Source organism: Bufo bufo, chromosome 4 (assembly GCF_905171765.1).
Source record: "Bufo bufo chromosome 4, aBufBuf1.1, whole genome shotgun sequence".
Lineage (NCBI taxonomy): Eukaryota > Metazoa > Chordata > Amphibia > Anura > Bufonidae > Bufo > Bufo bufo.
The window spans coordinates 552,258,078-552,330,166 of NC_053392.1; the positions used below are offsets into that span (position 1 = coordinate 552,258,078).

The 72,089-nt window shown below is 46.8% G+C and overlaps 1 protein-coding gene across 1 annotated transcript; it reads right to left on the bottom strand.

Annotated features, from left to right (window-relative positions):
- Positions 1–8,006: 8,006 nt before the first annotated feature.
- On the bottom strand, positions 8,007–52,105 carry ACTR2 (actin related protein 2). The gene is made up of 9 exons (XM_040430108.1): positions 51,910–52,105; positions 27,012–27,122; positions 20,568–20,783; positions 18,188–18,260; positions 15,013–15,149; positions 13,360–13,509; positions 11,851–11,996; positions 11,586–11,718; positions 8,007–9,039 (listed from the first exon to the last, which is right to left on the bottom strand). The coding sequence occupies exons 1-9, from the start codon at positions 51,955–51,957 to the stop codon at positions 8,869–8,871; spliced, it is 1,185 nt and encodes a 394-aa protein (XP_040286042.1). The 5' UTR covers positions 51,958–52,105; the 3' UTR covers positions 8,007–8,868.
- Between the last annotated feature and the right edge of the window lie 19,984 nt (positions 52,106–72,089).

The window sequence follows — 72,089 nt, forward strand, 5'->3', positions numbered from 1 at the left end:
ATAATGCTGTCAGTGTTATCAAATACATCCCCGTAAGGCTCCTTTCACACGAGCGAGTTTTTGATGCGAACGCATTGCGCCCGCACTGAATCCGGACCCATTCATTTTCAACGGGGCTGTGTACATGAGCGTTGGTTTTCACGCATCACTTGTGCGTTGTGTGAAAATCGCAGCTTGTTCTATGTTCTGCGATTTTCGCCCAATGCTGGCCCCATAGAAGTGAATGGAGCTGCGTGAAAATCGCATCGCATCCGCAAGCAAGTGGGGATGCGATGCATTTTTTTTTTACAGATGGTTGCTAAGAGATGTGGTTTGTAAACCTTCAGTTTTTTTATCATGCGAGTGGAAAACGCATTAAACCGCATTGCACCCATGCAATAAAAACTGAACGCGATCGCAGGCAAAACTGAATGACTTTGTTTGCAAAATAGCGCATTTTTTACTGGTTGCATTCGAAAGGCATCTGGACCTAATCCGCACCCGCTCGTCTGCAAAGGGCCTAAGGGTTACAAAGCATCATAAACATAATATAATGCTATGCGACCCGGTCAGTGCTGGGAGGTCAAGCTGGGAGCTGCGCTGCCTTAGAGGCTCAGCTCTCTCTGCAACTGCCGCGTCCTCTCCACTCTGACAGGGCCAGGCAGGCGTGATCACGTTTACACTGCCTGACCATGTCAAAGTGCAGCAGTTGCTGAGAGCTGAGCCTCTAGGTGTAATAGTAGGTGCATATATTAAAACATCAATTTTACAAGCACTGCGGGCACGTATGACCATTGGACCAACACAGATGCCTTCAGCTGCCAAACACACATGTAACAGGTCAGCCAGTGTCCTAGGTACAAATCTGCCGACAGATGCCCTTTGTTTTTTTGCCATTTAAAAGGGGTTACCTCAGGGGGAGTCACTGTCCATATATCATTGATAGGTCATCAATATCAGATCGTGGGGGTCGCCGCCTATCAGCTGTATGAGGAACACACATGTGCGCGTGCAGTCTAACATCTTTCTTCCTATTTATGTATTTTCTTTCCGTGTCCGTTCGATTTTTTGCGGACCCATTCATTTCAATGGGTCCGCAAAATAAAACGGAAGTTACTCCGTGTACATTCCATTTCCGTTCTGCAAAAAAATAGAACATGCCCTATTATTGTCCTCATTACGGACAAGGATAGGACTGTTCTATTACGGGCCAGCTGTTCCGTTCCCGCAAAATACGGAATGCACACGGACTTCATACATATTTTTACGCGGAACCATTTTTTGCAGACCGCAAAATACATACGGTTGTACGCATAAGCCCTTACTCCATGTGATTCCATTTCCGTATGTCCGTTCTACAAAAAAAAATAGAACATGCCCTATTATTGTCCTCATTACGGACAAGGATAGTACTGTTCTATTAGGGGCCAGCTGTTCTGTTCCGCAAAATACGGAATGTACACGGACGTCATCCGTGTTTTTTGCGGACTGCAAAATACATACGGTCGTGTGCATGAGCCCTTAGAATGGAAAGCAACTCTGTAAGAGCAGCTTCCCACCTAAGCGAACCCAGTCTGCCCATACAGTTCATTGCCACCATGTAATTGATAACATCTGACCACCAGGGGGTTGGCAATCTTCTGGGCACTGTGCCAGCTTCCAATTAAAAGAACTACTCCGTTAATACGATCTATTGAATTGTGGCCTATAAAAGGTTGCCAACCACTAAATCTAGACATTTCTGAATGCAAAACGTGAGCAGGAGATGGAAGGTACAGACGAGGGCGGACAACAAAGCCATCCCAGTCACACAGGCGGTGATCTTATCTGCCTCCTGGTTGCATCCTGCAGACTCCAGCGATGAGAGGATAGAGCGGCAGAATGGAGTGGGCGTAGGGAAGAGATTATGGAAGATGTACAGAAATAAGACTCACGCAACGCCTGATTGAAATAGTCAAGCATGTGACATAAAGCTGAAAAACAAACTGAGTAAATCAATGCAAAGCACGCCGAACAAACACACCGTGGTTTTAGGAAGTAGCTGGAGGGGGCGTCGAGGATGAGACCAGTTACGGCCAGGAGTGTTTGAAATGGAGCAATTCCCAGATGAGACAAAGGGGAAGGAACAGGGGTTAATAGGCGACAGAACGTTTGCAGAATCCGTGAATGGGACAAGTGAGGGCTGAACAGATGAGTGGATACATCCTACCGCTGGCATGGTCCATGGGGCTTCAGGGAAATGATAGAGAGGAAGGTCAGGCCAGTGTACAAGTCATAAAGCAGCGTTTGCTTAACAATAAATCCTGACTCTCAGAGATGGAGCATTGATCTTCCTGCAGCAAATGTTAGAGCCAGAAAGGACTGACTCCAAATTGTGACACTGCACTTACTATGTTCTCCTAGGATTCCTATTGAAACCGTTCAGAACATTTACTGCTTTCACAGCACAGCAAAGTTGGCCATGTGCCTTAGGCCTCTTGCACACAAATGTATGGCTTTTTCAGTATTTTGCGATCCGCAAAAAATACGGATGACGTCCGTGTGCATTCTGTCTTTTGCGGCACGGAACAGCTGGCCCCTGGTAGAACACTACTATCCTTGTCCGTAATGCGGACAATAATAGGACATGTTCTATCTTTGAATGGAACGGAAAAGGAAGGCATACGGAGTACCTTCCGTTTTTTTGTGGATCCATTGAAATAGATGGTTCCATATACAGCAAGCAAAAAACGAGAGAAAAAAAAAAAAGAGGCCTTAGAGAGCTGTCACCCGAGAGCTATTCATACCCCCCTTCCCGTACACATCACCTTGGCAAAGTGAGCATATGCTCTTGATGGGGAGAAGGAACTAAACCATTGGCACCTATGGAGAAGATAAACCACTACCAGAACAAAAGAACCAACATGTCCGATCTTTCTTTCTTTTCACCCTGACATGTCATCAGATGAAAGTTGGGACACCCCGATACCCATGAGATGGTCAGTCTTGCTGTAACCGGTGGATTATTCTAATGTAGGTGAGCAGAAGTTTTCTAAGATTTCTGTACTGATGACCTATCCTCTGGATAGGTCATCAGTACCCGATTGGTGGGGGTCCAACAACTGGGACCCATGGAGATAAGCTGTTTGAGAAGGCTGTAGCGCTCGCAGTAGCGCCCTTGGACTTCTACAGCTTTTCTTAGACCGAGTGACGATACATTCATGGGTCAAAAGGCCTAGTTGTAGCTCATGCCCAGTCAGGGAACAGCCTGATGGACCTCTCTGGATCCGGCGTTGCCGGAAGCTACATGAATGCCAGCTGGCCCTATTAGCTATAATGGTGACTGGCGGAGATCTGGCCACAACCCGGCAAATATGCTGAGAATCGGCCGGACAAATACAAAGAAAATTAAAAAAAAAACCCTCTGTAATTACATCCTTAAATACAAAGCACTGTGTCCTGTGCACCACTAGAAGGGATTGGCACCTGTCCACAGATATTAAAATATCAGATGGACGCAGGTCCGACCACAGAGACACCTTAGTGATCCTGAGAACAGAGGGTCCAAAGCACATAGAATTTAATAGAGCGGTGGATCGACATACTTTTATGCATTAAAGCTCCAGTCAGAGGGGGGACATAGGGACCATCTGTCCTAATGATCACAGGAAGTCAGACTCCCCATTGACCCAACATTTAGCACCTATTCTGTGGACGGGTGATAAACACTTGTGGGATAATCCCTTTTGCGTGAGGCATAATGGAAGAATACATACCATAGTCCTTCAAGCATAACCGTAACGTTCCTCACGTTCTTTTGAACTTCACCAAAACAAAGTTTCATTGTTGATGTAGAAAACCTCTAAAGACAACCACAGAAAGGCAGTAGAAATCACACGTCTTAACATCTGGGTTCAAAACTTAAATTCTTGGATGCAAAGTGGCACTGATGCGAGCATGGGCAGTGGCTGAGTTTCCAACATGTCCAGCCAGGATCAAGAAGTATAGAAAAGCAGAGTCTGTATTTTCTTTTAAACCTTTCTGGTCCGTTTTTTCTTTTCTTATTTCCTAGAAAACTCCTTTAAGAACATTTTTTTGATAAAACATTTGCTTTGTCCTTGAAGGCTGTATTACATAGCCCGATGTGGCAGGCGATGGTCGGGAGGGAAGCGTTCCCGACCGGCAATCGTTTGCTCTCTAGTGGGGGAGACTGCTGCTATTACAGCATCCTACACAATATGGGGAGGAGCGATCACTACGCCATCGCTGGTTCCCCCATGCTGTCTAGTAGTTTGCCGGCGGCAGATTATTAGACACCACAATCTGCCGCCTGCAAAGGATAATTTGTAACCTGTCAAAAGATTTGGATTGCCCGATGAACAAGCGGGCAATCGGCGGCAGTATTGCTCTGCAAGATGATCGCGTACGATAGTTAGCAATCATCTGCCAAAAATCGGCAGGTGTAATACAGAACATTTTTTGATAAAACTTTGCTTTATCCTTAGTCCGCAGGTTCAGTTTCTTCTACCTGGAGGGCTGCAAACACAAGTCAACGGTGTGTTCATCAGATGCATGTTGACAGACTATCTGCCTAATGAACACAGGGCTGCCCCAACCCTCCCCTAACAGCAGATGTCATAGGCAAGGAGGGTCAGACAGTTGAAATACGGTCCATTCAGATGTCCGTAGTGTTTTGCGGTCCACAAAACACTGACACCGCACATCGCCAGTACTAATAGAGGATTCCTATTCTTGTCCGCAGCTGCGGACAAGAATAGGACATGCTCTATTTTTTTTCCGGAGCCGCGGAGCAGAAGTTCAGGGCCGCGGACTGGAAATGCAGATAGCACACTGTGTGCTGTCCGCATCTGTTCAGCCCTCATTAAAATTAATGGGTCCGGATCCGTTCCGCAACATTGCGGAATGGATTCAGACCATTCATGCGGACATGTGAATGGAGCCTTACAAGATGTCTGATCGTTTTGTTCTCAAAAAGAGATAGGCTTCCCCAAGGGGGGCTGGCAGCTGCTTACCCCATCTCACCCTTGAGAACACATGCATGCTCAGTTGAGCCAAGCATGCATATGGTGAAAATGGCTTCTTCAAGCAACAGCTACATAAAGTATTTCCACCGTTTTACTTGGCTTCTATGCATATCTAGGTTCAGATATAAAAAATAAAAAAAATAAATCACCATGCCAGACATGCCCACTTTGACATTCCTCTGTTATTCCTCCTGGAAATGCATGAATAAATTGACAACTGAGTGTTAAAAGGGAATCTGTCAGCAGACTTGTACCTATGACACTGGCTGACCTGTTACATGTGCACTTGGCAGCTGAAGGCATCTGTGTTGGTTCCATATTCATATGTGCCCGCATTGCTGAGAAAATTAAAGTTTTAATATATGCAAATTAGCCTCTAGGAGCAACAGGGGTGGTGCCATTACACCTAGAGGCTCTGCTCTCTCTGCAACTGCCGTGTCCTCTGCGCTATGATTGACAGGGCCAGGCAGTGTAGACTTGATCACACCTACCAAAGTTCAGAGGGATCGGGAGCTGCAGAGAGAGCAGAGGCTCTAGGTGGATTGGCAACGCCTCTAGAGAGGTCACAGGCAAGGGGGGGTCAGACAGTTGAATTACAACATGTCTGATCCTTTTGTTCTTAAAGGAGATGGGCTGCCCCAGGGGTGGATGGCAGCTGCTTACCCCATCTCACCGTTAAGAACACACGCATGCTCCGTTGAGCCAATCATGCATGTATATGATGAAAAAAATGGCTTCTTCAAGCAACAGCTACATAAAGAATATGGCCAGGAAAAGGGTCTATTCTAGCGCTGTGAGAAAGGATTGAAATAACGAGGCCACCAGAGATGCCATGTCATTACAGTGGCCCCTCAAGTTACAGTATTTTCAACATACAATGGATAACGTGACGCCATACAACGCTGCAGACAATCTGGTGCATGAAAACACAGCCTATCAGCATGGGCGTTTCACTGGCAAAACACTTGTATTTATGAAGTGCATGTACCGATTGGCTGTCTAATAGCGCCTCCCTACAGTACAGAGCGGTACTACACTTCCTGTGCTGTTCTTACCTGTGCCACGAGGAGCTGCTCCTTTTCCAAATTATGGTGGCTTCATTTTATTTGTCTGGACCCTGAAGAAGCTCCTTTTCCTCGACCCGCAGCCATTCCTGGCTTTTATATGCCATGATAGGCTTTATCAGCTCATCTTTATAAAATCTTCATATTTGACATTTTGGGCCTTTGGAACCAATAACTAGATTTCCATAAAGTCTCAAATTACAATATCTTCCATTTACAAATCACCCTCCTGGAACGAATATTGTAACATAAAAAGGGCCAATGTACGAGTCAACATTTTTACAGCTAAAGCAACTCACAAAATGTCTGCAAACCGATGAATGGCAAAGTGGCTACAAATCCATTCAGTCTCAGCCAGCAGTGATCTTAATTTCTACTACAAAGTATATTAGAAAGTTGCAGATCTGTCCACTAGCTTTCCGGGCATCGCACAGGCTTCCACAACAGCAGCCTTGAGGATATAAAAGAAGAGGATATTTGAGGCCGTTAAGCAGCTGTAAGCCATAAAACCGGAGACAAGTCACTGGATTCGTTTCCATGTATGTCCAATAAACAGATGATCACGAGTCGCTCAGAGAGAAATGACCAATTTATTCCAAATTACTTTAAAAATTATTTTAAAATTTAATGACATAGAAATTATGTATTTATTTAAAAAAACAAAACAAATAAAAACAACCTGAAATACCTTTAACCTTGAAGCGGATTTTGGCCATATTGTCTAAGAGCTGTAAGTGTAGAACGTGCGCTGCCAGAAAGATTCTCGTTTTCCTTATCAGCCGGTTACTACATACAAGCCAGGCATCACCAACACCTGGAATTCATACATCTGCATAGAGAGCCCGAAAAGGATCAGCAGAAGGTTTTATATGAACTGTGCAGCTGATAACTACTGGTATATACTGGTAGGACTGGTGGGGAAGAATCAGCGGCGGCCAGTTAGTATTTCCACCGTTTTACTTGGCTTCTATGCATATCTAGGTTCAGATATTAAAAAAAAAAAAAAAAAAGACCTGTCACCATGCCTGACATGTCCACTTTGACATTCCTCTGTTATTCCTCCTGGAAATGCATGAATACATTGACAACTGAGTGTTAAAGGACATCTGTCAGATTTGTACCTATGACACTGGCTGACCTGTTACATGTGCGCTTGGCAGCTGAAGGCATCTGTGTTCCCATGTTCATATGTGTCCGCATTGCTGAGAAAAATTACGTTTTAATATATGCAAATGAGCCTCTAAGAGCAACGGGGGCGTTGCCATTACACCTAAAGGTTGGCTCTCTCTGCATCTGCCGTGTCCTCTGCGCTTTGATTGACAGGGTCAGGCAGTGTAGACTTGATCACACCTATCAAAGTGCAGTGGGAGCTGCAGAGAGAGCAGAGCCTCTAGGTGTAATGGTAACGCCCCCGTTGCTCCTAGAGGCCCATTTGTATATACTAAAACATAATTTTTCTCAGCAGTGGGGGCACATAGGACCAACACAGATGCCTTCAGCTGCCAGGTCAGCCAGTGTCATAGGTACAAGTCTGCTGACAGATGCCCTTTAAGTCATGGAGGAATAACCATACAAAGGTTCTATGCCTAAATGCTCCGGAACTGATATTTCATGGGGCATGTCAGGAGTGGTGACATTCAATGTTTGTACGCTCAATGGCGTTGCCAAGATCAAACTTGACATCCGGATGAGTAGAAGTATACGGTACAGCAGGCAAAAAGCACAGATGACGGAAACTGAATCCTACTTAAAGGTGTAACACTAGTAACCATACAGCAACACTGTGTAAACTACCACCTTACTAGGTAAAAGACGATGATGTACGGATCATGTATGATGCACGGATCTGCAGAAAGTGCCTAACACTGAGCGCCCCGACTTCTCCACTGAACGAACATCTATTTTGTCATCAGAAATGCAATTGGCACTGACTATTTTATTTTTTTATCTCTGTGCTTCTTAAGAAAGAGACCAAAGCAAACAAAATTATAATAGGAAAAAAACAAAACAAAAAAAAAAAACACAAGATTTTTTTTGTTCTTTTATAGATACAGTTCTGTATATTTAGAAATTATCACGTACACATTTGTAACTGTTTCTGGGAATGATTATTAAGAATTTCGTCGTCCTCTGACCTCATCACCTGGACAAGTGCTTTCTTGTTTAGGCCACAGAGTAAAGGGGGGCTGGGGGGAGGCCGCATCCGGGTTACAGTATAGAATAGGTGGAAATGTACCATATTTCCAAACTTAAAAATTAGAAAATAAAAACAAAATAAACAATGCTAGAGCAAGTCATCATAGGGAACCCCGGCCAGAGGGAGGGGGGGGGCCCGCTGCAGTAAAAAGATCACGGTATTGCTGGAGACCCGGGCAGTGTGTGGCGCAGAGCGAGCTAGGAAGCAGTGCCATGAGGAGTCTGTATGGTAGTAAAAGCCAAATCACCCAGAGATCAGCAGAGAAAGAGCAGCTTTAAAGCCGAATACTATGCGGAGGGGGAAATAAGCCTACTGTACTGATGAGCCAAATGCCCATGGGGACAGACATGGCAGCAGATAGGTCTCGTAGCTAGAGCTTTGTGTGGGCAAATTAAATAGTCAAACTTGGCCACATTAACAAACATGATACAAAGCGCCCCCCCCCCCCCCCCTCCCAGGGAAACAGGACAAAAAAATAAATGAACGCCCCCACCCCTAACGTCAATAGGCTTTTTCAAGTCACATAGCTGAACGAGTTCAAAGATTGGCAATAAAGGAAATATAAGGAAAGCTTTAGGGAAGCAACAGAACAAGCAGGGGGGGCTTATCGGACAGTCACACCGAGCTTCTCTAGCACACGCACGCCCTTCTCCTGGTACTCCTGCCGGGTCATCCAGAAGTTGTCTTTGTCTTTCATGATATCTGCTAACACTGCGCCCCCCAGGAATACCATGTGCTTACGGCGAGGAGGGTCTTCAATGCGAATCTTGAATTTCTGCAAGAATAAAAAAAATGACAGTATAATAAAGCAATCCAATGGGGTGGTAAAGGGGAGCGTAAATATTCTGCATGTTTAAGAGATATCAGGTGAACTGCGGACATATCCAGTGCGTATTACTACACAATTCACAGAAAACCTCTCTGTTCTCACCCTCCCTGCTGGCATAGAGTGGTGGCATGATATGCCCAGTCACCTGCACACACATTACACACATTACACACAGTATGCACGTACTCCCCAACAGCACAGGGGGAAACAAAGCATAACACAGTGCTCATAGAAATCAATGGACTGTGTATAAGTAACACATGGTCATGTCATTTCTAGCAAGAGGCGCTCTTTGTAGCCTCCCCTCTGGGATCCTGAAAAGAGGGCTCCCTCTAAAGATATTATTTAAAAATTTTTACCAGACAACCTCTAACATGTTGTTGAGAATGCTCGTGATGTATGAGATACAAGTTTCCACATTCTAGACAGATAACGGACTAGATGTCCATCTGTAATCTGCACATGAGCCCGCTTCATACAAAGAAACTGAAATCTGTCATCTGAAAGTTGGAGGCTAAAAAAAATAAAAATCAGAAGGTGAAAACAAGCGCCCTCTTGTGGCAGATCAGTGAAATTATACTTCTGATTAGCCTACAGTAAAAAGTCCAGTGATAGGATCCACAGTCTCTTTCACTGAAATATTTTAAAGGGGGTTATCTGGCTTTATTTTCACTTTTTAACATTTGGCCAGTACTGCCCTGTATCTAAGCAAAAAAGAAACAAAGGCACCGAGGACCTGATGTGCGCTCGTTCTGGTCCCCAGCCTGTAAATTTCTGGATGAGGGTCACACGCGCCTGGACCTCAGTGGTAACGTATCCCCAAGCTGCGTCATGTGTGATTTGGGAAAAACATCACTGCTGAGGCCAGTGACTGGCTGCAGCAGTGCACCTGATCAAGTCTGGAAGTTTACAAGCTGGAGACCGGAAGGATCATAGATCGGAAACCTGCATGCTAGAACAGAGCAGAGGGAAACGGGCACACTTTTTTGTTTAGGTACAGCACAGCACCGCCAAATAAAAATAAACATGCATAAGGCTGGACAAGCACCTTTACGTGAAAAATAACTACACTGCCTTTATTTATGATGTCAGCATAGATGGCACCGTCAGCATACGGATTTCCTATCCTCAGGATAGGTCATCAATATCAGATTGGCGGGGGGCCGACTCCTGGCATCTCCCCGGTCAGCTGTTTGAAGAGGCAGCAGCACTTATGTGAGTGTTGCATCCTCTTCAAATTTACCTGCGCACCACCTGGACTGTTTCGGCGGTGCAGTGTAATTACAGCTTCTCCTATTAAGACCCCTGCAAATCTGATATTGATGACCTATGCTAAGGACAGGTCATCAATATCATTACACTGCGCAACCCCTTTTACAGAGTTTAAAAGGGTTTTCCAAGATTTTCTAACTGATGACCTATCCTCTGGATAAGTTATCAGTATCTGATTGGTGGGTGGGTCTGACACCCAGGACACCCGCCGATCAGCTGTTTAAGAACGGGTGCTCCTGTGGATAGGTCATCAGTATATAGGTCACGGAAAACCTCCTAACATGCATGGAAACCCTGATCTCTAGGATACCCTTAAAGGGGTTGGCCCATCTTGTTCACTGGGGGCATAACACTAGGATATGCCACAAAATGTCTGATCGGTGCGGGTCCCACCTCTGGAACCCGCACTTCACTTTGCGGGCTCTGTTCTAAAGGTAAGGAGGGTGCACCACGCATGCAGGGCCGTCATCCGCTCGGAAGTCCCACTGAAATGAATGGGAAACGCACTGCACAAGCGTGGCCACCACTCCACTTACTTCTATGGGGCTGACGGAAATAGCAGAGCCAGGACTCTATTTTTGGCATTCCCATAGAAATTAATGGAGGGCAGCAGCGCATGTGTGATGCGCCCTCCTTTTTTGCAGGCTCTGTTCTAAAGATGGGTGCAGATCCCAGTGGGACACACACCTATCAGACATTGGAGGCATATCCAAGCAATATGCCCCAAATGTACAAGATGGGACAACCCCTTTAAGAGTGTATTCCATGATTTTACAAGTGATGCCCTATCCTTAGGACAGACCATCACGAACTCATCAGCAGTGGTCCAAAACCCTTACCAATCAGCTATTCTGTAGAAGTTCTGGCACTAGATGTGGACGGAGCTGTGTAGTTCCAGAACTGAAGCTTCCGCAGCACAGCTGATCAGAGGTGCGGGCTGTCAGACCCCCAAAGATCAGATAGTGACAGCTTATCGATCACAAGTAAAATCATGGAGTATCCCTTTTAGGCAAATCTGAGCAACATAATCTGAAAAATCACAAATGACCTAAAAAATAAGTCATACAAGAAACCCATCCAATAGAATTTGCACATTAACAATTCTCTAGAACTGTGGATACTCCAGCTAAGTGCCATCCCTTTAAGAGTTGTGAAAATGCCTTTAAAGCAGGCTAATAAAGTACACATTTTTCAGAGAGAAAGTACAATTATTAACTTACCGATAATTTCTCAACGTCTCCCTTTAGGACCCTTTCTAAGTAGAGCTGTTTAAGTTCTCTCTCCAGGCGAGACGGCAGACCGGGGTACATGGTGGAGCCCCCCGACAGCACAATGTGCTTGTAGAACTCTGGCCTGCGAACAGAAGGCAATTGTTAGGAGGTACAAATCAGATTTATTCTATACAGCCCTATAGTCACAGGCTGCATTACAGTATAAGGGACACATGTACACACACGGTGTGGAACAAAGTACAGAAAATCTCACCGAGTATCGATATCAGCTGCCTGGATGGTGTTGAACAGCAACTCAGCGACGCCAACACCTTCTACGTTGATAAGATGAGGCTGGAACAGCGCTTCGGGGGCTTCAAAGCGTTCTCCACCTACTTTAATAACCCTGCCGTCTGGAAGCTGCGCAATAAAATAAACATGGCTGCATTAGGGTATAGTCACACATTCAGGATTTACCTTGGGCAAATCCAACATGTAGTTTTCACAGAAACCATAGCTGAATTCCAATGGACACCAATTTCTGCCACGGATGTGGAAGCAGATCTGCTGAAGGTTTTGCCCTGCTGTCATTCAATGGGGACAATCTTTTCTGTGCAGAATCTGTGCAAATAATGAGCACGCAGCAGATTTTTTAAATCCACAGCGCAGTCACTATTCTGCGTAGGTTTTTCCGCTACATGTGAATGACGTAGGAAACATCCCATTCATTTGCAATGGAAGCAAAATGTCAGTAGATCTGAGTGTTTAGGAGGGGAGCTCGGCTGTGTCTGTAAACCCGGCCACCTCTGCAAGCCAGATGGCCTTAGGTCACTCCTGTTTTGGACATCAGTGCGGGTCCCAGAGAACACGTGTACAATATATAAAAATACGGCTACAATACAGGTTCATGAAGAAAACAAGCATTTACTTGGGGATACGTATCTGATCGCTGGAGTCCAACCACTGGGACCCCTAGCAATCGCGAGAATGCAGGTCCCAAAGTGCCCCATGAATGTCCGTATGCATAAGGGACCACCACTCCACTGACTTCTATAGGACTGACAGCACTCAGCTTAGAATTAAAGTGGACCTGTCCCCTTTCCTGACATGTCTGTTGTAGTAACTACTTGCATTCCCCGTGTATTAACAATTCTGGAGCATTTATTATGACTGTTGCCATGCCTTTATTATTCCTGCTAGAAGTTATGAATGAATTACTAGCAGTTTGCAGGGAAGGTCCAGATGGATGTTACTAGTTGGGGATGTGTCCCTGCACAGTCTGACATTCAATCAGTGCTTCCACTGTCAAAACTGTGCAAGGACACACTCCCAATTGGTAACACTCTGATGTACCTTCACTGCAAACTGCTAGCAATATACTCATAACTTCTAGCAGGAATAATAAAGGAACTGCACAACAGAGAAATATACAAACATTGTTACAGAATTATTATATGGGGAATTCAAGTAATTACTAAAGCAGACATGTCAGGAGAGGTTACAGGAGTGGAGGTAACATATGCACCATCGCTTTGTTCTCATAGGACTATACAGGGACTCTTTCTTGTCACCATTGAAAGTCCTAGCGGTTGGAGCCCCCTAATGTAAAGTAGTAAAACTACTTTAAGGCAACGTTTAATTAAGAAAACCTAATATTCAAGTCATTTGTGCATTGGGGAGGGAGAAGGGAATGTTTCAGTACATAATGGATACTCGATCACCGAGACATCTCGTCAGTGTCTTAGTGTAGCCATCAGCATCCTCACAGCTATTCCGTACTCACTGTGTAGGACTCCACCAGCACTGTGGTCTCTAATGCCAGTTTCTGCTCTTGCTCTATATTGTATCCAACATAGCAGAGCTTCTCCTTGATCATGCGGACAGTCTCAAAATCCGCAGAGTGATTGAAGGCGTATCCACGCAGAAGCAGCAACTGTAAGAAAATAGACAAATGTTAATAGATTTACTTCCCATAACTTACCAAAAGTACCTTAAAGGGGTATTACCATCTTAGACATTTATGGCTTAGACAAGATTGCCTATAAGCATCTGATCGATAGAGGTCATACTATACGTGGACCTGCACCAATCTCCAGCCCATCAAACACATCTGAGATTGGAATACCCTCTTAATTAAGCTATGATATATCCCATTTCTGCCTGGCTCTGAGAAATGAAGAGTGAACGTATGGCCAAGGTAAAAGCATTTTATTATTCTGAATGCACATATATAGTCGCCGCCCGGATGCTATAATAATTAAAGGGGTTTTCCTGCATTTTCTTACCGATGACCCATCTTCAGGACAGGTCATCAATATGAGATTGGCAGGGGTCCGACACCTGGCACCCCTGCCATTGAACTGTTTGAGGATGCTGCGGTGCGGTTTGAGTGCCACAGCCTCCTGCAGCTTACCCAGCACAGTGCCATCCATTTAATAGCGGCTGTTCTGGTATCACAGCTCAGCCACACTCACTTAAATGGGACTGAGCTGTGCCCTGGGGAATGTCACATGGCCTATGAAGGAGCCTAAGCAATCACGGAGTGTTGCACCATCTTCATACAGCTGATTGATGGGAGTGACATGAGTCGGACCCCACCGATTTCATATTCAAGAACTATCCTGAAGATGGGCCATCAATATGAAAATCCTGGAAATCCCCTCTGATGTCATTTTTCCAATACCATCAATACAGTGCCTATTGCAGTTTTTTTTATTAACTTACAAGAAAAGAATCTGGATTTGAAAATAAAAGCGTGACAGCTAAAACAACCCAGTCTTACGTGGATTCTAACGCATTTCTGATCTGTAGCCACAAGATGGCGCTAGAGAACCTCTTCTGCTCTAGGGACATCTCGTTGCTTCTATTATGTTAAAATGAAGCAGACGGAAATGCGAGAGGACAGTTATCCTAAATTATAGATACAGATATCGGCATATGTACATTTTAATTATTTAAAGGGGTTCTCCGGGCATTTCAGCTAATCCGTAGTAGATATAAACCTGTAAAAGGAAGATCTTTTAGATAGTCCGTACCAGTCTCTCATTCTGCTGATGATGCCGGCTCTGATACACTGACACAGGTAACGGGCTCTTCCGCCCGATCCGGACCAGATGTGGCCTTTTCTTTTCCTGTTCAGCTGCATAGTAGTAAATGCAGCTGAACAGGAAAAGAAGTGGACATATCTGGTCGGGAGAGCCAACGGCCTGTGTCAGTGCAGCAGGGATAGCGGAATCTGTGACGCAGCGGATGTAGACGTGCTATCTAAAAAAAAAATAATCTTCCTTTCTTCCACAGTTTAGCTGAAATGACTAAAAACAACCCCTTTAAGATTAGGGCTGCACAGTGATGGCTATGGGTCAAGGTCAAATTGCTGGATTACTTTGGCTCTGAGAACACAGACAATGTGTAGGGAGTGATACTATTAGGACATTACCTTGATCAGGTAGCGGGTAATATCCCTGCCGGCAATATCCAGTCTCCTGGTGAGGTGAGGCAGAGAGAAGCCTTCATATACTGGGCAAATATGGGTGACGCCATCACCAGAATCCACCACAACACCAGTCAACAAACCTGAAGAGAAGACAGAACAGAATGAATAGACTGCAGGAGACTGCTCAGTGGGTTACACATTAGCCAGGTGACTAATGTCACTGCGGCCCCGTCCAGACCTTCCGACCCTGGCAACATCATGCACTGCCCACTAAAGGCATAATATATCCTACAGTGACGTTATATTGTCTGCCATGACCAGATGACTGTAGTGGGTTTAGTTGAAGAGCTGCTGTCGCTTGGATAAGATTACGGTTTGCCATAAATGTCCCATACGGGTACAAGTGGCAGAAACCGCACATTTTTCAGATGGAATAAATAAAAATCACAGTAACTCCGTGACCAGATCAAATCTCATCCACATGTTGCTGAAATTTTCCATCCAACAACCCACCTGCAGTGCGGATTTTTAAAGGGAATTTGTCATCGCATTTGCAGTATGCAACTAATTACATAGCAACGATTTCTCTATGATGAGATCTATAGCGCCGTCCCTTTCACAACTCTCAGCCTCAGCATTTTGCTGTAATTACTTTAGAACCTATAGGTAAACGCGTGCCAGGGACTCATCGGGCGCCTTATTACACTATCATGGAGTCTCATCTCACTGTGATTGACATCGGTCTTCTCCAAGTCACTGCGGCGTATCTGAAAATCTTGAGAAAGCGCCGTAAATCCTCTTTTCCTTCCCTGGTGCATACACCTTAACTTACTGTGCATGTCAGGAGAGCAAGGAAAGAGGGGTTACAGCGCATGCGTGAGATCTGAGATGTGACGGCATGATGTCAGTGATGTCAATTACAGCAAGAAGGCCGTGACTCGGACAGTGTAAGATGTCCTGAATATATATTTGCCGACACATGATCAGGGACTTAGCCCAGACTTGATGTTGTGGATTCCGGCAGAACTTCCGCAGGAATTTACCGCAGCAATGCCGCTACTTGTCAACCTACCCTATTGGGGTGCAAGCATACAAATAAATGGCAGTCCATGTAATGCATGGCTCATAGAAGGGGAGGTCCTACAAAAGGGACCGAACCTTCAAGGACGTTGCCCTATATTAGACAACCCTACGACTTATATATCGTTCAGCAGGATTATACAGCCAAGACAAATCCTAGCACTTACAAGAGCATATTTTCTGCTTGGCTAGGTAAATCATAGACTTTGGAGAAGCCCCATATAAGGCCAGACAAAATGTACCTTAACCCCAGCCCGGCCATGGTCTGCCATTAGTGAGGGGAGCCCTGACATTATAAAGCACCATTAGCAGGGCCACTCTCAATGCAGGATTTGTGCTGTACACTTTGTGACCAAGATCCATGCTCAGAGGAGTAATGGAGTAAATTGCTGTTGTCATGGTGACGGGATAGTTTTCACGTGTGCTCGGCTTTTGACGGGGACTAGTTAACTGCGTAGGATGTGGCGTAATTATACATTGTCACACTCCCGTGTATACTGGTGACGGGTGACGATGCCAAGAATGGCAACAATTCAACCAGTTCTTCATTCATTTCCTGTACAGAATGGACCTGGAAAACAAGGGGATCAAGGCATTCGCTGACCTCGGAGACGATTCCTCACTGCCATAGTCACCGACTAACAGTATGTAAGTAGTGTCAGCAATAGCCTGGGCAGTAAGCCAGCTGGAAGCTGCTCTCTTCAGCCCATCTAACATAATGTATTGTCCTCTGTTATCAGCCATATGCGGTTGAGGGGAGGCAGACACTGGTGGCGGTCAGTGAACGTACAGGAAATACGTAAAAACCTCTGATCACTGCTTTAACAGGGGGATTCATAAAAAAAAAATATAAAAAATAAAAATGCATATTGCTTATATATCACATCATAGTAAAAACAGGTGATGGTCCTACCCTGGGACCCCCATCAATCCCAAGACTAAAGGGGCTGCAGTGTTAAAGGTATATTGTCATCTGGACATTTACAGCAAAGAATAAGCCGTAAATGTCCAAATGAGAGAACCACTTTAATCCAGCGCCGCAGCTTCCTCCTCATCATGGAGGGCCATAGTGCTGAACGAGTGCTACATCTCCTTCAGGCCTCATGCACACGGCTGTAAGCGTTTGGCGATCCGCAAATTGCAGATCCGCAAACAGGGATCCCGGCTGTGAGCACAACTCCTTATTCCCCTCATTTGTCAGCTGATTTGCATCATTCATCAGGATTATCAGCAACACATCTCCTGTATATTCCAAGATGTGCTGCCGACGATCATTAGAAGTGAATGAGTGAGGCACGATCGCTGCTCCCTCTATTCACTTTGCTTCTGCTCGTGTAGTAGGCCGGTGCAAACGAGCGCTTATCAACATGTTTATTGTCGATAGATCCTCTCTGCCCAAGTATCAGGCAGAGTAATAGGGCCCTTACTGTTACTTCATGCTTCATAACACTGGGATGCATCAAAGGTGTCTGCGGCTTGCCACTAAGGCTACTTTCACACTGGCGTTTTGGTTTCCGTTTGCGAGATCCGTTCAGGGCTCTCACAAGCGGTCCAAAACGGATCAGTTTTGCCCTAATGCATTCTGAATGGATAAGGATCCGCTCAGACTGCATCAGTTTGGAGGCGGACACCAAAACGCTGCTTGCGGATTCATCCTGACACACAATGTAAGTCAATGGGGACGGATCCGTTTTCACTGACACAATAGAAAACCGATCCGTCCCCCATTGACTTTCAATGGTGTTCAAGACGGATCCATTTTGGCTATGTTACAGATAATACAAACGGATCCGTTCTGAACAGATGCAGACGGTTGCATAATCTGAACAGATGCATTTGTGCAGATCCATGATGGATCCACACCAAACGCGAGTGTGAAAGTAGCCTAAGTTGCCTGGAAGACGGATTACACATGAACTATCCAATAGGACACCGCAGCCCTGCTACTCTAATGGATAAAGTCTAGATCCATACATCTCGCCTCTGAGCTTTTTGGATATTAATAAGCTGATAACATATGTTGTGTGCCAACACCTTACTGCAGCGGTTTTATCTAGAAGAGGTCAGAAAACACGGTAATCTTAGCCGGCATACCCACCTTGTGCATACAGTGTAAGAACGGCCTGGATAGCAACGTAAACACCTGAAAACTGGTACGTCTCAAACATTACCTGGAAGAAAAAGACGGGTTAACGTAAAAAATACTGGAAACAGGAGAAACAAAACCATAAAGCTCTCAAAGAGGCCACAAAATACTTCATCTAATTCACAAACGCAGAGGTCAAGGGGCCGTCTGCTTTGCACAATGGGGGTCATTTATCAAAGACTGGTCTTTGAAAGCCTCTGCTCTGCCGGAGGATGTGCCTAATTTATGGACTAGGCACACACAGGCAGTCCATGTGCCTGTGGCGAAATCTACTAGATTCGTTTTTCACCAAGATTTACACCCGTTTCCTGGCATAAATGTTCGTGAATTAGCTGGGTGTGATGACCCCGGCACTCCTGACACTCCCCATTGGTGAGAACAGTGTAAAAACGCAGCAAGCGACAACATATTGTCACACGGACATTACAAAGACGCAAAAAGGGGTCTTGTAAATTTTTTATGCTAAACTGGTGTTAGTAAATGACCCCCAATGTCTTTTTGCTAGCGTGTAACTTTGATGATAAACTGATCTTGTAGATCAATTGTAATCTGTGTGGGGAAAATGGGAGAAGTGTTCTATTCTCCTGCAGCGCAACCCACGGGAGAAATGAAGCATAATATGGTACCCACAGAAATCAACGCAGCATGGACGTAAAGTGTCCTAGATAGCAAAAGAGAATGCGCTTTGTGGCTGGACTCCACCCTAGGGGTTCAGCGACATGTGTCGCGTGACATTTCATGTAACGTTTGTCAATGGTGTCAAGATGCCGCGAAGCGGCCGTCACAAAAAATACAGACCAGGATTTTGTCGCACATTGCGAATGACTTTTACTTCATTGGATGTAAGTCGCGAGTGACGAGCGAATCACCTGCGACCTCGCTGTGTTATCACTGCAAAGTCACATCTCTAAAAGAGTCGAGCGACAGCATGTAGCAGACAAGTTTGACGTATTTTTGTGACGCACCAAGCCGAATCCTTAGGAAGTGGGGGGGATCCAGAATAAGGATGGCCCTTACACAAGGGTGAGAGAATCATGGTCATGGCGGTGTGACTGGGCATATAGGTGAGCCTGCAGTGCCGCATTGCCATCCACAGAGAACAAGAATCAATTGTCTAGTCTGGATTTACGGATACCAGCTAATGGGGCGCTCGTTTAGTCTAGTCTGGATTTACGGATACCAGCTAATGGAGCGCTCGTTCAGTCGAGATTTACGGATACCAGCTAATGGGGCACTCGTTCAGTCTAGTCTGGATTTACGGATACCAGCTAATGGGGCGCTCGTTCAGTCTAGTCTGGATTTACAGATACCAGCTAATGGAGTGCTCGTTCAGTCTAGTCTGGATTTACAGATACCAGCTAATGGAGTGCTCGTTCAGTCTAGTCTGGATTTACGGATACCAGCTAATGGGGCGCTCATTCAGTACAGTCTAGATTTACGGATACCAGCTAATGGGGCGCTCGTTCAGTCTAGTCTGGATTTACAGATACCAGCTAATGGAGTGCTCGTTCAGTCTAGTCTGGATTTACAGATACCAGCTAATGGAGTGCTCGTTCAGTCTAGTCTGGATTTACGGATACCAGCTAATGGGGCGCTCATTCAGTACAGTCTAGATTTACGGATACCAGCTAATGGGGCGCTCGTTCAGTCTAGTCTAGATTTACAGATACCAGCTAACAGTGCGGTCGCTCACTTAAAAATGGCATATACTGGCACCCCATCTGATCAGAAGCACATGCTTGGTGGACCATAGTCTTTTGCCAGGCTCAAACAGAGGTAGCTCTCAACTCCAGCACTGTGCCTGAATGCAAGAGGGAAAGGCAGTGGCTACTGTCTGAGCGATGAGTCAGGATGCACTGGGGGCCCCCCCCGAGAATATGGGCGCACGGTACAGAATGCTAGAATCAGGGGGCCGGTAGCTGAATGCATGCCGGTGGGATGGGTGGGGGTCGGGGCTATCCAAAGTCTGCCTTCAGAACTCTAGTTATACCCCCTCTATCAAATCAGAAGTCCCTGAGAGGGCATGTGAAAATTAATTCTGTAAACCAGGAAACCCCTTTGACATGTGAGATATCTAGTATTTGGGACAGATGCTACTCCCCAATATACATGTTTAATGCCATAGGGAGAGGGAAACATGCCTAACACCTGACAGAACCCATCTCCCAGGAAACAAGCAAGTTAAAATCCAACATGGCCGAACCTTTCGCCTCTGATGGCAGAAATCGGGCTGCCCGCCATATACACTGCTGTCAGAGTATTTGCTCCCATTATGTAATGTAGCTCTGAGAAGAGACTATAGAGCGGACAGATGTGGAGAGAGAGTACTTGCCTCGACAATCTTCTCCCGATTTTTGGTTGGGTTCATTGGAGGCTCAGTTAAAAGGATTTTACAGTCTCTGGTGTCTATGTTCAGTTTCTCAGGTCCAAACGTGTAGTCCCACAAGTGCTTCATGTCATCCCAGTTCCTCACGATGCCATTTTCCATGGGATAATTCACTTCCAGCATTGAACGCAGCTCACTGGCTTCATCGCCAACCATGAGGTCCTAAAGAACCACAAACAGGACACAAAATTCAAACACAAAAATACCAATATTGCTCAATATGAATCTAATTTTTCTCTTAAAAGCAAGAAAAAAGCCCAATAGGTCCAATTATTCAGATACTATGGCATCAAAACAGCCTCACCAACATCTGGAGCGCCACTTCGGTAAGGCCACCCTCACGGTTTGACTAGCTCTGGTGTAGCGGGTGGATCAAAAGACTGCTCAGCCAATCACTGGCAGAGACTGATTGCTGCTTCATCAATGATTGGCTGTGTGGTCATTTCCTGACTGTCTCGAGGGACGACAAGGTAGTAGAGACAATTGGGAAGTGATTGGTGAGGTGAGCAACACTTTTATTTACTTTTTGATGTCATCCTGACCCCTTTAAAAACCCACACAACCCCTTTAAGTAACGAGAGGCCGACTGGTTGCTAGGGAAGGCTATAGTTAAAGGGGTTGTCATTAATATCAGATCGGCGGGTGTCTGACTCCTGGCACCCCGTCGATCAGCTGAATGAAGAAGAAGCAGTACTCGTACAAGCGCTGCCTTCTCTTGACCGTTTACCTGCTCGCATCGCAACTGCAGAGGTAAGCAGTGTAATTACAACTTCGGGATGGCTCCTTCCTATTCACTTGGCCCCCGCCAATCTGTTTTTGATGACCTATCCTAAGAATGGGTCATCAATATAACAAAAAGCAGACAACCCCTTTAAAGATACAGCCTGGTGACTAGGGAAGCACTGCGTCTCAAATGACTCCGGTGTTCAGTTCCAAGCTGGATTGTCAATGATTTTTTTTTTTAAATAACCTTGAATTACTAGAGGACCTTAAAGAGGTTGTCCCATTACAACAGCTTATCCACTATCCACAGGATAAGGCATAAATACCTGATCGGCGGGGTCTGACAGATGGGGCCCCTCGTCGATCACTGGATCAGAAGCTTGTGTTAGTCAGTTTCAATGGAGCGGCGGACATGCATGTGTCTGCTGCTCCATTGAACTCTATGGGGCTGTCCAGCAGTTGGACTCCCCACCAATCAGACATTAATGCTCTAGCTATAGGAAGGAGGTCACGCCGACGGCTGGCCACAGTGGTGGTATGTCCCCACGTGACATGTCACTGTGGTCACATGCTGCTTGGGGGACATCAACACTGATCATGCCATTGGCTGCTGCTGTGGGGCTCGTGATCCCTTACATGGGTGAAGGAAGGTGCAGTAAAGACAGTGGTGGACCTAGGAGGCCGGAACCAGGTAGGTATGCTTCCCACAAAGGTCTTGCTGGGTGGGGTATTTAAATAACGATCTGAAAAGGACCTCCCCAAAGGTTTTGTCCAGGAATTGAAACTCACGGACACTGTCTTCCACTCCATTACTACACACAATCCGTGGACTGGAGTGGTGCCGTTTTTGGAAGAGATTGGCCGTGTTTTTCTATTGCTGGGCACCCCCTTTAACACTGGATAATCTGATGGTAGTATTTCAGGCTTACTGATCCGTTCACAAAGCTTGATGTTTTATTTTCTCTTGAATTATTAGAAATGTGGAAATGTACTGTACATATGGGAGAGCTAGGCTTTCAGGTGTGCCGTCTCAGGCTTGGGTTACACAAAGACATGTGTCATGCAACTTATTTAGGGCACAACTACACCGCAACACGTGTCGCGCGACAATTTTTATAATGATAGTCTATGGTGTCGCGCTACGACACGACAGTCGCACAAAAATCCATCTTGGATGTCACCATAGGCCATCATTATAAAAATTGTTGCGCGACAAGTGTCGTCGTGTTTCCCTAGCCTTATTGTGAAACAAGTCCACAAGGTCATGTAGCCTTATGGGGTGGGGTGACTGCAGCATTTAGGCTCCAGGTCTTCCTACAATTTACAACCGTCCACATTCCACAACTAGTCTGACCTGGTGTTACATGGAGCAGCGGGTGGGAGAGGTCGCCATTGGAATGCAGGAAGAATGGTCTTCTTAGAAACAGCAAACATCAAGGCTGCACGTCTACAGCAGCCAGGGGACATTGAAGAGGACCCAACAGGTCTGTTTTAGTAAATACTTATATTTCCAATGGAATAATTCTGGAGCATCTTTGCTTAGAGCTCTAAAGAAGAGGTCCTGTTCCTCTATTATTCCTTTTTTGGAAATGTATGAATAAATTGACCACTGAGTGGTACTTCCCCCCCTGTAAAATGAGGTGTGTTCCTGGAGAGTCAGCATCAACTTATTGATATTTTTCCAATTGAACAATAGAGAAGGAGCACAAGAGCTGACAGGTTCCCTTTAACACGACTGCTCTGCTCCCACACAAAGGGGTTCAGTCCTTCTATGAATACAAGTTAAAAGTGCACGTACCCTCTTTTGTATCTGCACAGTTGGTCCTCCACCCATAAGCCAAACAACTGATGCAAGAGGTTAAAATCAAGAGAAAACTGCACCGCATCCCATTCATTTTTTGTTAAAACCCTTAAAGGAGTGGTCTCACTTCAGTAAATAGCATTTATTACATAGATAAAGTTAATACAAGGCACTTACTAATGTATTGTTATTGTCCATATTGCCTCCTTTGCTGGCTGGATTAATTTTTCCATCACATTATACACTGGTCATTTCCATGGTTACAACCACCCTGCAGTCCAGCAGCAGTGGCCGTGCTTGCACATTATAGAAAAAAGCACCAGCCTGTGTGCGCTCCCAAGGTCCCAGACACCAGACAGGCCATCGCTTTTCCCTATATTGTGCAAGCACGACCACAGCTGCTGGATTGCGGGTTGGTCGTAACCATGGAAATGAGCAGTGTATAATGTGATCGAAAAATGAATCAAGTCAGCAAAGGAAGCAATATGGTCAATCACAATACATTAGGAAGTGCCTTGTATTCACTTTCTCTACATGATAAATGCCACTTGCTGAAGTGAGACAACCCCTTTAAGGACTTGGCCTACTTTGGTGACGTGATTTAGTATACCAATATTTGGTACTTAATTCACATGCAGATTTGATTTCATCTTTTTTTTCTTCACCCCATAGTTTGAAAGCCACATTTTTCATTTATTTTTTTGTGTAACAAGCTGTATTTTTTTATTATTAAAACCATTTTTGGGTCATTACAATTACAGCGATTACAAATTTATATTGTTATTTGGCTTTTCTACTTTTGAACAATATAATTTCTGTTTGAGTCACTGCATTCAAATATTTGTAAATTTTCACTGGTACCATTCTGTGGCGCATATGATTTTTTTTTTTTTTTTTTTTTAACACTTTACAAAATTTTTTGGGGATTCTAGATGAACAAAAAAACTTGACGCGGCCTTATGTATTTCTAACATTACCTGCACTAGATAAAAGGCTACATTAATTCTACTCTGTTGCTATGAATGCAGTAATACCAATTATGTATAATTTGTTGTATTTTTTATTTTTTTCCTAAAGATACAGGACTTTTTTAAAGATGGGGGTTTACTTTTTATTTTTCTGATTTGCACTTTTTATTTTAGTCCCACTTGGGGACATCAGCATCCAGTCTCCTAATCAGCCAGCATAAAAGGGGTTAAAAGACTGGGACTGGAGTAGCCTCTGATCCCAGCCATGAGAGTGGGGTGTCATTTGTATAAGGAGGCGGACACCCAGAAGTGATGGTGTGGAGGTAGCACCTATGCACGCTCACTTGCTGTACAGCAAGGGTGTGGCGGCTCGCTGGCACCATGTTCTTCCCAAGACAATTGAAGGTGTTAAATATTGCCCTTCCCTTAGCTGACCAAAGATGTTAAAGGGGTTGTCCACCTTGAACACTCCATTTTTATAAGGGTCTCTGGGCGATAAGGGTGTGTCTCAATGCTGGAACCTCGATCAACTGATCCATATGTGAAATCGGTCATAAAGTGTTCAACTCCCCTACAGCACCACCATCAGGTGAAATGAAGTATTACACAGTGAAATCACTGCTCATATGTAGTGGGTCCTGCAGAGTGATGGACACTCTTCACAGATTGTCTCTGCGACTGAACGGAGGGCCCACCCGAAAAGTATTTCTTTAAAGGTATTTTTTGAACCCATTTCAATATTTGCAGGCGGCAGATTCTACTTCGTTTGGGAAGATTAACTAGGGGAAATCACATATTAGATTTACCTTTGACTGAGAAGATGAATGTTAATGAGAACATTGGCCACTTGTATAGTTAGCAAGATGATATTTTAAGCTAAAATGATTTTATGTCGAAGGTTGAACACTTTGTGTGGGTACAAAACCCCCAAATACAACATCTCTGGTGAGGACATTGCTGTAGTCAGTCTCCATGAGGGGAGCATTAGACTCTCAGCAGTGCAGCCTCAGGCATTGGGGCCCAAGATATCAAGTGACCACATCTCAGCACAGGAGACCATTGATAAATGGATTTCATATGCTTCATTTGGACTCCTTTAAAACAAGAACCGAAGAAAAGGGCGTTCCATTAGTGTGGGTTACAGCACGTTTCACTCCTGAAGATCTCCATTAGTAAAGAAACCTTCATGCCAAAATCCAAACTACATATACAGGAATGTATTAGGGGTTAGTGTTAATTGAATCTTTCCATTCCACATGTAAAGTCCATATCTTTCCTGGATGTAAAGGTTTCCATATAACCTGGACGGGCCGCGATGGAGTAGTAGAGCGGGGCGCAGCACGGCACTACTATAAGACATGCTGTGAGCACATGCGGACCTCTACACTGCAGAAGATGCACAGCCATCAACCTCGCAGGTCTCACTTACCATCTTCTTCCTATTCTACTTGAGGTTTTCAGTAAAAGGAGGAGGAGAAAGGAGAAGGCGTCGTCAGAGGTGAAGTTGGAGAAACCTGATCGTTAAAGAATCACTCCCACAAAATCTTTATTCTCTGGCCCACTAGAAAGGTACATGATGTAAACTTTTGTGAGGGTAGCCTTCTTACCGGTGACTGTATTTGTGAGTTATCCCCTCCCTTCTGATCCTCAGCTGTGTCATGTGACCAGCACTCTGATCTCCAACTGACACAGGACAGGAAGTCAGTTACTTCTCTATTCATTCCTATGAGACTGACATTGAGGCTCCAATAGGAATACACAGAGAAACCGACTTCCTGTCCACACATAAGATGGTGCGTTATATGGGAGGTTAGAACTGACAAATACAGTCACTGGTAAGATTACCTTCACTACAACTTACCTCATGTACCCCTCTATGACGTCTATATGACCTATCAGGGCTAATTGAGGGGGCTGTCCGAACAGTTCAAAGTAATATTTTTGGTTGGCGTACAATCTACATCCTTCGTTCCTAAAGGAAAGCTTTTCCCACTCTCCTCTGCTGGAATCCAGCCCAGTCTTTATTAAAACCAGTGTAAGGGAAACTGGCTTAGTTGCCCATAGCAACCAGATTCCACCTTCCGTTTTTCAGAGTTCTTTTGGAAAATGAGAGGTGGAATCTGATTGGTTGTTAAGCCAGTTTTCCTTTACTTTACGGCAGTTTTCCTTGGCGCAGCTGCTACATCTGTGGTTATATAGGGGGGGGGGGGGGAAGACAGGCCTCATTGCATCTATACCACACTGAAGTGTAGTTTAGGGTACTTTCAGACTTGCGGCAGAGGATTCCGACAGGCAGAACTGTCAGGACAATCCGGACGCAAACGGATGCATTTGTCAGATGGCTCCGGATGTAGATCCGTCTGACAAATGCATTGCAATACCAGATCCGTCTTTCTGGTTGTCATCCGGAGAAGAAAAGATACGGTATTTATCTTTTTCACATTTTTAAAGGTCTACGCATGCGCAGACTGCAAAATCTGATCCGTTTTTCCGGAACAGTTGGGGCCGGATCCTGCATTAATGCATTTCAATGGAAAATAAATGCTGGATCCGGCATGTGGTATTTTTGGCCGGAGAGAAAACTGCAGCATGCTGCGGTATTTTCTCCGACCAAAAAACGTAAGAGGGACTGAACTGAAGACATCCTGAATGGAGTGCTCTCCATTCAGAATGCATTAGGATAAAACTGATCAGTTGTTTTCCGGTACTGAGCCCCTGTGACGGAACTCAATACCGGAAAAGAAAAAAACGCTAGTGTGAAAGTACCCTTAGATTTCAGCTCTGCAGCACAATAAGATATTGCTGGGTACTGACACAACTTGGAAGCCGTTCTGCTACATCTCATTATCACAGTGGAGTACCTGAAGTTTTAGTCATGCTCGTCAGTGGAATAGTTACCTTGATCTCTATGTTTCCCACTTTGGCAGTAGAACGGATAACAGGTCGCCCGACCAGAGCTGGGAATATGTGCTCTGGGAAGTTGGAGCCCGCGTAGCCACATTTCACAAACTGGAACAGAAAAAAAAAAACAGAATTGTTACAAAATATCCCAAATGTCAGGAATTAAAGCAGAAAAGTAATAGTCGCTTCTTATCGGGGGCTCTTACCACTTGGCCCATAGGGTGAAATCTGCATAGAGATTTCTGCTTATAATGGAAACCATGACGCAATACAGATCAGTCACAAGACAGGACACACCCCACAGACTTATATCGGGGGACCATCGTATTCTGCGGTTTTCAAGGAAAGGATAGCGATGAATGGCAGATGTGAACAGAGTCCTAGGGCACAGCCACATGGAAGGGAATAATGGCAGCAGGGCTTCTGTTGTATTACATGAGGATTTGTCTCATTTCGCTGCAGATTTCACCCTATGCATTGCAAGGAGTGAAATCCAAGGTGAAAATCCGCAGCCTAAATTTACATACTGAGGATTAAAAATCCAGACAGCAGGTCAACTTACACTGCACATTATTTTTTTTTCCAGGGATAAAAAAAAACAAAAAAAAAAAAAACACCGCTCCCATGTGTGTTACCTTGACATACTGTGCATGTACGTCATTTTGGGGGAACCCCTCACTGCTCATGACATACATTTACAATGAATGGCTTGAAGGTGTTAAGGGGTTGTCAAATGACCTACCCCTCAGGATAGGTCATCAGAATCAGATCGGCAGGGACCAACTCCCGCCAATCAGTTGTTTGAGGAGAAGACAGTGCTCACACAAGCACGGCCTTCTCTGCATTGGTCACCTGCTCAAAGTCACAAGAGTAGCGGTGAGCAGTGTAATTACATCTCAGCCGCCCCATTCACTTCAATGGGACGACTCCTTCCCATTTAGTTGAACAGATGGGAGCCGCCCCACTGAAGCGAGTGTAATTACACTGCTCACCGCTGCAATTGTAATGGTGAGCAGGTACACAAAGAGAAGGCAGCGCTTGTATGAGCGCCGTGTTCTCTTCAAACAGCTGATTGGCGGGGACCAACTGGCAGCACCCCCGCGCTCATACAAGCGCTGCCTTCTCTTCTGTGTTCACCTGCTCACCCGAGGGTAGGTCATCAATATAAAAAAGCGGACAACTCTTAATGCATATAATACTGTATGTATAGTCACTACAAGGAACTGCCACCCGATTTATCTTTCCCGTGTACTCTACTTAGACAGGGTGCTTTATCTCCTTAAAGAGACCAGTCCTGTACAGAGACTTATTGGTAATGCTCCATGGGAAATGAATATGCAAAGAGAACCATCTCGCTAGCGCCACCTATTGGAAGTGGAAACAGCTGTAAACAGATGGATATCTGGCCTGGTCAAATCCCAAGGCTTCTTACAAAGTTGGATCTCGACTTGGAGGGAGCCACTTCCAATGGGTGGCGCTAGCAAGATGGACCTCTTTCTTGGGAGATCGTTCTTTGCATATCCGAGTACTCTACCGGAGATCCGCGATGGGTGCAGGAAAGGAGATTTAGACATCGGGAGGCGCTCTCTGCATTTTGAGATGTCACTCTATATAATCCCGCACCTCAGGAGGTGGGAAAGGCCGATATTAGGACAACATTTAGAAGAGCGTTAGAGGCTTATCTAATCTCATATGACCGCGGGTTATCATTAATATAGCCACTAATGGAGTAGAATTGATGGAGATGGGATGAACTTAATGGACCTGTGTCTTATGCGACTAGAAGTGTAAGGACGCACACGACCGTTTTTTTCCCCCCTTTTACTGGCCGTTTTTTGCGTTCCGTATACGGAACCATTCATTTCAATGGTTCCGCAAAAAAAAAGGAATGTACTCCGTATGCATTAGGTTTCCGTATTTCCGTTTAAAGATAAAACATGCCCTATTATTGCCCGCAAATCACGTTCCGTGGCTCCATTCAAGTCAATGGGTTCGCAAAAAAACAGAACACATACGGAAATGCATCCGTATGTCTTCTGTTTCCGTTCTTTTTGCGGAACCATCTATTGAAAATGTTATGCCCAGCCCAATTTTATCTATGTAATTACTGTTAGGGATCGACCGATATTGATTTTTTAGGGCAGATACCGATAATTTGTGAACTTTCAGGCCGATAGCCGATAATTTATACCGATATTCTGGGAATTTTCATTTTTGAGAAAAAAAAAAATTCCTACACAAATCTGCTGAAAATTAATATTTTTATTGTTAAAGAGGACCTTTCACCGATTCTTACCCTATGAACTAAGTATACAGACATGTGGAGCGGCGCCCGGGGATCTCACTGCACTTACTATTATCCCCGGGCGCCGCTCCGTTCTCCTGCTATGCCCTCCGGTATCTCCGTTCCCTAAGTTATGGTAGGCGGAGTCTGCCCTAGCGCTGGCCAATCGCATTGCAGAGCTCACAGCCTGGGAGAAAATAACCTCCCAGGCTGTGAGCTCTGCGCTGCGATTGGCCAGCGCTAGGGCAGACTCCGCCTACTATAACTTAGGGACTGGCACTGCGCCACCAATGTTTTTACTATTGGCCGGGATTGGGATGGGGGTGGGGGGCGCACTGCGCCACCAATGATTAATACTGGGGGGCTTGGGGGGGCGCACTGCGCCACCAATGAAGATAAGTCTATCGATCATTCATATACAGGAGGCGGGAGCTGGCTGCAGAATCACATAGCCGGCTCCCGACCTCTATCAGCGGTAGCTGCGATCCGCGGCACCTGAGGAGTTAACTACCGCGGACCGCAGCTATTGCTCATAGAGGTCGGGAGCCGGCTATGTGATTCTGCAGCCAGCTCCCACCTCCTGTGTATGAATGAATGAAAGGCTTATCTTCATTGGTGGCGCAGCGGCCACAGCCCCTCCCCTCCTCTTATGTTCTATCCCCTCATTGGCGGCAGCAGCATTACAGGGGGAGGAGACACTGCTTCCTTCTCCCCTGTGCTGCGGAGGGAACACAGAGAGCGCTGTCAGCAGCGCGTTCTGTGTTCCCCATACGTTATCGGTATATCGGCAAAATAGATGCCGATACCGATAACGTTCAAAATCCTCAATATCGGCCGATAATATCGGCCAAACCGATAATCGGTCGATCCCTAATTACTGTATATGCCGAACGGAAAAACGGAACAGAAACGGAAACCCCATGGAAACAAAAAACGTAACGGATCCGTGAAAAAAGGACCGCAAAACACTGAAAAAGCCATACGGTTGTGTGCAGGAGGCCTAAAGCTATAAAATGCTGCCACAACGAAGAACTCATTAGTCGGACGCAGCAGGACCGTCATCATACGACATCACTGGAAGAACCGCCTGGAGCTTTATGGCTCCGATAGGCAGGGGTGCACTATACTGCAAGGTCAACTGGCCGGCCCTGTACCAGTAAGCACATGTTGGAACAACAAGTACAAGCAGATATTTGAGCCTAGACTACAAGGACGGCGGCTGGCAGACCAGTGCAGACTCCCCGGCTTGTATAGTCTCTGGAGCAGTGAGATCTGCATTTTCCGTCTCCACAATGTACACAGAGCATGAGGCGCAGTATATAGACCTTATATAGAAATGTGTGGCTCCACTTCCTATTGAGTCATGCACAGCACAATTACCTAGTTACTGCACATTTCAGCTGAAAACCATGCCGGCTGCCCATAATGAAGCAGCAGATTACTGAGCATTGTTCCATTCAAATAACGCAGCAGAGGACTTTCACGTCACACAATAACCAGGCTTCCCAGGGTACAGGGCCGTTCTGTGCACATAAACACCCACCACTTGGAACATGGAGTCAATATTTTCTAGGATTATATAGAACTTTTAATCATGCTGCAGTTTTATTTTACTGTCTTGTCATTCTCAAGATCTCCGCTTGCAGTCATTGAATGTTTTGTTAATCAAAATGACAAAATCCTATCCTGAATTTGAAAGACTATCGTGGGATCTGTCCAGTTTCCGGCATGAGCGGCGGGTTACGGCCGGATAAAAACTGGTGCACACCTGTGCAATTGTACTCGTGGGTAAAATGTATTAGGCCGAGTGCTGGGGCTGCTCAGGTCAGTACAGATCCTGCACGCACGACCCCTACTCTACCCTAACGGTGACCATGTTAGAGGGCCAGTTACTCCTCCCGACCCCCGTTCACATACAGGCTCATTGTTGTCAATGAGGAGGGCAGACTAAGGCTACGTTCACATGTACGTTCTGCATTCCGGTTTGGAGATCCTGCAGAGAAACTCACAACCGGGGGAAAACAATTCCGTTTTGTCTCTATTCACTGTCAATGAACAGAACAAACCAGATTAGGATGCATTCCCTTCCGGTTTGTTCAGTTTTTTGACCAGACACAAAAAGTCAATGGTGTTCCGGTTTGTTCAGTTTCTATTTAAGGCTACTTTCACACTGGCGATTTGGCTTTCCGTTTGCGAGATCCGTTCAAGGCTCTCATTAGCGGTCCAAAAAGGATCAGTTTTGCCCTAATGCATTCTGAATGGAAAAGGATCCGCTCAGACTGCGTCAGTTTGCCTCCGTTCCATCTCCATTCCGCTTTGGAGGCGGACACCAAAACGCTGCTTCATGACGGATCCGCAAGTGTGAAAGTAGCCTAATACAACAGGATCCAAAAGAAACGGATGCGTCTGGATGTATTAAATGAAATAGAAGCGTTTTAGGCCTCATGCACACGACCGTTGTTTTGGTCCGCATCCAAGCAGCAGTTTTTGCCGCTCGGTGCGGACCCATTTACTTCAATGGGGCGGCAAAAGATGCGGACAGCTCTGTGTGCTGTCCGCATCAGTTGCTCCGTTCCGTGGTGGCAAACAAAATATAACCTGTCCTATTCTTGTCCATTTTGCGGACAAGAATAGGCAATCAATGGCTGTCCGTGCCGTTCCGCAAATGACGGAATGCACACGGACGCCATCCGTATTTTGCGGTTCCCCATCTGCGGACCGCAAAACACACAACGGTCGTGTGCATGTAGCCTTATCCAGGTTTTGAGATCCTGTGCAGGATCTCAGAAACTGAATGAAAAACGATGAGGTGAAAGTAGCCTAAGACTACTTTCAAACTTGCATTGCTATTTTCCGGTATTGAGATCCGGCAGAGGATCTCAATACCGGAAAAAAAAAAAAAGCTTCCGTTTAGTTCTCATGCATTCTAATGTCTTCCGTTCTGCTAGCATTCCGTTTTGTGACCGGACAGAAAACCGCTGCAAGCTGCAGTTTTGAGTCTGGTCATAAAAACAGATGCAGCACTGAAAACATTGTGAGGCCTCTTGCACACGACCGGATGTATTTTGCGGTCCGCTGGCCCCACTAATAGAACAGTACTATCCTTGTAAGTAATTCGGACAATAATAAGACATGTTCTATTTTTTTGCGGAACAGAAATAAGGAAACGGAATGCACATGGAGTACCTTCCGTTTTTTTTGTTTTGCAGACCCATTGAAATGAATGGTTCCGTATACGGAACGCAAAAAATGGCCAGTAAACGGGAAAAAAAAAAACGGCCGTGTGCAGGAGGCCTAAGGGTCCATTCACACGTCCGTGTGTGTTTTGTGGATCCGCAAAACACGGACATCGGCGATGTGCGTTCCGCATTTTGCGGACCGCACATCACCGGCACTTAATAGAAAATGCTTAATCTTGTCCGCAATTGCGGACAAGAATAGGACATGTTCTATTTTTTTCGGGAACGGAATTGCGGACCCGGAAGTGCGGGTCCGCAATTCCGGATCCGGGCAGCACATCGTGCTGCCCCATAGAAATGAATGGGCCTGCAATTCCGTTCCGCAAAATGCAGAACGAAATTGCGGACGTGTGAATGGACCCTTAGGATGAGGATTATACGAGACAGACCGACGTAATGGCAGCGCAAATAAGTCCGTTTTGAAGAAGTCTGATTTGTCGTAATTTGCTCCATTGTCTATGCCTCCCCTTTACCACAGGTGTGGAACTATCCGGGCAGGCAGTTCCCAGCGTCCGGCCTAGCTGAATGCTGCCACTCACTGACAGACCACATTGACTATAGCGGGTTCTGGCCAGTTTCCGGCATGAGCTCCGGGTTACGGCCAGATAAAAACTGGTGCACACGGAAAATCCAAAGCGTTTTCCAGGAACCGGACCTGAATCACATGTGGTGCGGATTTAATCTTTTTCTATGCATATCGTGAAATCTATGGCAATTCTACAGCAAAAACCTACATGTAACTCATTATGGATTTTGATTTTCTGCAGCACAACATATCCAGTGAGGACGCACCCCAAGAACCAATGCACTAACCATCACACTGGATATAAAACAATACCTAGCTTTACCAAGATATGGAAGCTAAAGCGTCACTAGGAGAAAAAAAAACATCAAACCAGCAACGTGAGGTCAAGCAGAACCTGATGTGCACACATTCCACAAGGGCCTACCTGAACATGTCTCAACGAGGTAAGATGATCCAGTCGCCTTGTCAGACACAGAGATGTGTTCACACTGTCTGCAAATACATACAGTCCTCCTCACCGGTATACATGTACCGCATACAGTCCTCCTCACCGGTATACATGTACCGCATACAGTCCTCCTCACCGGTATACATGTACCGCATACAGTCCTCCTCACCGGTATACATGTACCGCATACAGTCCTCCTCACCGGTATACATGTACCGCATACAGTCCTCCTCACCGGTATACATGTACCGCATACAGTCCTCCTCACCGGTATACATGTACCGCATACAGTCCTCCTCACCGGTATACATGTACCGCATACAGTCCTCCTCACCGGTATACATGTACCGCATACAGTCCTCCTCACCGGTATACATGTACCGCATACAGTCCTCCTCACCGGTATACATGTACCGCATACAGTCCTCCTCACTAGTATATACACTCACCTAAAGAATTATTAGGAACACCATACTAATACGGTGTTGGACCCCCTTTTGCCTTCAGATCTGCCTTAATTCTACGTGGCATTGATTCAACAAGGTGCTGATAGCATTCTTTAGAAATGTTGGCCCATATTGATAGGATAGCATCTTGCAGTTGATGGAGATTTGAGGGATGCACATCCAGGGCACGAAGCTCCCGTTCCACCACATCCCAAAGATGCTCTATTGGGTTGAGATCTGGTGACTGTGGGGGCCATTTTAGTACAGTGAACTCATTGTCATGTTCAAGAAACCAATTTGAAATGATTCGAGCTTTGTGACATGGTGCATTATCCTGCTAGAAGTAGCCATCAGAGGATGGATACATGTTCTCATTCTGTTTACGCCAAATTCGGACTCTACCATTTGAATGTCTCAACAGAAATCGAGACTCATCAGACCAGGTAACATTTTTCCAGTCTTCAACAGTCCAATTTTGGTGAGCTCGTGCAAATTGTAGCCTCTTTTTCCTATTTGTAGTGGAGATGAGTGGTACCCGGTGGGGTCTTCTGCTGTTGTAGCCCATCCGCCTCAAGGTTGTGCGTGTTGTGGCTTCACAAATGCTTTGCTGCATACCTCGGTTGTAACGAGTGGTTATTTCAGTCAACGTTGCTCTTCTATCAGCTTGAATCAGTCGGCCCATTCTCCTCTGACCTCTAGCATCCACAAGGCATTTTTGCCCACAGGACTGCCGCATACTGGATGTTTTTCCCTTTTACACCATTCTTTGTAAACCCTAGAAATGGTTGTGCGTGAAAATCCCAGTAACTGAGCAGATTGTGAAATACTCAGACCGGCCCGTCTGGCACCAACAACCATGCCACGCTCAAAATTGCTTAAATCACCTTTCTTTCCCATTCTGACATTCAGTTTGGAGTTCAGGAGATTGTCTTGACCAGGACCACCCCCCTAAATGTATTGAGGCAACTGCCATGTGATTAGTTGACTAGATAATTGCATTAATGAGAAATAGAACAGGTGTTCCTAATAATTCTTTAGGTGAGTATGTACCGCATACAGTCCTCCTCACTGGCATATATGTACCGCATACAGTCCTCCTCACTGGCATATATGTACCGTATACAGTTCTCCTCACCGGTATATATGTATTGTTTAGTGTCCTTCTCACTAATATATAGCCCTCTGGGCTCACAATCTAAGTTCCTCATCTAAGACAAAGACTATGGCCAATTTACCATCAGTATGTTTTTGGAGGTAAGAGTATCCTCCTAAGGGCTCATTCACACAACCGTGTGCTGGCTGGGCTAGTGCTGTGGACCACAATGTGAGGTCCACAATGCACAGGCACCGACCATGGGGCTGCTGCATATGGATCGCGGACCCATTCACTTGATGGTGCATGCACTACTTTTTTGCGGTGCGGAGGCACGGACAGAAACCCCACGGAAACACTCCGTAGTGCTTCCGTAGGGTTCTGTGTCTCTGTTCCGCACCCACCTTCCGGATTGCGGACCCACTCAAGTGAATGGGTCTGCATCCATGATGTGGTGCCAGAACGGCAGGGACCTGTATTTTGCGGACCCGCAAAGGGGATGGCCAGTTTCCTATATTGCTGACGCCTTTACCATTGATGGTCTATCCCCAGCACAGGTCACCAATACCCGAGTGGTGGGGGTGAGATACCCCGCTATCAGCTGTTCTGCTGCACAGTAGACAGAGCCGATTACTGCAGCGCTATTCCCATCGAAGTGAATGGGAGCAGCACTGCTGTAACCATTCCCATCCACTACACAATGGATGAAGCAATGTGGATGTGAGATCCACACCAATCAGATATTCATGGCCTCTCATGAGAGTAGGCAATCAATAGGAAAATCCGGGACAGCCCCTTGTTAGTAATGTGTGTATTCCTCATGAGATGACAATTCCAGAATATCTCTTCTGAGAAATTTGTGCCATATCTCCGTTATTCCTTCTGGAAATGGATTTCTAAAACTTGACAACTGGGCATTACTCATACTTGCCAACTTTCATTAAAGGAGTTTTCTGACATTTTTATACTGATGACCCATCCTCAAGATAAGTCATCAGTATCTGATTGGCGGGGGTCTGACACCCGGGACCCCTGATGATTAGCTCCTGGGAGCTCTCTGCTTTTCCTAGGCCAGTGATGACACGTTCATCGGTCACGTGGCCTAAGAGCAGCTCAGCTACATAGAAGCGAATGGGGATGAGTGTGACACCAAGGACAGCCACTATACAATGTACGGCAGTGTGATTGGTAAGCTACAAGAAGGCCGCAGCACTTACAGGAGCGCCAATGCCTTCTCAAAACAGCTGATCTGTGGGGGTCCCGGGTGACAGAATCCCCACGTGAAGCCAAAGACACAAGACCTATTTCTCAGACCATATGCTGCCGAACCTCAATGTGGATTTGGACGCTGGGCCTGAGGACATGGCCTCTCAGCACCACAAGTAGTTAGGCTTGTTTTCCAGGAGGTTCCTAGAAGGCTTCTGTGGCACCAGGGAGATCTACCGACTATTCAGGAAGGTCCCCCCCCTTTTTTTTTCCTCAAGAGCCTCCCAGTTGTTCCAGGAGAGTTGGCAAGTACTACTACTTCCCCTGCTAACCGGTCACACCTCTGATACCATCAGCACTGTGTTATGGGATTAACCCAAATGACAAGGATAACAGAGGAATCACATCACGTAGAGTTCCAAGAGGTTTACAAAACAGACATTTGAAGATATGATTAGGCCCTCAATGTTCTGCTGAAAAGGATGGAGCGTCAGCTCAGTAAGGTAAGTTTAAGGACTCCTGCACACGACCTTTTTTTTTTTTTTTGCGGTCCGCAAAAACGGGTTCCGTTTTTCCGTGACCGTTTTTTCGTCCGTGGGTTTTCCTTGATTTTTGGAGGATCCACGGACATGAAAAAAAAAGTAGTTTGTGTCCGCCTGGCCGTGCGGAGCCAAACGGATCCGTCCTGACTTACAATGCAAGTCAATGGGGACAGATCCGTTTGACGTTGACACAATATGGGGCAATTGCAAACGGATCAGTCCCCCATTGACTTTCAATGTAAAGTCAGGAGTTAATATACCATAGGATCGGAGTTTTCTCCAATCCGATGGTATATTTTAACTTGAAGCGTCCCCATCACTATGGGAACGCCTCTATGTTAGAATATACCATCGGATTTGAGTTACATCGTGAAACTCATATCAGACAGTATATTCTAACACAGAGGCGTTCCCATGGTGATGGGGACGCTTCTAGTTAGAATATACTACGAACTAAGTACATGACTGCCCCCTGCTGCCTGGCAGCACCCGATCTCTTACAGGGGGCTGTGATCCGCACAATTAACCCTTCAGGTGCCACACCTGAGGGGTTAATTGTGCGTATCTTAGCCCCCTGTAAGAGATCAGGGGCTGCCAGGCAGGAGGGGGCAGACCCGGCCAGTGCGGCCCCCCCGCCTCCCCCTCCCTCTATTGTATTATCATTGGTGGCCAGTGCGGCCCCCCCCCCCCCCGCTCCCCCTCCCTCTATTGTATTATCATTGGTGGCCAGTGTGCGGCCCCCCCCTCCCTCCCTCTATTGTAATATCATTGGTGGCCAGTGTGCAGCCTCCCCCGGCCCCCCCCTCCTTCTATTGTATTATCAGTGGTGGCCAGTGTGCGGCCCCCCTTCCCTCTATTGTAATATCATTGGTGGCCAGTGTGCGCCCCCCCCCTCTATTGTGTTAATATCATTGGTGGCCAGTGTGCGGCTTCCCCTCCACCCCCCTGATCATTGGTGGCAGCGGAGAGTTCCGATCAGAGTCCCAGTTTAATCGCTGGGGCTCCGATCGGTAACCATAGCAACCAGGACGCTACTGCAGGCCTGGTTGCCATGGTTACTTAGCAATATTACAATATTAGAAGCATCATACTTACCTGCTGCGCTGTCTGTGTCCGGCCGGGAGCTCCTCCTACTAGTAAGTGATAGGTCTGTGCAGCGCATTGCTTAATGATCTGTCACTTACCAGTAGGAGGAGCTCTCCGATACTGTGAGGAGAAACAGCGCTTCGTTTGGACGCTTCATTTTCGCCATTGGTGGGAGACACAGCACTCAGACCCCCAGATTAAAAAGGTTTGTTTAAAAGGACAGCTATACCTTAAAGTTGCCGTCCTGTAGTTTTGGGCACAGACACCCAGGCATAACATGGGAGCAAAAATGTGCCCGTAATACAACTTGTGTGGAACTGCCCTAAGAAGCTTCAGCAACTTTAATAAATGTTGATGGTTTTGCTGGCATTGGACTTAAAATTTCACCTCTACAACGTGTGTGTCTATATATTTATTAGTTGAAGCTTAGACTGGAAAAAAAAAATGACAAAGAGGAAGAAAGGGTTTGAGAGACGGAAATTACTAAGAGTGATATCACCCGGGCCGCAAGCGGCTCAGCATGGGGGAGGTGCAGCGCTTGTGGTCACCAGGAGGACGTAACACAAAACCCGTCCTGAAGGCACCGCAGAAACTTCAGGATCACAGGATTCCTGTGATGTTCCTTCATCAGGAGGTGATCGCCCCTCACTGTGGGGTCAATGAGGAACTGAACCACCTTTCGGCCAGGTCCGGCCATTTTACAGCAGAGAATGAAGGTGTGTAAAGTGCTCTGTGGACAAGGTTAACCTGTTCCCAAGATATCCGGGAGGCAGCCTTACAAGAGATAAGATAAAGAGCAAATTGGCTCATTCCAGGCATACCTGCCCGAGTCCTGGGGGTGGGGGCGCTGCTCAGGTGTGACCATGGACTGAGATCACTTACAGACCTGTACATTTATAGTAATGGACATGCAGGGCTCCTGTGCTGCTCTATTTTGATTCACTTATTCCTAAGGCTACTTTCACACTCGCGTTTGGTGCGGATCCGTTCAGATAATACAACCACATGCATCCGTTCAGAACGGATCCGTTTGTATTATCTGTAACATAGCCAAGAAGGATCAGTCTTGAACACCATTGAAAGTCAATGGGGGACGGATCCGTTTTCTATTGTGCCATATTGTGTCAGTGAAAAACAGATCCGTCCCCATTGACTTAGATTGTGTGTCAGGACGGATCCGTTTGGCTAAGTTTCGTCAGACGGACACCAAAGCGCTGCAAGCAGCGTTTTGGTGTCCGCTTCCATAGCGGAATGGAGGCGGAACGGAGCCAAACTGATGCATTCTGAACGGATCCTTATCCATTCAGGATGCATTAAGGGCAAAAAAGTGATCCGTTTTGGTCCGCTTGTGAGAGCCCTGAACGGATCTTACAAACGGAAACCAAAACGCCAGTGTGAAAGTAGCCTTAGGCTATGTTCACATCATGATTTCATCCTCCGTTTCACGCATATGCCTGAAAGCTCCTGTCAACCACCCCTGATGGAGGGCTGCAACGTACCCCTATTGTACAGGTATGTCACCCAAGAAAAATGTGACTGTCACTGCAGCCTAAGAAAGGCCTCATGCACACAACTGTTTTGCGGTCTGCAAACCGTGGATTTGCAACACACCGGCCATTTTCTTTTCTTCAATAAAAATGGCCTATCCTTGTCTGCAAAACGGGCAAGTAGAGTAGAGGACATGTTCAAGGTTTTTGGCGGGACCTCGGCACGGACATACGGATGTTGACAGCTTCTGCAGTGGTTATTGTCCGAGTGAAAACCGGACAGATCCCTCAAGGATCCAATTATAGTCAATGTGGTCTAGTGCTGAACAGCAGTATATGGCAAGGCCGGATCCGGTGAACTCCGGCACACTCTTTTCTGCTGGATTGGTTAAACGGCGGTGTAAACCTACTCTTTTCTCTGTGCAGGCTCTGCTTCTGGCTCACAATCACTGATGGAAATCACTGACCAAACACTGAAGAGTGAAAAGCCTTAGGCCTCTTTCACACAGGCGTCATGGTTTTGGGCCGGATAAGATGCGGGTGCGTCACGGGAAAATGCACGATTTTTCCGCGCGAGTGCAAAACATTTTAATGCGTTTTGCACGCGAATGAGAAAAATCGGCGGGTTTGGGTTACGTGTTGTGTAGATTGCTATTTTCCCTTATAACCATGTTATAAGGGAAAATAATACATTATTAATACAGAATGCATAGTACAATAGGGCTGGAGGGGTTAAAAAATAAAATAAAAATTATTTAACTCACCTTAAACCACTTGTTCGCGCAGCCCGGCTTCTCTTCTATCTTCCTCTTTGGTGGGCAGTAGGAAAAGGACCTGTGGTTACTTAGCAATTTTTTGAAGCATTATACTTACCTGCGAGCTGCGATGTCTGTGACCGGCCGGGCGCTCCTCCTACTGGTAATTGAAAGGTCTGTGCGGCACATTGCTTATAGCACAGACCTGTCACTTACCAGTAGGAGGAGCGCCCGGCCGGTCACAGACATCGCAGCTCGCAGGTAAGTATAATGCTTCTAAAAATTGCTAAGTAACCAGGACTGCAGTAGCGTCCTGGTTGCCATGGTTAACGATCGGAGCCCCAGCGATTAAACTGGGACTCTGATCGGTACTCTCCGCTGCCACCAATGATAGGTGGGGAGGGAGGGGGGTCTGCCCCCTCCTGCCTGGCAGCACATGATCTCTTACAGGGGTAAGATACGCACAATTAACCCCTCAGGTGCCAGCACAGATCGGGTGCTGGCAGGCAGCAGTCATGTACACAGTTCAAAGTAGGGCTGCACGATAAATTAAAAAAAAAATAATCGAATCGCGATAATCTGCAAATGCGATATGGCGATTTGGGCGACCCGAAAATGCCGCGATTATATATGAAGGGGCCCCGCGCACATAACTGGCTTTGCGTGTCAAACAATCTCTCTCCTATTGATAACATGGCCAGCCTGTAACTCACTGTCACGATGAATGCACTGCAGCTAACAGCAGCGAGCGGGTCACTTAGTAACGCTCCTGCTTCCTGAAGTGGGAGGAGCGTTACTAAGTGACGTCAGTCACGCGCCGGCCAGCTCGCTGCAGTGCATTCATAGTGACAGTGAGTACAGAGGCGGCCATGTTATCAATAGGAGAGAGCTTGTTTTACCCACTAGTAAAATACTTAACACAAAGCCAGTTATGTGCGCAGTTTAGGACACATGAGGGGACACATAGGGCCATGAGGGGAACCAGCATAAGATGCTATATGTCTTATGCTGGCCCCCCTGATGGCCCTATGTGTAATAGCACAGATCCCCCCACAACACGGCGTCCTCCACAGATCCCCCCACAACACGGCGTCCTCCACAGATCCCCCCACAACACGGCGTCCTCCACAGATCCCCCCACAACACGGCGTCCTCCACAGATCCCCCCACAACACGGCGTCCTCCACAGATCCCCCCACAACACGGCGTCCTCCACAGATCCCCCCCACAACACGGCGTCCTCCACAGATCCCCCCCACAACACGGCGTCCTCCACAGATCCCCCCCACAACACGGCGTCCTCCACAGATCCCCCCCCACAACACGGCGTCCTCCACAGATCCCCCCCACAACACGGCGTCCTCCACAGATCCCCCCCACAACACGGCGTCCTCCACAGATCCCCCCCACAACACGGCGTCCTCCACAGATCCCCCCACAACACGGCGTCCTCCACAGATCCCCCACAACACGGCGTCCTCCACAGATCCCCCACAACACGGCGTCCTCCACAGATCCCCCACAACACGGCGTCCTCCACAGATCCCCCATAACTATGTCATACCCAGCCGCGTCAGCGGCTCATATGGGAAAATCCAAGCAAATAGACCTCTAGCACAATTCCCTTAAAATATCGCATCGCATATCGCAATTTTTAGAGCCCTAATCGCAATCGCACAAAATTCCCATATCGTGCAGCCCTAGTTCAAAGTATATTCTAACTAGAAGCGTCCCCATCACTATGGGAACGCCTCTGTGTTAGAATATACTGTCGGATCTGTGGATCCGTCTGTGTGAAAGTAGCCTACGGCCACGGACCGCGGATGCCAATCTTGTGTGCATCTGTGTTTTTTCACAGACCCATGTAGCTATGTTTTTCTAATCTTGGACAACCCATATGACTACGTTGGGAAGTCTGAAATTTAACTCCCGTCTTATCACAAGCTCAAGGAGCTGTTCTGTCCCTCCCTCATGCTTTACCCTGCAGCTCTGCTTGTCTAGACTAGATGGTAAGTCAAAGTCCACCAGGAAGTTTGTAAATACTGATCTAATTTCTATTCTCTATTATTTTCAAGGCTGTATTTAACTAGGTACAGGACTACACCGCTCTAGAAGCAGCCAGCGACACTCAGGTAATCTCTTTGATATAATGATATAATGTTCAGTCTCCTTATGAAGGCCTTTTGTGTCGCTCGACTTTTCTGCAACACATGTCGCTTTGTAACCGTACCTCCGGATCAAAAAATAAAATAAATCACAATTAACTGGGGAGTGAACAGAAGAACAGTTACCTTTTTGCCCTCATTTTTTTTTTTTTGCAGATCCACCAATTCCCAACCTCTTCTTCTGCCATGCAAGACGGACACATCTGCCTGTGGCCCAGGCCACTTCCTGCTTGTCCAGCACTATTCACATGAGCGGGCTGTCCAATCCAAGGGTGGCAGGAAGTGTCACCAGGCACTCGGAGATGTGGGGTGGCCATCTTGGATGGCAGAAGAGGAGCCTGGTGGATCTGCAACTACAGCGACGAAAATGCGGGCACCAGGTAAGCGTTCTGTTTTTCCCGCAGTTAATGTTTTTTTTTTTTTTGCTTGAACCAAAGGGTTTGCTTGAACAGGGCTCCAGTCACCCGATAGAGTGTACTTTTGGCCTCTATTAGACTTATAGTATAGTAGGCCATTCTATGCCATTCTCTTCCATGCAAAAGTGTATACCGCACACATCTACCCAATAAATTTTCGCATGGGTGCATATGGCCCACGTATGAGTAATACAGTGGTATACACATCAAAAGGTATATGTTGTGTGATACATTAACTGTATATACAGTATTTGACAGAATTCAAATACTGAACAGGGCCTTAGGCTAACTTCCAAGCAGCCCCCCCATCACCCTGTGTGGTTTATGGCAGATTCCTACATGTATAGATATTACCGTACATTTGTCTTTTTCTCGGACCCAGAATCAGAGCCATTGAGAACTGGGTGTTACCAGTTGGGGGGCGCGTTCCTGTACACGGTCACTGTCCAATGAGTGCTGACAGTTGTGGAATGGTTACTTCCTCTTGTACATTTTATAATAAATTTCAAAGAGGAATAACAGAGGGAAGAGGGACAACAATGCCGAGGTCTAGAAAGAGATGATCCAGAATTGTTGTGAATGTGTTTGTAAATAGTAAAGTAAAGTTGGATCCGGAGGTCTGTACATCAGACACCAGAGCGGAGCAGCCAGATGTGCAGATGTCCAGAAATACTTGTGGTTTTCAGACTCTATTTACAATGTGGGACTTTTGCCAAACTCCGATGGAATGGGTTACTTCGGGCTGGCAGGAGACCATCAAGTACTAAACCAAGAAGCACAGAGAATCCTAAGGGAAATTGCAAATCTGCTGAAGTTCTGGACAGGAAAGATGAGTCAACTGTTTCCATCAGCTAAAAAAAAACTGAAAACTGCTTTCATGCAGCTTACAGACAAAGAGGCCTTACTGTCACCGACTGCTTACCATGCATACGATTATGAACCTTAAAGGGGTATTCCGGTTAGGTCACTTGCACACAAACTTTTTTTTCCCCGTTTATGTTCCGTATACGGAACCATTAATTTCAATTGATCCGCAGAACAAAAACGGAAGGTACTCCACATGCCTTCCGTTTAAAGATAGAACATGTCCTCTTAGTGTCCGCATAACGGACAAGGATAGTAGCTGTTCCGTAAAAAACGGAATGCACACGGACATCATGCGTATTTATTTCCGGATCCGTTTTTTGCGGACCGCCAAATACTGAAAAAGCCATACAGTCGTGTGCAAGAGGCCATATAGAAAGTTATCCCCTATCCACTGCATAGGGGTAACTATCAGATTGGTGGTGGTCCTACAAGTGGGACCCCCACTGATCACCAGAACAGGGCCTCCATTCCTAAATGTTAAATAAAAAAATATCGGGACATGACAATCTGACAGCCCTGCACCTCACATGGATCCAGAGATCTCTCCATTCATTGCTCAGCTAGATTTCAAGCTGGCAGTTCAGAGGATGTGTCCTTTCCCTATCAAAGCTCAGGGGGTGTGCCCTTTCTGCTGCAACTCTCAGTTGCAACTGCAACAGTAGATATGGCTGGTGGCAGATGAAGGATGAAGCTGAACATGTGCGACCACCTCAGCGATGTTACGTAGGTGGACAGCGAAACGAGGAAGAGAACAAACAGCAGGACAGGCCATCAATATGTGAACGGTGGGAGGCCGACACCCAGCCAACCAGCTCCAGAACTACACAGCTCCGTCCATTGTGCAGTGGATAGAGTTGTTAACTGCAGTGCTGCTCCTATTCACTACAATGGGGGCAGCGCTGCGGTACCGGCTCTGTCCTCTACACAATGGATGGAGCTGCGCAGTTCTGACACTAAGCCAACGCTTAACAGCTGATCGCGGGGTGTCAGCCCCCACAGCAGTATAATAATGATGGTTTATCCATGGGATAGGCCATCAATCCCAAAATGCTGTAAAAGTACCTTAAAGGGGTTGTGTCACTTAGGCCTAGTGATCCGTGGCCGTATTGCGGGCCGCAATACACGGCCACAGTTCCGTGTGCATTCTGCATCACGGATGCAGACCCATTCACTTCAATGGGTCCGCAAATCCGGAATTGCGGAACAGCCGCACGGAACGGGACCCCTCGGAAGCACTACGGAGTGCTTCCGTGGGGTTGCGTCCCGTAAAAAGATAGAACAGGTCCTATCTTTTTGCGGAACGGGCGGATCGCGGACCCATTAAAGTGAATGGGTCCGCGATCTGATGCGGCTGACCCGCGGCCGGCGATCGTGCATTGCGGCCCGCAGCACGAGCACGCGTCACACACGTTCGTGTGAACTCTGCCTTAAGCAAATGGCATTTATCATGTAGATAAAGTTAATTACTAATGTATTTCGATTGTCCATATTGCCTCCTTTACTGGCTGGATTCATTTTTCCATCACATTATACACGGCTCGTTTCCATGGTGATGACCACCCCGCAATCCATCAGCGGTGGTTGTGCTTGCACACTAAGAAAAAGCACCGGCCGGGATCGTGGGACCGCACATAGACTAGTCCTTTTTCCTATAGTGTGCAAGCACGACCACTGCTGCTGGATTGCAGGGTGGTCATAACCATGGAAACAAGCAGTGGAATGGAAAAATAAATCCGGCCAACAAAGAGGCAATATGGATAACAACAATACATTAGTAAGTGCCTCGTATTAACTTCCTCTACATCAGGGGACAGCAACCTTCGGCGCTCCAGCTGTTGTCAAACTACAACTCCCAGCATGCACACTTGCTTAACTGTTCTTGCAGCTCCTATAGAAGTGAATGGAGCATGCTAGGAGTTGTGGTTTCAATACAGCTGGAGGTTGCTGATCCATGCTCTACATCAGGGATGGCCAACCTGAGTCTCTCCAGCTGTTTCAAAACTACAACTCCCATCATGCCCAGATTGCCAGCAGCTATCAGCTTAGAGCAGGGCATTGTGGGAGTTGTAGTTTTACAACAGCTGGAGAGCCGCAGGTTGGCCATGCCTGCTCTACATGATAAATGTAATTTGCTGAAGTGAGACGACCCCTTTAAGTACATGGTGACCAGGACATCCAGACCAGTGGGGGTCAGTAAGCCAAACCTCCTCTATATTTCGACTAAATATCTATAGATTGACAGAATACTAAATAAAAATGTTAAACTTTCCTAAATTTCTATTTTAGTAAATATACAACAAGCCATGTAATTAATAAATTACACAATCTTAATAATATACAACATTTTTTTATTTTGAAGCCAGAGAGAAAGCAGCCATGTTTTTCTAATCCTGGACAAGCCCTTTAACGTACACAGGGGTATTGGCGCAGCATACACTATCATTACACTTGGCATCGTACCTGGTCATTTTCAACCTGGAAATTTCAGCAACACATTACTAAGCAGCCAGGTTAAGCTTTATATCCCAGGTAATGAAGGTCTAAGGCCTTGTTCTCTTGGTATATTCCATCCGTCCATGCCAGGCTCATTCAGGCGTATTTTGGGAAACGCAGAGCCAGCGCTATACAGAAATCCCTTTTCTTGTCCGCTCTATATGCTTGTCATGCTCTACATTATTTGCGGGGTATTGAAATGAATGGGTCCACACCCATTCCAGATGCGGACCCGTACATACAGCCGTCTGAATGGAAGGAAAGTTAAAGGGGCTGCCTGCTTTATTTACGGTATATTGACGACCTATATCAGATCAGTAGGGGGGTCCAACCAATCAGCTGTTTGAAGACAAGGCCGCCTTCTCTTAATTGTTTCCCTGCTCGTCCCATTCATTTCTATGAGACGTCTCCTTGCTATACACTTGTGCCGGGAGTCAGACCCCCGCCGTTCTGATATTGATGACCTATCCTGACGATAGGTCATCAACATAAAATAAGGGGATGACCCCTTTAAGGGTATGTTCACACTGTAGAAACAAGTTGCAAAAGTACTTCCCATTACTGTAGTGGAATCTGTGGCCGAGCCTCCGATTTCTGCAGCGGGTTTGTGGTTTTGCATGCTGCGGATTTAGCATCCTTAAGAGGGGCTGGCTACCCAGCACATGATCCGTATCATGAAGTGACATGTCACTCCTTACGGTACGTTTACATTTAGAAATCTGGCAGGGAAACATCCTGCCGAAGTTCACCGATCCGGCATCACTGAATAATACCGCACAGCACTGAACCCCTTTGACTATAATGGGATTCGGCGGGAGATCTGACCACATAAAAGGCGGGTTTTGGCGGGTGTATGCAACTATTTATCTGGCCGAAAGCCAATATTTCGCTGGAAAGCGCCTGGATCCCCGCCAATCCCATTATAGTTTATGGGCTCCAACAGCGTGCCGAATTATCCAGCTTTGCCGGATCCAGTGGACGCCTCTACTGGAACAACCTGTCGGACTTCAAAAATGCAAATGTGAAAGTAGGGATATTTTCTTCACAATGGGGAAGAAAACGACACGTCATTAACTTTTTACACCCCCCTCGACACTTTTCCAAAAGGGGCGCGGGCTAAGGGTTGGATAAGGGCATGACCAACAGGGATGAATTTTGTGCCACATTTCTGGCATAAATGAAGTCAGAAATCTACGGCAGCTCTGCTTTCTGTTTAGGCACACGGACTGCTGGAGCACACGCCAAATCTATGACGAGGCCTATACATCAGGTGCATCAGCCGGCAGTGCTGTCGTGGTAAATCTCCCCCATAGTGTATTAGCCAAGTAGATAGACTAGAATAAATCTCATCCACATGCCGAGGAAACTTTTCAGGAGTAAAACCGACCCGCAGACCACGTGAAACCCATGGGCACCAGGTGCTGTCAGGGCGTTCAGTTTCGTTTTTTTATTTTTAATCAACATAAGTCAACGAGGAAATTAAAAGGGACAAAATGGTGATGTATAGGGTACACTCAGTCCGAGTCATTGACAGCAGACCCTGGTGCTGCAGGGGTACGAGGGGCTGGCGGCAGAAGGACAAAGGCGAATCCTTGTATACTGCACAATGGTCTTTTCCTTCACACGAGCGACATGCTACGTGAATCCAGTTCCTCTTTGTCACCGCATTTCCCCTAACTGACAAGGAACAAGAGTCGCCAAGTCCGAAAAGGAAGTGGGGATGAAATGGTAAAAGAAAGGAACTGGAGCAGACAGGAAGGGTTTGCTGTATAGTCTCCTTGTCGTTTCTCTGCGCGGCAATGTGAGAGTAAACCGCACAAAGGAAACGCAGTCATAATCAGAACCGCACTTATCAGGAGGGCAGATCACTAAGCGGTGCCCGTTCTCTGCACTCATACAATAATCCGGAAGTGTCACGTATACGCAGGTCAAAACGCAACCATCTACTAAAGGGAAGGAGCCCTAAAGAGTGACCCCGACCTCTTCTGACATGTCTTCTCAATAAGTACTTGCATTCTCCGAGAAATAACAATTCTGGAGCATCTTTTCTTATAACTTTAGGACATGCCTTCCTTTTATAAGTTACTAGCCTATGCAATGAAGGTCCAGTTGGGTGGGGGGGTGTCCCTGCACAGTCTGACACTGGCAGCACTGAATGGGTAGTGTCAGACTGTACAAGGACACCACCCCCCTACTGGTAACACCCATCTGGACCTACATTGCAATCTGCTAGTAATTCATAACTTCTCGCAGAAATAATAAAGGGATCCCCCAACAGAGACGTAAGAACAGATGCCCTAGAATTATTACATTGGGAATGCAAGGAGTTACTAAAACAGACATGTCAGGAGAGGGGACGGGTCCTCTTTAAAGTTTATGCTCACCACCTTTGAACAGCCATTTACAAGATCATAAAATCATTGGGTAAATACATTGTATCACTCAGCGCCGATCCTGCAGCGTCCACAATCCTGCAGGTTGCTACCGGAAACAGTTGATAATTTGGGGGGGGGGGGGGGGGGGCATGTTCACACAGCAGATGTTTACCCCATGTAATTCACGGCAGAAATCAGAGGCTAAGGGTCCATTCACACGTCTATGGTGTGTTGCGGCACCCGCTATAGAAATGCCTATTCTTGTCTGCAGCTGCGAACAAGAATAGGACATGTTCTATCTTTTGCGGAGCTGCGGACCCGAAGTTCGAGGCCGCGCTCCGCAAATGCAGAAGCGGAGAGCACATAGTGTGCTCTCTGCTTCGTGTCCGGGCCCATAGAGAAGGAATGGGTCCGCACCTGTTCCGCAAAATTGAGGAACAGGTGCGGACCCTTTTGCGGACGTGTGAATGGGGCCTAACCCTTCGGATTTCTTCTCCTGGCCTCAGCGGTGGACATGAAGAGGACAGTGATTGGCTGCAGTTGTGTATTGGCAATATGACATCCACGCTGCAGCCTGATAGAGAGTGGCTGAGAGAACCGGAGCATTGTGCCGGATCCTCCTGAAACCTGACAAACCTTTAATAAACCCTTCCCTAGAACACGGCACCCACAGGAATGACACATTGCTACATATGATATTTGCACCCTCATTAGATAGATGTCGAATTCAAAGGGATTGGCATCTAATGTGTATGGGGGTCTACCAGGTCTACTCTGCTGGGAGAGGTCGGGGAAGAAAACCCGTTGCGGCCCTCCAGCTGTTGCAAAACTTCAACTCCCAGCATGGCTGGACAGCCTACAGCAGGTCATGGTGGGAGTTGTAGTTTTACAACAGCTGGAGGGCCGCAGGTTGAGCATGCCTACTCTAGAAGATAAAATACTTCCAGCAGCTTACTCCCCTCTCAGTTCAGGACACACGCATGCTAGGCCGAGGCCAGTGTGCATGTGTACAGAGGGGTGGGCAGGATAGCTTGATAAGAACTTAAAGGGGGTGTCCGGGTTCAGAGCTGAACCCGGACATAACCTCTTCTTCACTCATTTACCATGTCTGAGTGGAGCACTTCTTCCTCCGATGTACCCCCTTGTCTTTCGCTGCATCACGCAGGGCAAGGGCTTCTTCTTTACTACCAGCAATGTACCAGGCTTCACATGGGTATGCTAGGCAGAGACTTCCGCTTGGCAGTGAGCCCGGTGACGTCACTGGCACAAATGGGCGCTCTTTAGCGCTGCCCTCGACTGTTTCACAGGCTAGTGCCAGTGAGGTCACCATGCTCCCTGCTAGGCGGAAGCCTCCACCCAGCATACAGAGAAAAGGCCGAGTAGGTCACCGGCAGTAAACAAACAGCCCTTTCCCTGTGCGATGGAGTGCAAGGCAGGGGGAAGCGCCACTCGTACAAAAGTAATTGAGTGACGGGGAGCTTCAGCTCTGAACCCAGACAACCCCTTTAATCTAACTTGAATGTCAAGAGGTAGGCCTCGTTCATCCGTGAAAAAAATTCATCCGTGCTCTATCCGTGAAGAATCTGTCCGGTTTTTTTTGCGCTCCGTGTGTCAGCCACATTCCATGGACACTTCTCAGCAGAATTACTTTCCAGAACATCTGAAATCAGCGGTCACCGAAAAACGGACCAAACACAAACGCCATCCGCACTGTGTCTTTGATTTTCACGGATCCATAGACTTCAAAGTACGCGTTTGGCCCTCATCAAGGACCAAAGTAGTGCACGTCTCGGATTGCTTTACTGACCCAGACACATTTGTGCGCTGTCTGTGGAAAGTGCTGACCGCACACGTCAGTGGAGAACAGAAATGTGAACAAGGCCTTAGGGACAGCGGAAGGCCAGTATTTACCTCTGCACATCCACACACGTTACAGACGGGCCGCGGTCGGAGTGCTTCTGCTGCACGGGCACTTTAGTTTAGGGACCAGAAGCAAATTTCTAAGTATCAGCATCCAGACTAAGAAACATAAAACGAGAACCATCAGGATTTCTCTGTGTATTATTATTCATGTTCAAGTTTTTTTTTTTGTTTTCTTTTTATTGTGTTTTTTCTACACGTCTTTTTTCTGGAGTTTTGCCCAGGAAACCTAATGCTTTACCCAGAGATTAGAAAAAACATTTTTAAAGCCTTTTTTTTTTTTCAGCGACTTTACTTGAATTAATCAATCTGGCCGCAACATTTTTTTGGTAAAAAAAAAAAAAAAACACATAAAAAAAACGGTGTGTGAAATCACCTGAACGTTCTCAAATGACACAGCCCATAGCGTTCTCTTATCTACAGCACCCATCAAGCCTCTTCCTGTCATTGTACCTAACAGAGCGGCAGCCAAGTGCTGCGGAGCGAGCGCCTCACCAGTCCCCCCCATCCCACAATGAGCAGACATCTCATCAAGAACCCTAAGAGTTATCAGATAGTTCAGGAAGAACGTTCAGTCATCTCCAGCCGAGTGACCACAGAAATAGCCGCCACGAAGCATCAGAAGAGATTTACTCCCAAGAAACTGCACCACCCTTGTCTACAGGCCATGCACGGTACTGCAGCTCCTCCCGCAATTCAGCCAATATCCTACAAACCACATAGGCCGCCACTCAGCTTTCCTAGACTCCTGATGGACAGAGCTAACTAGCGATGCGGCAATGGCGGTCCTGCCATTGAGGTGTCAATCCGTGATCTCGGAAAGCTGGGTGACAAGCCTCGCTGGAGGGCGAGGACCCGGAGAACTGACGTAAATCTGACAGCAACCACGATCGCCACGACACAATTAAATCTGCCCTCGCTCCGTCGGTGTGATCGCCCCGGTCAAAAATAGATACAAAAAAACAATCCCATATTTCGCTGCCACCTCAACGCATGTCAAGGTATGCAGCTCCCCTTTGATCAGGCTGGGGCCTGCAGATCCCCTCCCTCTCCAGCAGGCGGGGACAGGCAGGAAGACATTAACCCCTCAGCAGCCAGAGCCCTGTAAGAAACCTCGAAACATCCCATAAATGAATGAAATGCAGCAAACGACGGGGATGCACGGCATGTATATACGCTAGACCACCCTAGACGCCTGCATGGCGAAGTAAATACACCATGATCAGGCATAAAAGCATCAGATCAAGGCAGAGGCACACAGATGTCATGGGCCAGGGGTCTGCATGCTCTAACTGTCATTTAAAGGGGTTCATCAGGGCACCCCGGATCCTCCCTCAGATGCTGGGGCTTCCTATGAAACAGACCTGGATTATGCATCTGGGGAGGGGGCTGCTGTGTGTGTCATAAGGAGGAGTATGCAGGGCACAGTGACAGTCACCCGGCACAGCCGCTGCTGCAGATGGCCACTGATTGTGGGGGGAGTGAGCCTCTCGGAGAGAGGGTGGTGACAACCAACGCCCAGTGTGTCCCCGGTCTTCACGACTCACCCCTGTTCCGTTGTCGCACACCACCACCTTCCTGCCTTGGCTGTCCATATCGGTGCCTCCCTCCGCCGGAGCCGCCAAGCTCTCTCTGAATGACTGGCAAAAAACCGGAAAGTGCGTCCCCCCCGCCCGACACCTACTACTACTTCTCCTTCTCCTCCGGTAAGTGAGGGCCACGTGACTGAAGAGTCGCCCGCAGCCTCCGCCCCACCAGCCAATCAAGGAGCCGCCTCAGACGCTATGGAGCGAGTGGGCGAGCGGTGACGGTGATTGGACAGCGCAGACAGGAAGCCGGCTGTCCCATTCAAAAAGGGGGGGGGGAAATGAGGCGTTGGACGCATTTTTGTTGTTGGCATGTGGTTATGATATAAACGATATTGCATAGCCCCTCACTTGTCTAATTGTAGGTAATGGCTGAAGGAGGAAGTACGTAAGCCCCACCCTCAGATACTGTGACCCACGCCCTGCGTCTCAGTTACCACAGAGCACGTACGGCATAGCCATACACAGAGCCCACCTACTGCCCCATAAGAGTGACAGCTATACAGCGCCTCCACAGGAGGGTCAACTTATGGGGTCTTAAAGGGGTTGTCCCACGAAAAATACTCTACATTTTCCAAACCAGCACCTGGATATGAATACTTTTGTAACTGCATGGAATAAAAAATGTATAAGAACTACTGAGCTATTCAATAAAATGTATCTGTATAGCGCCACCCGCTGTTTGTTCTTTTAGTTATTTCTTGTCCGCTTCACAGAGGTGGTTGCAAGCGCTCAGTTTCAATCTTCAACCGTCACCAGCGGTATCTACTGTTAGAAACTTTGGCAGTTACAGGAAAAGAGCCGCAGCAGAAAGGACACGCTCCCTCAGAAAGGACACACACCCTGCGCGCACACTCCCTCAACTGCCAAGCTGAAGATAATCTAGCACAGAGAGCAACCTTCAGCACTCCAGCTGCTGTGAAACTACAACTCCCAGCATTCAAACTTTCTTGGCTGTTCTTGTAAAAGGAGGATTCTGGGAGTTGTAGTTTTAGCTGGAGCTGGAGTGCCAGAGCAATTGGAGCAGTGAATGGGGAGATCTCTGGACCATGTGAGGTACAGGGCTGGTTCTAGCTTTTTTTTAACCACCTCCTGTCCGCGCGTTGACTATAAACGTCCGGGAGGTGGTTCTCTATCTCTGAATGGACGTTTATGAACGTCCATTCAGAGATCGCAGCTGCACGCTTATCGTGCAGCTGCATGATCAGGTTGCCCGCGAGACAGGTTGCCCGCAACCAGAGAGAAGGCAGGGACAGATCCCAGGCGCTCACCAACGCTGTGTATACAGTGCAGTAAGCGTTATGCGCTTCCTGTCCCGGCCCGGCGGTCATGTGATCGCCGGGGCCCGGAGAGTGCAGGAGCTGTCAGGTCTTCCACAGACCTCGATCAGCCCTGCACTGAGGCTGTACAGCACAGTATAATGCTGTACAGCCTCTCTGGGGGTGTATGTCCCCTGTAACTGGAGCTACTATGTCAGCCCCAGTTACGGAGAAATCAATAGTGGAAAAAAAGAGAAGTAAAATGTCCCCCAGAGGTCTTGTATGACCTTATGGGGGACGCAAAGTGTAAAATAAAAAATAGTGTTAAATAAAAAAAGGTTTCACATGTAAAATAAATAAATCCCCAAGTAAGGCAAGTGATCAAGTATATACAGGGGCGTAGCTATAGGGGGTGCAGAGGTAGCAGTCGCTACCGGGCCCAGGAGCCTGAGGGGGCCCAAAGACCCTTGTGCCACATAAGACACTGGCATTATAGAAAGTACATGCTGGTCAATTTACACCTCTGGCTGGAGGGAAGGGGTTAGGTCAAGAATTTGGCATTAGGGGGTGCCCTTTCAATGTTTGCCTCAGGCAGCAGGAAGGCTACGTGTTCCCTGCCCCTTTCCAACAAGCACTGAGGGAAAGGGGCCAAGCTGAACTCTTGCACTAGGGCCCATGAGCTTTTAGCTACGCCCCCTGAGTATATATATTAGGTATCGCCACGTCCGTAACAACCAGTTCTATTAAAATATTTCACATGATCTGATTCTAACCCTCGGGTGAACACCATAAAAAAAAAAGTGTAAAAAAAAAGCCATTTTTGTCACCTTACATCACAAAAAGTGCAACACAAGTGATCAAAAAGGCATATGTCCCACAAAATGGTACAAATAAAACCGTCACCTCATCTGCAAAAAATGAGCCCCTACATAAGAAAATCATTGAAAAATAAAACAAATATAGCTCTCAGAACATGGACACATTAAAAAAAAGTCTTCAAAAATGCTATTATTGTGTAAAACTTAAATAAAATAAGAAAAAGTATACATATTAGGTATCGCCACGTCCGTAACGATCTGCTCTATATAAATGTCACATGACCTAACCCCTCAGGTGAACGCTGTAAAATAAATAATAGAAACTGTGCTAAACAACCAATTTTTTGGTCACCTTGCCCCATAAGTGATATAATGAATGATCAAAAAATCATATGTACCCAAAAATAGTACCAATAAAACAGGCACCTTATCCCCTAGTTTCCAAAATGGGGTCACTTTTTGCGAGTTTCTACTGTAAGTTTATTTAATCAAAGTCCCTTTTAGAGACCTCGGGATATTTATATAAATACAACATTGGTCTGTTGAGACCTAGAATCCCTGTAGGGGTCCCTAACTATTGTTAAAATTATATCTTTATTGTTTAATTATTAAAAAACTTATTTGAAACACACACTCTAAAGAATAAAAATCATTTAAAATTGTCAGTGTCTAGTGTCATATGGGATTGTACCGGAGTAGTGTGATTACATTCACAATTGTTTTGTGGGGTCCCTTAATAGGTATACCTCATCCCACCTATTGTATAGGATGGTATTCGCACTGTACAGTTTTTTCTACTGTAAGGGCGCATCAGGGGGGCTTCAAATGGGCATGGCATCTAAAAACCAGTTCAGCAAAATCTGCCTTCAAAAACCATGTGGAGTTCCTTTTCTTCTGCGCCCTGCCGTGTGCCCTTACATCAGTCTACGACCACATGTGGGGTGTTTATGTAAACCGCAGAATCGTGGTAATAAATATTGAGTTTTGTATTGGCTGTTAACCCTCGATGTGTTAAAGAATAAAATGGATTACAATGGAAAATGTGCCAAAAAAAGTGAAATTTTTTAATTTGATCTCCATTTTCCTTTAATTCTTGTGGAACACCTAACGGTTAACAAGTTTGTAAAATCAGTTTTAAGTAACTTGAGGGGTGTAGTTTCTACAATGGGGTCATTTATGGGGGTATCCACTATGTAAGCACCGCAAGTGACTTCAGACCTGAACTGGTCCTTAAAAACTGGGTTTTGGCAATTTTCTTAAAAAATTTAAGAATTGCTTTTAAAATTCTAAGCCTTATAACATCCTAAAAAATAAAATAACATTTTCAAAATGATGCTAACATAAAGTAGACATATGGGGAATGGTAAGTAATAAATATTTTATGAGATATTACTTTCCGTTTTAAAAGCAGAGAAATTGAAATTAGAAAATTGCTAATTTTTCAAAATTTTTGGTATTTTTTTTTTTCATAAATAAAGGTGAAATATTGACTCAAATTATGACTATCATGAAGTACAATGTGTTACGAGGAAAACAGTCTCAGAATGACTTGGATAAGTAAAAGTGTTCCAAGTTTTACCACATAAAGTGACCCATGTCAGATTTGCAAAATTGGCCTGGTCAGGAAGGGGGCAAATGGCCCAGATGTGAAGTGGTTAAAAAGAGGTTGTCATGTACTATATCAGGATGGCCAACCTGAGGCTCTCCAGCTGTTGCAAAAACTACAACTCCCAGCATGTCCGAACAGCCTACAGCAGGGCATGGTGGGAGTTGTAGTTTTACAACAGCTGGAGAGCTGCAGGTTGGCCATGCCTGTACTATATGAAGGCTGATTTTCAGTCATTTTTTCACATCAGTTGTGGGATAACCCCTTTAAAGGATTCTGTAGTCAGACTATTAAGATGCTCAGGTTATGTTCACACAGTTGATTAGGACGCTGAAAATTTAGTCACAGAATCTGCCTAGACAGAACGTATTTTTTTATGCGGTTTTCCATTTGAAGTTGTTTTTTCCATGCATTTTTTAGGCCTCTTATTGCATTCAAAATCTGTGCGTAGAATGGACTGGCTACCATTTATTTTTCTGCGACACGGATTTTCAGCCAACATGTGGAAAAGATGCTCCGAATTAACTACAGCGTGAATTTCTGATTAAAAATATGAGGTGTAATCCGTGCTGATTTTGGTGCAGAGAACACACGAAAATCTGCAGGGAAATCTGCCTTGTGAATATGGCCTAATACTCTTGTATGTGCTCTGATCTCCATGTGCTTATTATAGCAGTGCCCGCCCTGATTGACAGACGGGCACCATGTAGTCGCAGGTGACTCTTGAAGACACACAGTGCCATGTCTGACTCGTGGTGACTACCAGTCAGGCCAAGAAATGTCGTAAGTCATAGAAACTCATACTCCCAACTTTTGAAAAGACGAAGAGGGACATCATGTGCAGCGCACTAAGCAAATCTTTTCAGCACTAGGCGACACCTCTAACTCCCACAAAACATAACTAAACACCTAATCCCACCCAGTCCCCTAAATGCCCCCACATAGTAATCATTCCCCCTTTATACCACCACACAGTAGTATGGCCAGATAGGTTCCCCCATTACAGTAGTAACATAGTATATAAGGCCGAAAAAAGACATTTGTCCATCCAGTTCGGCCTGTTATCCTGCAAGTTGATCCAGAGGAAGGCAAAAAAAACAAACCTGTGAGGTAGAAGCCAATGTTCCCCACTTAAGGGGAAAAAATTCCTTCCCGACTCCAATCAGGCAATCAGAATAACTCCCTGGATCAACGACCCCTCTCTAGTAGCTATATCCTGTAATATTATTACACTCCAGAAATACATCCAGGCCCCTCTTGGACTCCTTTATTGTACTCACCATCACACCTCCTCAGGCAGAGAGTTCCATAGTCTCACTGCTCTTACCGTAAAGAATCCTCTTCTATGTTTGTGTACAAACCTTCTCTTTCCTCCAGACGCAGAGGATGTCCCCTCGTCACAGTCACAGTGTGGGGATAAATAGATGATAGGATAGATCTCTGTACTGACCCCTGATATATTTATACATATTAATCTAGATCTCCCCTCAGTCGTCTATTTTCTAAAGTGAATAACCCTAATGTTGATAATCTTTCAGGGTACTGTAGTTGCCCCATTCCAGATATTACTTTAGTTGCCCTCCTCTGGACCCTCTCCAGCCTCTGCTATGTCTGCCTTGTTCCACAGAAGCCAGAACTGTACACAGTAACTCCATGTGTGGTCTGACTAATGATTTGTAAAGTAGTAGGACTATGTTCTCATCACGGGCATCTATGCCCCATTTTGATGCACCCATTATCTTATTGGCCTTGGCAGCAGCTTAGTTTGCTGTTCACTAAAATTCCTAGGTCCTTTTCCATGTCAGTGTTACGAGTGTTTTACCATTTAGTATGTACGGGTGACTTGCATTATTCCTTCCATGTGCATAACCTTACAATTGTCAGTGTAAACATCATCTGCCACTTCTCTGCCCAAGCCTCCATCTATCCAGATCCCTCCTGTAGCAGTATACTGTCCTCTTCTGTGGCAATTACTTTACACAGTTTAGTGTCATCTGCAAAATGTATATTTTACTATGCAAGCCTTACAAGATCATTAATAAATATATTGAAGAGAATAGGCCCAATACTGATCCTGAGTACCCTGTCACTAGTGACAGCGACCAATCTGAGTGTGTACCGTTAATACTCACCCTCTTTTTTCTATCATTGAGCCAGTTACTTACCCACATACAGACATTTTCTCCCAGTCGAGCATTCTCATTTTATATACTAACCTTATATGTGGTACAGTGTCAAATCCTTTGGAGAAGTCAGGATATACGAGATCTATTGATTCACCGCTGTCAAGTCTAGAACTTACATTCTCATAGAAACTGATTAAATTAGTTTGACATGACGTCTCCCTCATGAAGCCATGCTGATATGGCGTTATTGGCTTATTTTCATTGAGGTACTCAAGACAGCATCTCTTAGAAAACTTCAAACAGTTTACCCACGACGGATGTTAAACTTACCGGCCTATAGTTTACGGGCTCTGTTTTTTGACCCTTTTTCATTATTGGCACTATATTTGCTATGCGCCAATCTGTGGAACACTCCCTGTCAGTATAGAGTCCTTAAATATCAGATTAAGGGTCTTGCCTATGACATTACTTAATTCTCTTAGGATACGGGGGTGTATGCCATCTGGTCCTGGCGATTTGTCTATTTTAACCTTTTTAAGACGCCGCTTGTACTTCTTCATGGGTCAGACAGTGCACTTTTAATGGGGAATTTACTTTTTGAATCTGCATTTTATCTGACAGTTTATTTTCTTAGTGAATACAGTGTAGAAAAAAAATATTTAATAGCTTTGCTTTCTCCTCATCTCTCTCTGCAACTCCCCCCTCATTACTCAGTAGAGGGCCGACACCTTCAGATTTATACTTTTTATCATTTATATAATTGAAAAACATTTTAGGGTTAGTTTTGCTCTTCTTTGGCAATAATCTCTCGGTCTATAGTTTGGCTGCTTTTAATTTGTTTTTTACATATTCTATTTTTTTTCCTTATAGTTTTTCAGTGCTTCCTCGCTACCCTTCTGTTTTAGTGATTTAAATGCTTTCTTTTTCTCATTTATTGCTTTCTTTACAGTTCTATTTATCCACATAGTTTTTTTTCTTGTTCCTTAACCTTTTATTCTCATAAGGTATGTACCTCTCACAATTAGATTTTAGGATGCTTTTAAAAATATCCAAATTTTGTGGCTGTATTTTTTTTTTTTTTGAGGACTTTCTCCCAGTTAGTTAGGCCTATGGCCCTCTCTTAGGTGGCTAAATTTAGCTTTTTTGAAGTTTGGTTATTTTTGTTCCTCCCTGAAGAAACACTCTTTTGATTGATAATTGGAAAGGTTATTACTTTTGGTCACTATTTTATCAGGTGTCCCCCAACCTGCACATCTGTTGTTTTGTCAGTTTAATGGTTAATACCAAGTCCAGTATGGCCGTCCCTCTAGTCGGGTCCTGAGACCAGTTGGGAAATAAGTCTTTGGTTATTGCAAGAACCTGTTTCCTTTATGAGATATACAGGTTTCAGTTTCCAGTCTACAGTATATCTGGGTAGGTAAGTCCCCCATAATAACCACCTCATTATGATTTGCTACTTCGTCTATCTCGTTTAGTAGTAGATTTTCTGTGGACTCTGGTATATTAGGTGGTTTATAATAAACTCCTATTAGTAATTTATTGTTGTTTTTGCCTCCATGTGTCTCTACCCACAGTGCTCCACATGTTCATGTCCCTCACTTATATTTCACAGAGTGTGGGCTTTAGACAAGACTTTACATAAAGGCAAACCCCCCCCCCCCCCTTCCCCCTCTCCGGTTTTTGACGATCTTTCTAAACAGACTGAACCTTGTACTTTAACTGCCCAGTCATTAGATATCATCCAGCCATGTCTCAGTTATTCCCACTATGTCATAGTCCTCCTTAGGGGTGGGGCGATATGGCCTAAAATCTATATTGCGAACTAATTTTAAGCATGTGCGATATGCGATATATATTGCAATATATTGTTTTATATATTGTTTTATTTTTATTTTTATTTTTTACTTTGTATTTAATAACTATTAGCCTCCTTAAGGGCTAGAACCCTTGTCATATTCACCCTAATAGAGCTCTATTAGGGTGAATAGGACTTTACTCTCTCCCTGCTGCCCTGTGCTTTGTGCACACAACAGCAGGGAGCTGACCATGGCCAGCCAGCCTCTCATGTGCCCCCAGCCTTTCATGTAGCCCCCTCCGGCCTCTCATGTGCTCCCCCGGCTCTCTATGTGCCCCCCCAGCCTCTGATCTGCCCCCCCAGCCTCTGATCTGCTCCCCCAGCTCTGATCTGCCCCCCCCAGCCTCTGATCCGCCCCCCTCTGGTAACTCAAACCCCCCCACCTCCCTCCCCAGTATTAATCATTGGTGGCAGTGGCCACAGGGTCCCCCTCCCTCCCCCCCCCCCCATCATTGGTGGCAGTGGGCAGTTCCGATCGGAGTCCCCAGCAAGTGTAATGCTGGGGCTCCGATCGGTTACCATGGCAGCCAAGACGCTACTGAAGTCCTGGCTGCGATGGTATGTTAGTGAGCAGTATTATACTCACGTGCGCCCTGGGTGCGGACGCTCCTTCTTCTCATAGGTCTGTGCGGCGCATTGCTAATGCTATAAGCATTAGCAATGCGCCGCCACAGACAGAAGAAGGAGCGCCCGGCGGCACACGGCGCACGTGAGTATAATTGCTGCTTCACTAACATTACCATCGCAGCCAGGACTTCAGTAGAGTCCTGGCTGCCATGGTAACGATCGGGAGCCCCAGCATTACACTGCTGGACTCCGATCGGGACTGCCCACTGCCACCAATGATGGGGGGGGAGGAGGGGGACCCTGTGGGATATGGCCGGCACATTTATTGGTGGCGCAGTGGCCACAGTCCCCTCCCCCTCCTCCTCCTACTCTGTCCTCATTGGTGTTCAGCGGCAGCCGCGCACAGTGGGGAGGGAGGGAGGGACTCCCTCCTTCTCCCTCACTGTGCCGGCCGGCTCAGGAGAGAAAATGGTTGCGCGCAGAGAGCGCGATCATATCGCGGTCCGGCGAATATAGGCGATATGGCGAAATTCATATCGTCGCCCAAATTTATATCGAATATCGCCTATATACGCCTATACCGCCCACCCCTAGTCCTCCTCACACATCGCTAATTCCAGTTCCCCAGTTTTATTAGTCAGGCTTCTGGCATTAATATACATACAGTTAAGAAGTTTATGTATATTTTTTTACCCTACACCTTTCCTTCTGAACTGTTCTAGTCCCTCCTTCCATTCCTCCCCCAGTCCCAACTACCTTGCCCCCGGTCTCTATCTGCACTATCTTCCCCTCCTATAATGTAATTTCCCTCCCCCAAGTCCCTAGTTTAAACACTCCTTCAACCTTCTAGCCATCTTCTCCCCCCAACACAGCTGCCCCTTCCCCATTGAGGTGCAGCCCATCCCTACGATATGTAGGCCATATATGTGCCCCCTCACAGTACCTATGCCCAGATATGTGCCCCTCACAGTAGTTATGCCCAGTTATGTGTTCCCTGACAGTAATATGCCCAGTAAAGTACCCCCTAATAGTAATATGCCCAGTAAAGTGCCCCCTGACTGTAATAAGCCCAGTAAAGTGCCCCCTGATAGTAATATGCCCAGCTGTGCCCCGTTCACAGGCAGTAATATGCTCAGCTGTGCCCCCTTCACAGGCAGTAATATGCCCAGCTGTGCCCCCTTCACAGGCAGTAATATGCCCAGCTGTGCCCCCTTCACAGACAGTAATATGCCCAGTAATGTGCCCCCTTCACAGACAGTAAAAAAAAAATAAAAAACTCCACATACTTACCTCGTTAGCCAGCAGCAGCAACACCAACAGCAGGACACACAAAGCTCCCGGCCGACCCCGGCCCCCTGCCATGCCCACAAGCCCTGCCCCCTACCCAGACCTGCAGTGTGTAGCGCCCGCGGGGGGGAGAATGATGAAGCAGTGAGCCGACAGACGGCTCTCCTTCATCATTACAGGCAGCTGTCTCTGCTTCCTATGGAAGCAGAATGGCTGCCAGAGAGCGGGACATACCTTCCCTATACCTGCAGTGGGCGGGCTGGTTTTAGACAAAATGTGGCCCCTGGCAAAATCAAAAGTGGGGCACCAAATCTTGTAATAATGTGACGTCTGACACCCAGCACCCCTGCCAATAAGCTGTTTGAGGAGTGGCGCGTGCTGTTCACTGCTGCTGTCGAATAGACATACAGCAGCAGAAACAGCTGATTGTTGGGGGGTGCTGGGTGTCGGGACCCCCTCAGATCTGATATGATAACCAATCCAGTGAGGCCGGACTAAAGCAGAGCTAAAGGGAGGCCAGCATGACGCTGGTTTGGTTGGCGAGGAGTCAGGCGGTGGAAGGGTTAATTAGGCTTGCTGCCGGAGGTGGAGGGTTTGCCAGGGTAACTAAAGGGTGTGGTGTGGGGTTATATAAAGTGTGGGTGATGAGGGGTTCGGGGGTGCCATTTTGTTTGGGCGGTTAGCCAACTAACTGCACGTACCTGTCTCCTCACCATGTCGGTAGACGAAATGCTGGCCCAGTCAGGATGGAGGCGGAGGCCCGGGGACCCGACTGGTTGAGGAACAGTTAGGAGGCCTGCTTCAGGGACCCCAGTGGCGGCGGTGACTCCTGAGGACGGGGCTAGACGGCCGCGGCGGCCCGACCGCCGGCGCGCTTAAGCAGGATGAAACCCCACGGGTCAGACGCCGATTGCGGAGCCCCTCCGGGGACCCTTCACGGCGGGGAGCGGCGCAGCAGGCTTCAGTCAGGCGCTCGGCCGTGGGAGGAATCCAATCCAGTGCATCGGCGGGCCCATGAGCAGAGCGGGGATGTAACCCCCCTCCCCCCGCTTCTCTGCAGCAGTGTCGGCCGGATCGGGACCAGGGTCTGCGGATTCTCCCTCCGTTCTGGGAGGTCCCGCTCAGCGTGGGAGAGGGTCCGCTGTTGTACGGGCTGTGCAGGAGGCTCCCCAGGATTTGCACAGCCCCATGCTTCCAGTGAGTTCGTTGATGGCCACGCCCCCCATTTGACTGTTGCCATGCCAGGCAGAAGCTGGAGGGATGATGAAAGAGATGGAGCAGTGCGGTCTGAAGACAGATGCAGCGCGGCAAGTACATCTGCTGAACGTCCTGTGGCGAACTGGAGCGTCTGGATGCCGGATTAGCGGCGGCGGGATTCACAGCACCCGCGCGTCCTGGTGAGATATCATGGGGTCCTCTTTTGTCTTTACTGGGCTGTCCGGGGGGCGTCGGGGGTGCAGGACGGCCAGAGGAGGTGGGTAGGAGCTTGGGTAAGATTTTGGGTGGATTAGCGGGGTGGTTGTCGGGGTGTCGGGGCGGGTGGAGCATTGCCGCTGCCGGCTTGGGGTGTGGGGTCCGGGGCCGGGGGGACGGATACAGGGGCGAGTTCTGTGTCAGTGGGGTCTGCGACAGTGCAAACTCAGGCTGGGGGAGAGGAGGATAGGCTAAAGTGGATGACGGTGCACGGAGAGAGGTTTACGTGTGTAGGGGCGCACTTAAAACAGGAGGTTAGGGAACGGATCTGGAGGGGGAGTATGTGGAAATATTTTCCCTGCTCCCGTTAGAGAGGTTTCAGCTGGATAAGGTAAGGAAGGAGGAGGGTTAAAAATGAGGAGGATGAGAAGCGGCGTTACCGCTTGATTCCGCGAACGTCTTTGCTAACTGGTTGCAGGCGTTCGCAATTTTGGCTAGCGTCATTGGTGAAAAAGCGCCAGAATGTTGTTCGGCTCTTTTTTGTTATATGGACGCGATAGGGGAAGCATTACCGGGTTTATGTGGGTACGGGTTGGCTCCGATATGACAAGCAATTCCGTCAGAGGAAGGCGGTCCGGCCTAACATACGGTGGGACCACAAGGATATCGGGCTTGTGGTTAAGGGTTACAGCCCCGGTACGGTCTGGGCAGCCCTTTCGGGGGGAGTCGGGGGGGTCAGGACAAGGGAATTTCGCGGCGGCTTCAGCAAGAGATCCCCCACAATGGTACACTCGTGTTTGAACTTACACTTTAAGCCAAATTTACAGTTTCCGTCATTAAACAAAAAAGTTTAATGACGGAAACTGTAAATTTGGTGCAAAGTGTAAGTTCAAACACGAGTGTACCAATTGTGGGGGATCTCATGGAGCGAATCGATGCTTCAGGGGAGGTCGGCAGAGAGGTGGGGACAATGTTGGAAAAGGGTCGGACGCCGATGCAGGTGGAAAGGATGGCACGCTTTCTAAGTAGGTACCCGCGTAGGGAGGTGGCGATGTTGCTGGTTGATGGTTTTCGGGTGGGTTTTGTTATTCCGTCAGTTGCGGCGCAGGGGTATGGGGTTCCTAAGAATTTGAAGTCAGCTTTAGAGAGCATCGGGAGGTAGTTTCTGAGAAATTGGCCAAGGAAGTGATGCTGGGTAGAATGGCGGGGCCGTTTCCCGTTCCGACTTTGGCGAACCTGAGGATGTCACCGTTAGGGGTGGTTCCCAAGAAAGAGCCGAATAAGTTTCGGCTCATTCACCACCTTTCCTTTCCAAAGGGGGCGTCGGTCAATGATGGGATAGATCCTGAATTATGTTTGGTGATTTATACGTCATTTGATGCGGCTGTGGATTGGGTACGGAAGTTGGGCCCGGGGACGTTGCTAGCAAAAATCGATATTGAGGCGGCGTTCCGTTTGTTACCGGTGCATCCGGAGAGTATGCACCTGTTGTTGGGAGGGGAGTTACTTTGTGGATAGGTGTTTGCCGATGGGGTGCTCCTTGTCGTGCGCCTATTTTGAGACATTTAGTTCGTTTCTTGAATGGGTGATAGTTGAGGTGTCTGGTTGCTCTTCAATTATTCATTATTTAGACGATTTTTTGTGTCTAGGCCCGGCAGGTTCGGGGGTGTGTTCGTTGCTGTTGCACATGGTGCAGGCAGTTTTTGGCGAGTTTGGGGTTCCGTTGGCGGAGGGGAAGACAGAGGGGCCGTCTACTGAGTTGTGTTTTTTGGGGATTATGATTGACACGGTAAGAATGGAATGCAGGTTGCCCGAGGATAAGTTGGCGAATTTGAGATTGGAAATTGGTAAGGCTAAACGGGTGGCAAAAATTAGGTTGAGGGAATTACAGTCTTTGTTGGGTAAACTTAACTTTGCATGTAGGATTATGCCGATGGGGAGGATTTTTTGCAGGCGTTTGTCTCTCGCGACGGCAGGGGTTAAGTCTCCCCATCATTTTATTCGGCTGGGTAGGGAGTTACGGGGGGATCTGGAGGTGTGGGCACAGTTTTTGGAGTTGTATAACGGGAAGACGTTGGTGATGGGGGGGGGTTGTGAGTAATGTTGATTTTGAGCTGTTTTCGGATGCGGCGGGGGGGTTGGTTTTGGGGCGTACTGTCAGGGCCAATGGTGTGCGGGAAAGTGGCCGGACTCTTGGGTTACTAAGGGTTGGGTCAGGAATTTAGCGTTGCTTGAACTGTTTCCAATTGTAGTGGCGGTGGTGTTGTGGGGGGAAAAATTTGCGAACAAAAAAGTGCGGTTCCATTGTGACAATATGGGAGTGGTGCAAGCAATTAATAGTCTTTCTGCGTCATCTCCGCCGGTTGTGAAGCTGTTGCAGTTCTTAGTGCTTAAATGTTTGTCCATCAACGCTTGGATTGTGGCGGTTCATGTTCCGGGAGTTTCTAACTGTATCGCGGATGCCTTTTCTCGTTTTCAGTGGGAGCGGTTTCATCAGCTGGTTCCGGATGCGGAGGCCGAGGGGTTGGATTGTCCAGCATGTCTGTGGGAAATCTTGGAGGAACGGTAATGGGGCTGGTTCGGGCTTCCTTGTGTCCTGGCACCTGGGCTGCGTATGGTAAGGCATGGGAGGATTGGGAGAGGTGGTGCGTGCAGTTAGGTTTGCAGGAGGAGGACTGGGAGATGGCGTTATTGTTATTTTTGGGTCACATTAGGGAGGAAGGTTGGTCGGTGGCATGGTTGAATAGGTGTGTGGCAGGGTTGGCCTTTGGGTTTCGGTTGAGGGGTTATACGGATTTTACAAAAACATTTTTGGTGAGACAGCTATTGAAGGGGTGGAGGAGGGAAAAACGGGTGGAGGATGCTAGAAGACCAGTGTCTTTTCAGTTGTTGATTGATATGGGGGCTCAGTTGGAGGCAGTTTGTAGGTCTAGATGGGAGGTTTGCTTATTTAAAGCGGCTTTTTCTTTAGCTTTTTTTGGGGCATTTCGGTTGGGAGAATTGGTAAGCAGTAGTGTATCGAAGGGAGGGGGTTTGCGGTTGGAGGATGTAGATTTGTATCAAAAACGGACTGTGAGGGCAGGGGAAGGCGGTTGTCTCTGTTTGAGGTTCCGGGATGTCCGCTTTGTCCGATTAGGTGTTTGCGGGAGTACGCTGGGGGGAGGGCATAGGTATTGAGCCTTTCCTGAGGCACGAGGACGGTCCATTCCTGTCTCGGTTTCATTCTTGGCAATTTTTAAGCGGTGCTTGAAATTGTTGGGGGATGGATGCGGGTAGGCTATACAGGGCATTCTTTCAGGATCGGCGCTGCGACAGAGACGGCAAGATGGGGATTGAGTGAGGAGGTGATAAAGAAGATAGGGCGCTGGGAGTCTATCCGGTTTCGCTCGTATGTGAGGATAGGGAGATTGTGATTGGTGTGGAGGTGTTTCTGTTGTTAATGCGGTGGTTTTTTGTTGTTGTTTCTTCTAGGTTCACAGGCTGCCTTGGTGTGGATACTCGGACACTCGTTCGTGGTTTTGGGGGCAATAAGAGCGGATGTCCGACAGAACGGGAGGCAATTGGGTTTTGCACTCGAGGTAGCGGTGTTGCGGTGGCTCGGGATGAGGTATGCTTTCGGGGTGGGGTTTTGAGGGAGGTGCATAGGTTTGTGCGCCTGGATCGCCCCCCAGACGTTTTGGTGTTACACGTTGGGGGGAATGATCTGGGTTCGCGGCCGTTCAGGGAATTGATTAGAGAATTAAATTTGACCTACTGAATTATGGCTTTGTTTCCGGGCATGATTACGGTTTGGTCCGATATTGTGCCTAGGCGGACGTGGAGGGGTGCACGGTCTGTGGATAGGTTAAACAGGCCCGCATTAAGGTAAACAGGGTGGTCGGCAGGTTTATGGCTAGGAATGGGGGCGGTTGCGGTGCGGCATTCTGAGCTAGAGGATGGTGTGGGCGAATTTTGGAGGGCTGATGGTGTGCACCTTAATGTTAGGAATTCAGAGTGGTATTGAGGTGGCTCTGAGGATGTGAGGAGCGCGCATTCTTAAGGTGGTCAAGTTGCGCGCTGTTGGCGGTGGGAGGTCCTAGAAGTTGGTGGATATGGTGTTAGTGGAGAATGGGAGGGCCCCCACGGGTGGGGCTGGACTCTCATCGGTTATCAGGAATCAAGGATTAGGCGCCCATCACCTGGTGCCCTCCGAGCTGGCGTTCATCGGCTGGGGGCAAGATGGAGTTGCCATTTGGTTTGGTAATTTATCTTATGTGGGCTTCTAGGACTTCCCTCGTCATTTACTTGGTATATTGGAGTTAATGTTAAATTATTCATGTGCTGTTATGTTATGTAATAAAACGGCTGCTGTGGCCGATTTTAATCAGATTCTTGAGTTCTGGCTCTTATTTAGTAAACGGGGGGTTTGAAGAGGGGGTAAGGATAGGAAGACCCGAGCAGTCTAACCAATACCCTAGTCAAGTGAGGCCGGACTAAAGCGGAGCTAAAGGGAGGCCAGCATGACGCTGGTTTGGTTGGCGAGGAGTCAGGCGGTGGAAGGGTTAATTAGGCTTGCAGCCGGTAGGTGGAGGGGTTGCCCAGGGTAACTAAGGGGTGTGGTGTGGGTTATATAAAGTGTGGGTGGATGAGGGGTTTGGGGTGCCATTTTGTTTGGGCGGTTAGCCACTCCCACCCACCCGCCCTTATATTGCAGGTATAGGGGGGACGGTTATTTAAAAATATAAAAAAAAAAAAAAAAGAAAAACATGGGGGATAGTGGGCGAGGGTTGATGAATGGTGGCATGGAGATGGTGTGGAATTGTCGCGGCAGTCGTGGCGGTGGGAGGTCCTAGAAATTGGTGGATATGGTGTAGTGGAGAATGGAGGGCCCCCCACGGGTGGGGGCTGGACTCTCATCGGTTATCAGGAATCAAGGATTAGGCGCCCATCACCTGGTGCCCTCCGAGCTGCGTTCATCGGCTGGGGGGTCAAGATGGAGTTGCCATTTGGTTAGGTAATTTATCTTATGTGGGCTTCTAGGACTTCCCTCGTCATTTACTTGGTATATTGGAGGTAATGTTAATTATTCATGTGCTGTTATGTTATGTAATAAAACGGCTGCTGTGGCCGAATTTAATCCGATTCTTGAGTCTGGCTCTTATTTGGTAAACGGGGGGTTTGAAGAGGGGTAAGGATAGGAAGACCCGAGCAGTCTAACCAATACCCTAGTCATGAGGATAGGTAATCAATATGAAAAAAACCCGGAGAACCTCTTGAAGCTACTCCTAATACTGTGCCTGCTGTGCTCCCCCCATGTCCACAAACACTATACTATACACCCAGACTGCCCTCATTAGTAATAGTGACCCCAATAGTTATAATACTCGCCAGATAGTCCCCCATTAGTAGCAATGCCCTCCATATTGCGTCAAATAATAATAACGCCCCTACAGTACACTAGTTATAATAATATAACCATAATGCTTCCAGTAGATCTAATGCCCCGCTGTAGTGCCCCCCACTAGTTTCAATATATAATGTTCTCCCCCATAGTGCAGTATTTATATAATGTACCCCGTAGTGCCAGGATGTAATGCTCCTCCATTCCCCCCAGTAGTGCAAGTACAGTATATATAATGATCTCCCTTCCCCCTTCCCTGGTGCTCCCAGTAGTGTGGACATTTAGTATAAAAAGTTAAAAAAAACGCCTCCCTCCTGTCCCCCCCGCCGCTGTCTGCGATGTAGACCACAGTTTTATCTGTGGCTTGTGTTGCTGGTCCTGATGCATGCCGTCCCAATGACATCACCTCTCCTGCTCTGGGTCTCACGAAATCATGTGAGACCCAGAGCAGGGGGTTGCGTTGATGTCATTGCGGCTTCTTACGCTGTTCTAATGCGCCTCAGGCTTGTGAAGTTGGACGGCCATGACTGTGCCCCTCTTTTTTGGTAGCGAAGTGGTGCCCTAGGCGGATGACTACCCTCGCCTATCCATCGTCCTGACCCTAATTCAGAGCACATTACCGCAGGAGGTATATAGGAGAGGACTATAACTCCCAGCATGTCTGACCCCATTATTATTTAATATCAGAGCACATTACAGGGGGAGGTATAAGAGGATGGGACTACAACTCCCAGCATGTCCAAGCCGTTATTACGTAATATTAGAGTACATTATAAGAGGAGGTATAAGAGGAAAGGACTACATAATAATGGCATGGACATGCTGAGAGTTGTGTTTCCTCTCCTCTTATACCTCCTCTTGTAATGTACTCTGATATTACATAACAAGCTGGACATGCCGGGAGTTGTAGTCCTCTCCTCATACATCATCTTGTAATGTACTCTGATATTACATAACAGGAGGTATAAGAGTAGGGGACTACAACTCCTAGCATTTCCCTGGCACTTACATTGAATCCCATTCTTCACTTCTTCCCATGCATCACTGGTCTTCTTCATTACCTTACTGCACTGCTGAGCTCCGCTTCCTGTTCTGATCACATGATGGTGAGGTCATCGCAGGTCCTTCATCCCCCTCTTCTCTGTTGAGCTCCACCTCCTGCATCTGACATCATGGCAGGTCCTACAGTTCCACTAGAAGAGTGCTGCTGGTGTCCGGAGCTGCACTGTGGTAATGTTTTCTCTTATGTGTTCAGAGAGGGGACCTGCACGCTTCCACAGATGTTCAGCTGAACAGCAGCACTAAAGCAGGAGGCCCCTTAGACAATGGGGGCCCTGGGCAATTGCCCAGTTCCCCCCCCCCCTTCCCCTAACGCTGGCCCTGACAGTGGACAGCCACTGAAATCCAGGACTGTCCTGCTGGATCCGGGACGGTTGGGAGGTATGTAACTAGTGCTGCGTATGCTTCCGAACAGTGCCACGATCAGCTGAAGCCACAAACTTTAAGTATCTCATAGATCAGGGATCAGCAACCTTCGGCACTCCAGCTGTGGTAAAACTACGACTTAGAATTCCCATGGAAATGAATGGAGCATGCTGGGAGTTCCAAAGGTTGCTGACCCCTGTTACAGATGGACAATACCTTTCTTAAAGGGGTTTTCCAAGACTTTTTAACTGACAGCCTATCCTCTGGCAAGGTCATCCGTTTTTCATTGTTGGGCGTTCCGACACCTGGGACCCCCGCAGATCAGCTGTGATCGCCGCGGCCTTCTCTCAGCTTTCCCTAAGCCAGTGACATCATGTTCATCTATCACATGGCCTAGGTCGCAGCTCGAGAAGTGAATGGGGCTGAGCACGATAATCAAGCACAGCCGCTATACAAGATGCTGCTCTGGGCTTGGTGAGCTGAGAGAATGCCGCAATGGTCACAGGAGCGCCAGTGTCTTCTCAAACAGCTGATCGGCGGGGTCTCGGTTCTCGGAACCCTCCCGATCAAATACTGATGACCTATCCAGAGGATAGATCATCAGTTAAAACCCCTTTAAATGTGGCCCCTCCAGCTGCTTCTACCCCAGTGACCAAATCAAGGTCACTGATTACACAGCAATTATTCAGATCATAGCTGCCAACTGTCCCTGATTTTCAGAGAGAGTCTCTGCAAATTTGCGCTGTCCCGAGCTGAAAATGGGCAGGGCTAACACAAACGTACCCACAAATAGGTGTTTCTGGGTGGACCCGGGGCGTTTCCATGGATGGAGCTTATATGCCCCATTTTACCAACTCAAATGTTGATATGTCAAATGTATGGTTGAACAAACAGTACATGGTTACCTTCCCAATGGCACATGGACTGGAAGAGGGGGACGAAAGGGAAGTCTACTAGTATGTTTATTTCCTTTTTATCCATTTTAGGGACTTGTCAGACATTTACTAAATCCCAGAGGACCCCTTTAACAACCATAAGTTCAGACATTGCATTTTACTGCATTCTTTTTAGTTTTTGTGCAGCATCCAAGGTTTAGATATGACTGTTATATGTAAATATCTTATTTAAATTTGAAATTTTAACAATTTTTAGAAATGGCGTATTTTTTGCTCCTAGAACAATTTTTACAAATGTAACTAAAACCTGGATTATAAAACAGAAAAATCTGTAGCCGAACTCTAAGAAATTGCTGAAGCGAATCTGTGTGCGGCAAATCCTCAGCATTGAACAGTGTCCGCATTGTGGATGAGATTTTAAGAATTCTCCCTGAAAAAGAAATCTGCTGTGTAAATTAACCCTATGCAATTTGTAGGATGAAATCCACTATGAATTCACAGCAAAAAAACAAACAAAAAACTACAGTTTTTTATGCAGTTTTCTGAGTCAAAGCCAGAAGACAATTCAACAAGAAAGAAAATAATTTTTCCAATATACCATATTTTTCTCTCTCTAATAGTTGCACTTTTTTTTATATAAGTGGGGAAAATGTCAGTGCATCTTATGGTGCGAATACTAATGAGTGCTACCATTATGGAAGTGCTCATTAGTACAGGAGGAACGGCGAGCGGTGACATGCGCACAGCATGAGGACGCGGGCATGCTGTGACCTCATGCTCTGCGACGTCAGGTCACAGCACAACGTGTCAGGAAGAGCACTGGATCTCAGGAGTGGCGGCAGGAGCAGGAGAAGTGAGTTGATTTCTTTTATTGTCTCTGATCTAAGGTCTGATTAACATAGGGGTCCTGTTAACATGGGGCTCTGAAGTCTGATTGGAGGTTTTATTAACACGGGGGTCTGAACTGAGGTCTGATTGGGGGGGTCTTATTAACATGATGGTCTGATCTGAAGTCGGCTCGGGGGTCTTAGAAACATTGGGTGGTCTGATCTAAGGTCTGATTGGGGTTTCTTAGAAACATTGGGGGTCTGATTGAGGGTCTTATAAACATTGGGAGGGTCTGATCTGAGGTCTGATTGTGAGTCTTTTTAACACTAGGGGTTGGATTGGGGGTCTTATTAACATTGGGGTCTGACCTGAGGTCTGATTAACATTGGGGGTCTGATTAGGGCTCTGAGTTGAGGTCTGACAAAAATTTTTTTCTCATTTTCCTCCTCTAAGCCTAGGTGCGTCTTATAGGGTGAAAAATATGGTATTTCCCTTTTCATGTGAATCAACTTTGGCTTCAGTTCAGTAAAACAGCATGGAAATTTTCCACAAAAACTAGAGCATTTTTGCCCCCCCCCCCAAAAAAAAAAATGCTGTGTATGAAACCACCCTCAGGGGGCAATTTTTTATGGATTATCTGGGTGTTGGATCATTTATTTCTGTTTAGTATGTGAAACAGGC

Coding starts and splice junctions, on each gene's coding strand:
- ACTR2 (XM_040430108.1), bottom strand. CDS start 51,957: ATGGACAGCCAAGGCAGGAAGGTGGTGGTGTGCGACAACGGAACAGGG. Junction 20,784..27,011: donor TGGGAAACATAGAGATCAAG/GTAACTATTCCA, acceptor GTGGTTCTTTAG/GACCTCATGGTTGGCGATGA. Junction 15,150..18,187: donor TCTTACACTGTATGCACAAG/GTGGGTATGCCG, acceptor TCTTCTCTTCAG/GTTTGTTGACTGGTGTTGTG.